Source organism: Aotus nancymaae, unplaced genomic scaffold (genome assembly GCF_030222135.1).
Source record: "Aotus nancymaae isolate 86718 unplaced genomic scaffold, 86718_ANA_hifiasm-v0.15.2.pri h1tg000003l, whole genome shotgun sequence".
Lineage (NCBI taxonomy): Eukaryota > Metazoa > Chordata > Mammalia > Primates > Aotidae > Aotus > Aotus nancymaae.
The window spans coordinates 2,387,140-2,455,718 of NW_026988414.1; the positions used below are offsets into that span (position 1 = coordinate 2,387,140).

Genomic DNA, 68,579 nt, shown 5'->3' on the forward strand with positions numbered 1-68,579 from the left:
GAAGCTAGTAGCAGGGGGCTGGAGTTGGGTTTTGGGAGTTGGTGCTGGGTTTTAGAGGGGAAGAGAGTTACCCCAGAGGTTGCTTGCCCAGGCTAGAGACCATGCTCTTCCCCTACGGGCCTGGCTGATGGGCCTTTGGGAGCCTCGTGTGGGCCTGGGTGCTCTGGAGCCTGGGAGAAAACGGTAAGCTTGGAGACCAGGGGCAGATGGCTCATGTCACATGCTGGAAACTGGCTGAAAGAGGGGACCAGATAGCTTGGTCTTGGGGGTCAAGGTGAGAAAAGCACCCACCATTCCCAGGCCATGAGTACACACCCTGGCCCAGCCTGGTGCTGGCACCTGGGGCCTGGAGCGTTTCTCTTCCAGAGGGGCAGAGAGAGAGGCCCCATGGCCTCTGTCCCCATCTCCTCTCCCAGTTCACTCCTGCCCAGGCGGAGGGTCCACTTCAACCACCGCTGAGTGCCCGGCGAGGCCACCTTGCCCTGGCTCCCGCTAGCACTCGGCCCCGAGCACACCCCACACTTGCCGGGAGCTTCGGGCCCAGCATCCACGCTGCTTCCTCTCTAGAGCCCATCCCAGTCCTGGCACCGACCAGCACCAATGCACCAGCTGCCAAATGACGTCATCACGACCCAAGTGACCCGTGCAGCGTGTCTAGACAGAACCCAGACAGACCGAGGACCAGCTCCCGCACCGCCACACATGTGCCTTGTCACCTTGGGCTAGTCGCATCCCCTCTCATCTGCAAACGGGGATATTGACAGTATCTACACCCTAGGGGTGTCGGGAGGGTTCACCCCACGAGGCATGTGCTAAGCAGCGTACGGGCCTGATCGGCGCTGATCGACTCGGGGTCAGGCTGGCCGCGTTTAGGAGGAGAGGGCATCCTGGGACAGGTTGGGCCATATTTCTTGGAAAGCTTCCCCATGTGGAAGAATCCCCGTCGGCCACGCAAGGGACTCTTGGCCTGGTATGTTGGTTTCTGAAGTTCTCGGGGACCTGACTGACTTTGTCTGTCTGTAAAATGGGTCTTTAACCCTTGCCATTGCTTACACCTTCATAACCGAAGCCCAAAGCCCAGCCTGGCCGGGCTCCCGCTGCTTCCTGTCTCTGCCTCTCTCGGTCCTGAGCGATCCTGTTCCTACCTCTGTGTCTCCATCACGGTCTCACTGTCTTGCATTTTTGCTGTCTGCCTACCTCGTCTCTCTCCCTCTCAATCTGCTGGGAATTCTTGCCCAGAGGAACCAATACTCCAAAGCCCCACCATATTCCCTTTTACAGCAGTGAGATGGGAAGAGAGAGAGAGAAAGAGAAGGGAAAAAAAAATCAAAGCCCACATATTGGTTCCAGATGTGGCCCATTCTCTCAGCCCTCTCTAGCAACTTAATTAAATTCCCCCAGACAGCCGGGAGGGTTTCTTAATGATCAAATTTCCCCAGCTCTCCTCCTCCAGCAGCCCTCCTTCTGGCCCACTCCGTCTCCCTGACGGATGGCCGACCGGATTCTTCCTGCCGTCGTCGGCTCTGCCAAGCAGGGCCAGTGGGGGTGGAGCGGGGGCTTCCCAGGGAGCACAAAGGACTCTGGCCCCCTGCCTTTGCTCTTGCCACTTCCAAAGGGGTCCCAGTGCTCCTGACCCCGCCCTGGGTCCGGCTGCAGTGGCTGGAGGGGCCCCAGTGGTCCCCACCCCAGAGCTCTGTCCTTGAGGCTGGCCTGCCAGCAACTGATGTGGAGTGGGCACCAGCAGGGGTGAGATGGCGGAATCTCTGGGATCAGGACTCTGGGCACACTTACCAGCCAGAGCTGGGGCAGGTTCAGGCCTACTGGGCACCCTTCCCAGCCTCCACTGGGCAGAATCACCAAGGTTCAGAGAAGGCGAGGCCCCAGCCAGGATCGCATGGATGTCCTCGCCAGGCTTGGCTGAAGCAGGGCCAGGCTGGCTGGTCTCCCTGAGACAGGCCAAGGGGTGTTTCTTGGGAGGCGTCATGGGAAGAACCCCCATGGGCAGAATCCTCGCCCACCAGACTCTCAGTGGGACCCTGGACTCCTGGGGTGGAAAGGAATTTCAGGGAACCCTGAGCCCACCACTTCGTGTGCAGATGGGCAGTGAGGCTGAGAAAGGACCAGGCAGACCCCAGGCCCCAGACTCCTTCCAGGTGCAGGGCGAGACCCCTGGGGCGCTCAGCATCTTCCCCCCTGCTCTGGGCTGCTGACTTCCCTCCTCTGGGAGAGGCGGGGGCCAGGCAGGGCCTTCCATGTGGGCACAGGGGAACAGCAAAGAAAGAGGGGTTCTACGGTGTCCCATCCGGAGCTCTGGGCTGCCCACCTGGGGGATTCACCAGGGCCTGGCCCCACCCTTACTGGCCATCACAGCCCTACCCTTGGACCCAGCACCAGGAACCACTGGGCGGTGTCTGTGCCAGGAGTAGGGGCTCTGGCTGGCAGGGCGGGCTTCCTGGTGGGGCCGGGTAGGGAGGAGAAAGCAGGGCCGGCCATCTAGAGCACAGAGGTCTCTGGGGCTTGTCGCTCTGGGGGTTGGGCCCCCCGAAATGCTCCTTGGTGCTTTTATTCTTTGAGACGGAGTTTTGCTCTGTCGCCCAAGCTGGAGTGCAATGGTGCAATCTTGGCTCACTGCAACCTCTGCCTCGCGGGTTCAAGCGATTCTCCTGCCTCAGCCTCCCAAGTAGTTGGGACTACAGGTGCGCGCCATCACACCCGGATAATTTTTGTATTTTTAGTAGAGATAGGGTTTCACTATGTTGGTCAGGCTGGTCTCAAACTCCTGACCTCGTGATCAGCCTGCCTCAGCCTCCCAAAGTGCTGGGATTACAGGCATGAGCCACTGCACCGGGCCTCCTCGGTGCTTCTTAGGACAGTACATGGAATCAGGGTGGGGACAGAAAAGTCCTTCACTGGCCTGGCCACTGTCCTGCCACACAGCCCCTGCTCCAGCCGCTGCTACCTCAGTTTCCCCCCTGAGCCAACAGAGGCTTAGCCTCAGGGAGCCCAGGAATCCGGGCCCTGCCCCTCCAGCCCGAGGACTGTGGCAGGAACTGGCAGGCTGGGCCTCCTGCAGGGACACTCGGGTCGTGAGGGTCGGGGGTCAGGGTGGGGTCAGGGTGTTGGGGGAGGAGGGAAGGAAAGCAGGGGAGCCAGGCAGGAGGAGAGGGGCAGACGGGAGGGAAGCGGAGGGCGCCACCTCCATGACCGCACTTCAGAAATATGCCCGGCCCTCTGTCTGTCCCAGTGCCCTGGGGACCTGCTGGGGGCTGAAGTTGGAGGCTCTCCCGAGGAAGATGGAGAAATGGTCCTCATGGTGATGGCCACGTTTCTAAATAGCTCATTTTATGGAAAACACCGCCAAAAAAAGAGAGAGGAAGTAAAAGGTGGGGCCTCTCCCCAGTTCTTCCCCTCCAGGGCCTTCTAAGGGACAGAACTGGTGGCCGACAGCCCCTCCTGGGGAGACAGCAGGCACCGTGGGGGGCGATGGCGCTGAGACGGGGCCACGCCACTCCTCCCAGAGCTGCCCACCCTGGGCACGTGTGTGTGTGTGTGTTTGTGTGTGTGTGTGAGAGAGAATGGATTGTATGATCATGTGCCTTAGAAAGTGGGTGAGGATTCGTGTGAGAGAGATGGTGTATATTTGTGAGGGTGTGAGACTGTGTGTTTGTGTGAGAATATGAGTGTGAATGTGTGTGCATGTGTGTGTGTGCACCTGGGTGGAGCATGCATGTGTTTATAAGCAAACATGAAAGGGTGTGTGAGCCAGTATGTGTGTCAGGGTGTGTGTGTGGGGGGGGTGTGTGGTATGAGTGATGAATGTGTGAGTGGTGTGTGATTGGGTGACTAGTGATAGTGTGAGTGGTGTGTGTGCTGTGTGGTGTGTGTGAGTGGTGTATGAGTGTGTGTGGTGTATGTTGGTGTGAGTGCGAGTATGGGTGAGTGGTGCATGAGTGGTGTGTGACATGTGATGTGTGTGAGTGGTGTGTGATGTGTGAGTGTGTGAGTGGTGCGTGTGTGTGGTGTGTGATGTGTGATGTGTGAGTGATGTGTGTGGTGCGTGTGAGTGGTGTGTGTGAGTGGTGTGTGTGTGAGTGGTGTGTGTGATGTGTGTGAGTGATGTGTGTGATGCATGTGTGATGCCTGTGTGAGTGGTGCATGTGTGAGTGGTGTGTGTGTGTGAGTGGTGCATGTGAGTGATATGTGTGGGTGAGTGATGTGTGTGAGTGGTGCATGTGTGCGTGGTGAGTGGTGCGTGTGAGTGGTGCATGTGTGTGTGATGTGTGAGTGGTGTGTGTGAGTGTGGGTGATGTGTGAGTGGTGTGTTTGTGTTGTGCATGTGTGAGTGATGTGTAAGTGGTGTGAGTCGTGCGTGTGTGGGTGGTGTGAGTGTGTGAGTGGTGTGTGTGAGTTGTGCATATGAGTGTGAGTGATATGTAAGTGGTGTGTGTGAGTCGTGCGTGTGTGGGTGATGAGTGGTGTGAGTGTGTGAGTGGTGTGTGTGTGAATGGTGTGTGTGAGTGGTGTGTGTGATGTGTGTGAGTGGTGCATGTGAGTGGTGCATGTGTGTGAGTGGTGCATGTGAGTGTGGGTGATGTGTGAGTGGTGTGAGTGTGGGTGATGTGTGAGTGGTGTGTTTGTGTTGTGCATGTGTGAGTGATGTGTAAGTGGTGTGAGTCATGCGTGTGTGGGTGGTGTGAGTGTGTGAGTGGTGTATGTGAGTAGTGCATATGAGTGTGGGTGATGTGTGGTGTGTGTGAGTTGTGCATGTGAGTGTGAGTGATATGTAAGTGGTGTGTGTGAGTCGTGCGTGTGTGGGTGATGTGAGTGGTGTGTGAGTAGTGTGTGTGTGTGGTGTGTGTGAGTGGTGTGTGTGGGTGATGTGTGAGTGGTGCGTGTGAGTGGGTGACGTTTGAGTGGTGTGTGTGTGAGTTGTACATGTGAGTGAGTGATGTGTAAGTGGCGTGTGTGAGTCGTGTGTGTGTGGGTGATGTGTGAGTGGTGTGTGTGAGTGCTGTGTGTGATGTGTGTAGTGGTGCATGTATGAGTGGTGCATGTGTGTGAGTGGTACATGTAAGTGATATGTGTGGGTGAGTGATGTGTGTGAGTGGTGCGTGTGTGTGAGTGGTGTGAGTAAGTGGTGCATGTGAGTGTGGGTGATGTGTGAGTGGTGTGTGTGAGTGGGTGATGTGTGAGTGGTGTGTGCGTGAGTTGTACATGTGAGTGTGAGTGATGTGTAAGTGGCATGTGTGAGTCGTGTGTGTGTGGGTGATGTGTGAGTGGTGTGTGTGAGTGGTGTGTGTGATGTGTGTAGTGGTGCATGTATGAGTGGTGCATGTGTGTGAGTGGTACATGTAAGTGATATGTGTGGGTGAGTGATGTGTGTGAGTGGTGCGTGTGTGAGTGGTGTGAGTGTGTAAGTGGTGCATGTGAGTGTGGGTGATGTGTGAGTGGTGTGTGTGATGTGTGAGTGGTGTGAGTGGTGCGTGTGTGAGTGATGTGTGATTGGTGTGTGTGGTGCGTGTGAGCATGAGTGTATTTCAGTGGTGTGTGTGCAAGTATGAGTATGACGGACACACACACACACACACACACACACAGGGGCTAGGGGCCAGGCAGGTGGCTGGTGCCCTTCGTGGGGCTCCAGTAGGGGTTGGAAGCCAGGCCCTGGGTGTGAAGCCCCCTCCCTGGGCCTCTGACTCGCTGACCTTGGCTTAGTCAGCGGTCTCTCCTAGACGGTGACACGGGAGTCCTGGGGTCACTTCCTGGGGTGTCGCGATGAGCGGATGAGACTTGTTGAGCTCCTTACTGAATGCATGGGACCGGGACACACTCAGGCAGAGATGTGAACCCTGACACCTCAGCCTTGCAGGTTGGGGTTCATTGCTGGACCGCCCTCAGCCAGTTGCTGGCGATTGGCCATTCCTGCAGCCAGCCTGGGCGGGTGGACTCACAGCCACTAGGGAGGGAAGTGAGTGAGGCGCAAGTCCAGGCCGAGGAGGAGGCTGTCACTCCACGGGCTGGGAAAGAAGGAAGGTTTATGGACAGGCCTGGGCCCGGTGCTGGTGTTCAGGCTGCCTTCAACCCCGGAGAGTGTCAGGGCCTGATTCTCTGCCCTGGGCTTACATAGTGTTTTATTAGTAAGTCTCAGGTAAGACGCACTCTCTCATTGGGGAAGAAAGAGGAAATATATCCAAGTAAAAAGTTCCCAGATCCCAACACCCCAAACAACCACCCTTAACATCTCAGCATGGGGCCTTCAGGAATGATTCCTGAGCACGCGCGCGCGCACACACACACACACACACACGCTTTTCTAAATGGGATGCACAGCACTGCTATTCTGTAATGGGCTCTGTTGAAGCCCATTGTGTCACCAGCTACCGTCATAGTTGGACAGCAGGAGAGGCTGAGCGTCCATCCCTGTTTTTTGACCATTTTTCATCCTTTGTGACTCACCTGTGCATGTTCTTTGCCCAAGTTTCTACTGGTGTTTTTGCTTCCTTGTTGTTGATTTTCAGCAGTTCTTTATATATTAAGGTCATCTCCTTCTGTACATTGGCCAGAGTGACTCCCAAACTCCCTGAGCTCTGGGTCTTTGTCCCCAGAACCCCGATCGTGCTGAAGATCCCTGGAGGTGGGCGGCAGGAAGGGGCTGGGTGGGCCAGGCAGGGAGTGGCAGAGGCAAGGAAAAGAGAGAGCAGCGGAGAGCTGGAGCCAGAGGCCCTGAGTGACAGCGCCCTAATGGGAGGCAGATGGAGGAAACAAGGCTGGCCCTACTGACAGGAGGGAGGTCAGGGGGCATGAAGCCCTCTAAGGTTAGGAGCCTGGGCAGTGGGCGGGCAGCAGGGCCGGCTCCACGGGGTGGTGCCCCAGGGCCATGAGAGGGCAGGGGTCGGCTCCCCCTCCTGCACGTCCAGGCTCGTGAGCCCACAGCCGGAGGAGCTATGAGGACACTCAAGCCCCAGAGGTCAGAGCATGGAGAGGTACACAGACCGAGGCTGGAAGCCCAACCTCGCAGTGCAGCCCTGGGCGAGTGCCCAGACCTCTCTGAGCTTGCTTGTTTGTAAAATGGGGTAAGAATATCACCTACTTTACAGGATTTAGGGAGATCAGGGCTCCAGGCATTCAGCATGTCTAGTGCCTGGCACACAGAAGCATCCCTGTAAATACAAGTGGACTCATATTATGCTTATTATAATGGTCCCCCTCACGCCTTCTCTGCCAGCAGAGCTCACCAGCCACATCAAGGAGGGCGTCCTTGGCTCCAAGACTGTCAGAGCTGGGAGGGCCCTCAGGTTATAGGTGAGGAAACTGAGGCCCAGAGACCAGAAGGGCCAGGCCTGGGTCACTCATGATAGTGGGTTTATGTGTGCGCTCCAAAAAGATGTGTTCACACCGAGCACGGTGGCTCACCCCTGTAATCCCAGCACTTTGGGAGGCCAAGGTGGGCAGATCATCTGAGGTCAGGAGTTCCAGACCAGCCTGGCCAACATGGTGAAACCTGTCCCTACTAAAAATACAAAATTAGCTGGGCGTGGTGGCGCACGCCTGTAATCCCAGCTACTCTGGAGGCTGAGGCAGGAGAATTGCTTGAACCTGGGAGGCGGAGGTTGCAGTGAGAGCCAAGATCACGCCATTGCACTGCAGTCTCATACAAGAGCGAGACTCCGACTAAAAAAAAAAAAAAAGGTATGTTCAGTCCTTGCCCTGTCGCCTGGAATGTGACCTTGTTGGGAAAAGGGGTCTTGCCGATGTCATCAAATGAAGCCGTGGCCGTGATGGGGTTTTGGGTGGGCCCTATGAATCTGGGGACCGGGGCCATTTGGAAAGGACAGGGGGATTTGGACAGCGGCACAGACACAGGAAAGAAGGCTGTGTGGAGACAAAGGTGGGTGGGGACTGGGTGCTGCTGTCCCAAGCCGAGTCACACCTGTGGTCACCGGGGTGGAAGAGGTAGGAACGGGACCTTCTCTGGAGTCTTTGGAGGGAGCGAGGCCCTGCTCACACCTTGAATTTGACCTTCCAGCCTCGAGGACTGTGGAGAAGGGAATTTCCATTGTTTTGAGCCACCAGGTCTGCAGCACCTGCTATAGCGGCCCTAGGGCAAAAGCGGGGCTCAGACCAAGCCACCCCACCCAGCTCTGCAGGGACCCCGTGTGGCTGACCTCTCCCAGTTCCTCACCATGAGCCCTTAGGTAGGTCTGGCCTCCGTCTCCTGAGGGCTAAGGGCCATCGCATAGGTGAGAAGACCAAGGCCTGGCCTGCCACGGACACGGTGTCATGTGATCAAGAGGTGAAGCCCCTGGGTCGCCTGAGAGCGGCCGTACCGCTCAGGGCCTTATGATCCATTGAGAGGGTGGGGGCTCTTCAATCGAGACAGACACCTCCCAACCCGCAGAGTCGCCCCCTCCGGATGCTCATCGCTGTCCGGTGAGAATTTGGGCCCTTCTGATTTTTACAAGGCAAGCTGCAAATCTCCATTTCCCTGTGAGCAAAATTTCACTCGGGAAGATACCTCTTTCCCTCAGCAAGAAGCGAGGCAGACGTGTGCGGGGAGCCGTGGACCCTGTGGTCTGTGGCTGCTTCTGGGAGGCCCAAGCTGGTGTGGCCCCAAAGAGGCTTCAACCCGGCTGCCCACCCCCACCCCTCCTCCTGCTCCTGTAGGCAATGGGAGAGGAAGCAAACTGAGGCATTCTGAGTGCCTGGTGTGGGGGCGGTTTCCGAGAGCCTGTCACTGGATCTGACAGCAGCTTTGACCACCAGAGCCAGCGGTTACCAGCCGCTGCGGTCCCTCAGCCTTGCGGGTCGGGTTCACTGCTGGACCGCCCTCAGCCTTGTGGGTCGGGGTTCACTGCTGGACCACCCTCAGCCTTGCGGGTCGGGGTTCACTGCTGGACCACCCTCAGCCTTGGGGGTCGGGGTTCACTGCTGGACCGCCCTCAGCCTTGCGGGTCGGGGTTCACTGCTGGACCGCCCTCAGCCTTGCGGGTCGGGGTTCACTGCTGGACCGCCCTCAGCCTTGGGGGTCGGGGTTCACTGCTGGACCGCCCTCAGCCTTGCGGGTCGGGGTTCACTGCTGGACCGCCCTCAGCCTTGCGGGTCGGGGTTCACTGCTGGACCGCCCTCAGCCTTGCGGGTCGGGGTTCACTGCTGGACCGCCCTCAGCCTTGCGGGTCGGGGTTCACTGCTGGACCACCCTCAGCCTTGCAGGTCAGGTTTCATTGCTGGACCAAGATGTGCTTCGGCTCTTCTTGCACAGTCTGTTTTGCTCATGGTAAAGGGCCTTAAAAATGATTAATCCAGCTGGGTGCGGTGGCTCACGCCTGTAATCCCAGCACTTTGGGAGGCCGAGGCGGGTGGATCACCTGACGTCAGGAGTTCCAGACCAGCCTGGCCAACATGGTGAAACCTCGTCTCTATAAAAAATACACAAATTAGCTGGGTGTGGTGGCGGCTGCCTGTAATCCCAGCCACTTGGGAGTCCGAGGCAGGAGAATCGCTTGAACCTGGGTAGAGGGTGGGGCTGGAGGTTGCAGTGAGCTGAGATCCCACCACTGCACTCCAGCCTGGGAAACAGAGCAGGACTCTATCTGAAAAAATAAAAAATAAATAAATAAAAATAATAAAAATAAAAATAAAGGCTGAGGGCGGTGGCTAACACCTGCAATCCCAGTTCTTTGGGAGGCCAAGGCCAGCAGATCACCTGAGGTCAGGAGTTCAAGACCAGCCTGACCAACATGGAGAAACCCCGTCTCTACTAAAAGTACAAAATTAGCCAGATGTGGTGGTGCATGCCTGTAATCCCAGCTAGTCAGAAGGCTGAGGCAGGCAGGAAAATCACTTGAACCTGGGAGGCAGAGGTTGCGGTGAGCCGAGATGGTGCCATTGCACTCCAGACTGGGCAACAAGAGGGAAACTCTATCTCAAAAAAAAAAAAAAAGTTTAATCCTAAAACCCATCAGATTGCCTTGAAATGCGCCTTTAAATGTTTTTTCCTGGACTGGGCAACTCTCGCTGTCTGGCAGGTGCCAGGGAGAGGCACCCAACTTGGCAGAGCGAGGTCCAGGAGGCCAGCACTGTGATGTGGGCGGCTGGGGCGGGGAAGCCCCCTTCATCCTCAGCTTCCCAGGACCAAGAAGACGTCAAGGCTCCATGCAGACTCCAGGTGGTAGAGGAGGCTCACATTCGTGGCGGGACGGGAGGCGCCTCCACTTCAGAAAAGTGTTTTTTCCAAGGCAAGCAGGAAGTCTCCACTTGCATATGAGCAGAATTTCCCGATTTCACTCAGGGAGAAGATATTTCTTTCCTGTGGCGAGAACCAAGGCAGAACTGTGCTGGGAGCCGCGGACCCTGGGCCTGGAGCTGCTTCTAGGAAGCCCAAGCTGGTGCGACCCTCGGGTGGCTTCAACCCGGCTGCCCACTCCCGCCTCCTTCCACAACCAGAGGGTTTTGGTTCCTTCCTGCTGGACTCGACTTCCACGGACACTTACAGAGCACTGGCTCTAGGATCTCGGGTGAGTGTGATTATATCTTTTTTTTTGAGACGGAGTTTCGTTCTTGTTGCCCAGGTTGGAGCGCAGTGGTGCGATCTCTGCTCACTGCAACCTCCACCTCCCGGTTTCAAGCGATTCTCCTGCCTCAGCCTCCCACGTAGCCGGGATTACAGACGCGGCCACCACGCCTGGCTAATTTTTTTTTTTGTATTTTTAGTAGAGACGGGGTTTCACCGTGTAGGCCAGGCTGGTCTGGAACTCCTGACCTCAGGTGATCCGCCCGCTTTGGCTTCCCAAAGTGCTGGGGATTTTACCCATTTTACAGATGAGGAAATCCAAGTTCAGAGCCAGGAGGTAGCACACTCCCGTGTCCCAGCTTCTCAGGATCGCCTGAGCCCAGGAGTTGGAAGCTGCAGTGAGTCGAGATCACTGCACTCCAGCCTGGGCGACAGAGTGAGACCCTGTCTCTAAATAATACACAAGATGCATTGAGTTCATCAGGGCAGAAGTGGAGAGGGCTGGCAGCCGGCCTGGCCAGGTGCTCCCCGGGACAGAGAATAAGGAACTGAGGACGGGACACGCGGGGACCCTGGTCCTCATCATTCCAGTCAGCGGGCCAGATGGTGACAGAGGTGGCCCAGCCCCTCCTCAGGGAAGGCGAGAGCCGGGCCGAGCCGGAAGGGGCAGTGGCTGATGAGAGCGGCGCTCAGGGGCGCCCAGCGGGAGTCGGGCAGCGGCAGGGCCGGAGAGCACAACCGGCGGAACTCGGACGGCGCCCAGCGGCCGCGGGCGGGATCGCAGGGCGAAGCCGGACCGGGCCGGGCCGGGCCCTGGCAGGAAGGGGCGGGCCCGCCTCGGTCTCGGATCTGGCTTGGCTCGGGTCCGCGACCTCCACTCCACTGGGGCCGCCCCCTGGACCTCGGCCCAGTCCGCCTCCCGGCCGCCCTCCGAGACGTCCTCCGAGCCGGCAGGGGGCGCTGTGGCCATGCGCTCTGCCCTGAGCGGGCGCAGGCCGGAAGTGCGAGGGTCACTTCCGGCGGGGGCGCGGCTTGGGCTGAGGAGGGGACCCGGCCGGGCGCGGGGACTAGACCGGCGGAACAGGCAGTGGCCGCTGGAGCAGTCTGGTCCGCGTTTGGGCATCTCGGCCTCGGCGGAAAGCGCAGCCGCCCTGCCGCGCGGGGCCCGCGGCGATGCCGTTCCTGCACGGCTTCCGGAGGATCATCTTCGAGTACCAGCCGCTGGTGGATGCGATTCTGGGCTCCCTGGGGATCCAGGACCCCGAGCGGCAGGAGTCCCTGGACCGGTAACTCGTCCCCTCCCGTGGGCTGGCCGAGGCCGCTCCGACCCCGCGGCGTCCCGCTTGACAGAGGAAGGGACGGGCGGAAGCCGGATGGGAGCGCGCGCTGCCCTGCGCTGATTCCACTCCCGCCCTTTGCAGGGCGGCGGCGAAGGGTGGGGAGGGCTCGAGGGCGGGGGCTCGCGGGGTGTCGCAGGGCCTCCGCCTCAGTTCCCACCCTGTCGCCTGCCTGTCCTGTGCCGCCCCCCGCTCGGGTCCTGGCAGGGGAGCAGGGCGGAAGCCGTGAGGCCTCAGAGCAGTGCAAAGGTGGGCTTTTGTAGCAGGGTTTGCACCTTCATAGACAAGAGCTGGTCCATCGTGGACCTACGGGAAAGGTGTCGGGGGCGATTCCGCATTCACTGCCCAGGGTACTGGGCGCCTGGGGTCCGTCAGCGGCTCAGCAGAGGCCCCGCCTTCCTGGCGCGGGGGCTCCAGTGGAGAGACTGCAGCGGCGCCCGAGGTGGAAGGGAGGAGAGAGGAGCAGCGGGAAGGGCGCTCAGGTGCTGGGGGGACGTCGGCCGGCATTTCCAACATGTGGTTATGATGAGTCTCCATCCAGGGACTCTGGTGGGAACGGTGGCATTCTTCGTCAATATCAGCTAAAGGTCTCAGTGTGAGGGGAGGGAGGAGGCCGCGCTGCTGTCCTGGCCGCGGGGGTTGCCGGGGCTGCCGTCCTGCAGCTTTGAGAGCGAAGGGCTTTCTGAGGAGGGAGAGTCAGAGTCGGGCTTGGGCTCTTGGCCTCCAGGGTTCCCTTCAGTCCCAGCAGCCCAGGTGTGTGAGGCTTTGTACCCAAGCCTGGGACCAGACTCCGGGCAGCTTGGGAGGAGAGAGTAGACAGGCCCAGCCCGTTCTCCGCAAATCCAAGTCTGCTCCGGTCTTTAAGAGATGCACCTGGCCCTCTCTACTTCAGAGCTTCTCCCAAACCTCCGTGCCCCACAGAGCTGGGGCCCTGCTTGCTGACTGCAGCAGGACACCAGAGGCCACGCACCCACGGGCTGCCCGGTCAGCCGGTCCCACAGCTGTGCCTACCCTCAGCCTCTCTCCTGCCACAGGCCCAGTTATGTCACCAGCGAGGAGGGCCGAATCCTTGTTCTCACCGAGCTGCTGGAGAAGAAAGCTCACTCTCCCTTTTACCAGGAAGGCGTGAGCAACGCCCTGCTCAAGATGGCTGAGTTGGGGCTGACAGAAGCTGCCGACGTTCTCCTGCGGCATGGGGCCAATCTCAACTTCGAAGGTCAGCCAGAGCCCCGGGGGTGGGGAGGCGGCTTAAACGTGGCCCTGTGCTGAGTGGGCGCCCATGTCTCCAGCCTCGGCTTTTACCGTTCTGAGGAGCGACTTCCTTCCCCGCAGTTTATTTCCTGGGTGGCAGCAACTAAGGAAACTCCCACTGGGTGGCTTCCCACCCCCTGCGGGTTTTCACATGGCTCTTCCCTCCTCTGTTCCAAGAGGGAGTGTTGCTGCTTCTACCGTGTGATTGATTAGCAAACTTTCCCCAGCTCCCAGATTAGTCCCCACTTCCATTAACGTGAAAATGCGGCTGCTGGCACTGTGCCCAGAGCTAAGGGAAGGTAATTTTCTGCCACTTAACTCTGAGCCAATTTGTGTCTTTTTCTCATGCCATAGGGAGAGGGGAGCACAGGCCGCAAGCACCGCAGGACATGCCGGCTCCGGCTCCTGAGCGCCAGGGATGGGGATGGAGCCGTGCTCCTTTCTCTCTGGCTTTCACCCCCGGGGAGGGCGGGGTTAGGAGACAGGCAGGGCTTCCTCGTAACCTCATGGGGGCCTGATGCCACCAGGCATGTCTCCTTTCCCCATCCGAAGACAGGCTTGGAGGCTGCTGGGCTCTTGGAGGGTCAGGGAGCTGAGACGGGAGGGCGGGTTCTGAAGCCAGTGACTTGGAGACCAGCTTGGAGAACCCGGCTGTTACTACCAGGCCTACAGAGTGGGGCAGCCACGGAGCTGCGGCCTAAATATGGCTCCTAGCTATCCCAAGGGGCACCGCATTTTATGGTCCTCTCTTACAGAAGAGGAAACTAAAGCCCTAACAGCTTAAGTAGCGTGCCCACTAGAACATCCCGAGGGCCCTCTGGTATCTGGTAAGACAGCTCTGTCCTAACCCTTGATGGTGACAGGAGCCTGGGCCTGTGGCTTCTGGACACTGGAGGTGTGAGTGTGGGGCTGGGCTCTGGGTCAGGGGCCCCATGGGAATGCGGAGAGGCAGGACCCACACGAGCTGCGTCTGCGCCTTCAGACCCAGTCACCTACTACACGGCTCTGCACATCGCCGTCTTGCGGAACCAGCCGGACATGGTGGAGCTGCTGGTGCATCACGGGGCCGACATTAATCGGAGGGACCGGGTGAGTGCCAGTTCAGCCTGCTTTGAAGTCGGGGGGCGGGGGGCCGAGCAGCTTCCCAGGCCAACCTGGCTGTGCTTGCTTGGCTCAGATCCATGAGAGTAGCCCCTTGGACCTGGCCAGCGAGGAGCCCGAGCGCCTGCCCTGCCTGCAGCGCCTCCTGGACCTTGGAGCGGACGTCAATGCTGCTGACAAGCATGGTGGGTGTCTCCTGCAGGAAACCAGGACAGCTGGGCCCCCAGGCACCTTGTGGGGGACCCCCAGGGTGCACCAGGATGACAGCTAGGTTGGCAGGCTGGATGCTGGCCCTGGCTGGTGGCACAGCACAGCTAGGCACACGGGAATTCTGCCGACTTGCTGCGCTCAGGCTTTCGAGAGGCAGTGCAGTTATTGTCCCCGTGCTGGCCCTCAAGGGCCATCTATAGGAAGAAACAGGGTATGTGTGCATTTAGCTTCCAAGAAACAATGGCTGCCCGGCAGGAAAGGCCCAGCCCGCATCTCAGGTAGCCTCTTGGGTCCTGAAAAATCCTATTTTTCCTGGCCTTTCCACTCCCCCTTCTCTGGGTGGAAAGGGAATAGCCAGAAGCCCGTCACCCTCAGCCCTCACCGGGCTGAGAGCTGTCTCTGAAAGTTCATCTTCTGACGCTCTGAGTGTCTGGGTTGCCCTGACCCGGGCTTCCTGGCCTCCCACTCCTCCTTGCTCTCCCTTCCTCCCTCCCTAGGAAAGACCGCTCTGCTCCACGCTCTGGCCAGCAGTGACGGGGTGCAGATCCACAATACTGAGAACATCCGGCTCCTACTGGAAGGAGGTGAGGCTGGCGCGTTCCGAGGCCTCATACTCTCACCTGTCGCTTGCACTTCAGTCTGCAGGCCGTCCCTGCCCCCTTCAGTGTGTGGCGCTGCTTTGTCAGGGCTGCAGGCCTTCTCCCAGCATCTCTTGCTTTATGGCTCTTCTAGGGGCCGATGTCAAGGCCACCACCAAAGATGGGGACACGGTGTTCACCTGCATCATCTTCCTGCTTGGCGAGACTGTGGGAGGGGACAAAGAGGAGGCGCAGATGATCAACCGCTTCTGCTTCCAAGTCACACGGCTGCTGCTGGCGCATGGGGCTGACCCCAGCGAGTGCCCGGCCCACGAGTCCCTCACCCACATCTGCCTCAAGAACTTTAAACTGCACTTCCCCCTCCTGCGCTTCCTGCTGGAGTCCGGAGCCGCCTACAACTGCTCCCTGCACGGTGCGTCCTGCTGGTCTGGCTTCCACATCATCTTCGAGAGGCTCTGTTCCCACTCAGGCTGCACAGAAGACGAGAGCCACATGGACATCCTGCACAAAGCTGAGACTGTCCTGGACCTCATGGTGACCAACTCTCAGAAACTCCAGCTGCCCGAAAACTTCGATATCCACCCTGTGGGCAGCCTGGCAGAAAAGATCCAGGCGCTCCACTACTCCCTGAGGCAGCTGGAGAGCTATCCCCCGCCCCTCAAGCACCTGTGCCGTGTGTCCATCCGGCTCTACCTTAAGCCGTGGCCTGTGGACGTGAAGGTCAAAGCCCTGCCTCTGCCCGACAGGCTGAAGTGGTACCTTCTTAGCGAGCACAGTGACTCCATGGAAGATGACATCTGACAGGTCTCAGGCTACAGGAATGGGGGCATGGGCAACTTAGGTCAGCTTGTTGGTGGAACCTGGGACAGACAACCTTAGAGGAGGGTCTTTCTTGATCTGGGAGAAGAGACGGGATCCTTCACGAGAAAAGCCAGCCAGGCAGAGCCAGAAGCTGTGATGACTCCAGTGGTGGTGTGGCTCCGTCTTCCAGAGACTGCCCCTTCCCCCAGCGGCATTCCAAGTCTCACCCATGTTGGAAAAAGGGACAGGGCTTAGATTTAAGTCATATTTATGTCCTCTGAATTGGAGGGCAGCACCAGGGCATTTGCAGAAGCTGGGCGGGACCAAGGCGCAACATTCCCAGGGCTGCGGGGATCTCGTTTGCCGCGCATGGCAGTACAGCTGGAGGTAAGGAAGCCAGGGGCGCATCGTGCGTGGGGCCGCCAGCAAGGCCTCACCCCTGCCCCTTTTCCTTCCAGGTTCTGTTACAGAGTGTGTCTGGTGGCTTCTGGGGGAGAAGGCACTAGGGGCCACCACAGGCTTGTCTTCATGGTATTGAAAGTCAAGCCAGCCTTTGCTGGTTGCTGTAGCTCTGGAGCCAGGTCAGCCGTGGCCCCACCCACCAGAACTGTGCTCGGGGGGGCAGCTGTGCTTGTGCCAAACCCAGGGCCTTGGCGACCATGACTTCTGCTAAAAAGCAATCAGGAGCACGCGGCTGGGACTAGCCCTCTAAAGGGTCTCCTGTGAGGCGCCCACTTTGGAGCAGGCTGAGAGCCCACTGTTCCGCCCAGCCGCGAGCCCTCAGTCCCTTCCAGGTTGCGTTGGTCATCGTGGATGGTGTAAATGCCTCTGAGGATAACTGAGGCGACTACATGACATATTTATAAGATTAAACTGACTTTGGCCTTAACAGTCCTCGTGTAACGTTTCTGCCCCGCCCTCCACAGTTCGGGATAAAGGCTCCCACGGCAGCAGGTGAGGAAGGAGGCGGCGGGTGAGGGGAGAAGCTGTGTTTGGGGTTTCTTTCCAAGTCCCTGCAAAGAAGCACCACTCCAGACTGGCCAGGGCCCCACACTGGGGGGGGGTCCCACTTTATTTTTATTTTTTCCGAGACATGTTGGCCCAGGCTGGAGTGCAATGGTGCGATCTCAGCTCACTGCAACCTCTGCCTCCCAGGTTTAAGCGGTTCTCCTGCCTCAGCCTCCCGAGTAGCTGGGATTACAGGTGTCTGCCACCATGCCTGGCTAATTTTCGTATTTTAGTAGACGAGTTTCACCATGTTAGCCAGGCTGGTCTCAAACTCCTGACCTCAGGTGATCCGCCCACCTTGGCCTCCCCAAGTGCTGGATTACAGGTGTGAGCCACTGTGCCCAGCCCCCATTTTATTTTTTACTTTAAATGCCTGCCAAGGAGCAGCCTCAAGCCTAGAGAAGAGTGAGACTATGGGCATCTTCCCTTGCTGCAGGCTGCTGTAACGCTCAAGGCTCCAGGTCTCCACTGCCAAGTAGGACTTGGCACGTGAGCACCATAATCACATCACCATCGGGCAGCACCCATGGGTTCCACCAGCCCAGCTCTGTCCCTTCCCCTAGGTAAAGACCATACTTCTTCAAGTCCCCAACAACCAAGCTGGGGGTTGTTCCCTTCCTCTTCAGGCAGCCAGGCTCATGGCTGGAAGGCCAGGCTGGAGGCCCGGGATATCGGCTACTGGTGTGACCACCGTATTCCCACATCGGGGGACCTGGAGCCCCTACCACCCAACCCCATCTCACAGGGCAGCAGGGCCTGGGCTCCTGCCTCACCCACCCCACCGGGTCCCACCTTGCCTTCTGAAGAAAAGCCTGCATAATGAGTGGACAGCAGACAGCTATATTTAGTGGCGCCTTGACACTCATGAACCGCCAGCATGGCGCCTGGATCTTGCCCAGCTGCCAGTTCCCCCAACCCGAGCTGTGGTTCCTCAGTTCCTCCTGCCAGCCCCGGCTCATCTCAGGGCAAAGCTATAGACGTGGTAGATCTCGTCAGGGAGGTTCTCCTGCCTTTCCTCGGCCAGGAGGCTGAGGCCCGCGCTGTAGACGATCCTGCGGACCACGTCCAGGTCCCGGCACACGCTGCTGTCCACATCGTCCAGGATCACGCCTTCCTGGGCCATGTTGTCTTTGATGACAATGATGCCGTTGGGGCGGAGGCTGGCCTTGCAGCGCTGCAGGAACTCAGCTAGGTGCTGATCGGTGAGGTGGCCTGGGGAGGGCAGAGGCAAGGTTACCGGGCACGATGCAAGCGTATGTCGCCCACTGGATGGGATGTAGTTCCCAGCCTCCTCAGCCCTCTGTTGGTGCCCTGCGTTATATGTGGACTCATGGCCTTGCTGGCTCTCAGCAGTCCCGACGGGTTTACTAAACCCCATTCCATAGAAGAGGAAACTGGTTCAGAGGTCATCTCCCTAAAGACACACATTAAGCTAGAATTTAACTTGCTGGGGTGACTTCCAAGCCCTGCCTGATACCTACATACCATGCCCCGCCCCCCTGCCCCCAGCCAGGCTTGAATCAGAGGAGTGAACCCGGGATAGACTTTGGCATTGCAGGAGCTCCCAGACAGATGGCCTTCTCCAACCTAGAAGTCCCCACAGAGGCCTCTGAGGCCACAAAATACAAGGCCAGACCTAGAGTGTCCACAGCAGGCCTGTGCTGCCGCCTCAGGAGTGGCCTGCCTCAGGTCAGCAAACCAGGGCACAGCATTCGAGGTGTGCTGTCAGGCTAGGAGGGTACAGGGCTAGATACCGAAGCTTAAACTTCTCATCTTACTAAAAATAAAACCCTTAGGAAACACTTGCACTTCTCTGAACGCGTTAAATTACTGGCCATTAAAACTTTTTCAACAAAAAACTGCGCCCAAGTGGATGAAGCGGCACCTGAAGGAGGAAATCTACCTTTCAGGCCAAGTCTGTCCTCAGTGCTGGGAAGCACGGGGTCGGGGTGGGCGTGGGGGGATCGGGGAATCCTCACTGGCCCACTTGCTGCAGAAGCACAGAGCCCTGGTCCCTGACACCTTCTGGGGAACCCGAGGGGCATGAGACATACAGGTGGGCAGGGAAGGGCGGCGGGACCCTCACCTATCACCCACTGGATCCAGATCACGTCGTAAGAGTCGGGCTCCGGGGTGAAGTCCTGGAGCCCACAACAGAAGTAGTTCCTCACCCTCTTGCCCTCCTCCCCCAGGTAAGTCTTGGCTCGAACCAGGAAGTCTTCCGTGACGTCGACCATATCCACCTCTCTGAACAGCGGCAGGAGCAGCTGCTTGGTGATCCTCCCAATGCCTGCTCCGCAGTCCAGGGCGCAGGAAGTTCCTGTCTTGTTCGGGCCTTCCTAAAAAGCAGAGGCATATAACCTATCATCAGAGGGACCCTGTCACTGCACACAGGGCCCTTCCTCAGGAGCCCTGGGGCTTAGACTCAAGTCAGGACTCTGCACGAGCCGAGCACTGGTGGGAGGTCTGTGCTGGCTGCCAGCTTGCACCAAGTCCTGATTTGAGAGGATGAGCGTGGAGGACACACTGCTGGGCCATACCTTCATCTTTGAAACTTCCTGTAGAGACAGGATCTCATTCTGTTGTCCAGGCTGGAGTGCAGTGGTGCGATCATGGCTCACTGCAGCCTTGAACTCCTGGGCTCAAGCCATCCTCCCACCTCAGCCTCCCGAGTAGCTGGGACTACAGGCATGTGCCACCATGCCCAACTCTTTTTTTTGGCAGGGGTCAGGGGAGCGGATTTTCTGTAGAGACGGTGCCTCACTCTGTTGTCCAGGCTGGTCTCAAACTCCTGGGCTCAAGCAATCCTCCCACATTGGCTTCCCAAAGTGCTGGGATTATAGGAGTGAGCCACTGCCCCAGCCTCACTCTGTTGTCCAGGCTGGTCTCAAACTCCTGGGCTCAAGCAATCCTCCCAAATTGGCTTCCCAAAGTGCTGGGATTATAGGAGTGAGCCACTGCCCCAGCCCTGGGCCATGTATTTCTAAAACGAAAGCTCATTTCCACTTGAAGGTGGTAACTTGAACAGGTGCATGAATCTCTCCTGAGTCTCCAGGTAAACGACGGCAGGGCAGAGCAGAGTACGGAGAATGGAAGCGGGGCAACTGGTGAACAAGGGTGAGGGGAGGGAACGTGGAGGGGGAGGCACTGGGTGGGGCAGGTGACGAACAGAGCCTCCAGTGCCAGCCATGAGAGACGAGGTGGGAGACTCCGGGCCTGGGGGTCTCGGCCTGGTACAGAAAAGGCTGGAGGTGGAGGGGAGGGTGGAAACCATGGCATGTAACTAGGAGTCTTCGTCCAGAATGGCCAACACCCTCAGCCCAAACACCTGTGGACATGGCAGGAGAGCAGGGGTTTCCTCCCTGGCAAAACCCAACAGGTACAGAGAAGTTTGCCCAATTCGGGCACCTCAATTCTGCCTAACAGCCAACTCCTGTCTGGTAACCTTGAGGCTAAGTCCATAATCTAGAAGAGACCCCAGTGTGCCCACCCAGCCCAGCTCCTCAAGGCCTTGGGGTAGGTACCAAGAGATAGCCAATGGCCCTGCAGTGTTACATGCGAAAGGTGGCATCCCACACAGACTCGGCAATGCCATGAGAGCCACAGCCTCTCCTCCTGGAGAGCACGCCAGACCTGCCTACCCTCAAAAACCTCTGCAGAAACTTCCGGGAGCTGTTGATGTCGATGCTGGAGATGCGGCCATACCCCCCAAGCATGCCGTCCACCGTGGGCGGGATTTGCTTCCAGTACGTCTTGGCCTTGGAATAGAACTGCTCCTCGTCTTCTATCACCTCGCTCGTCATGCTGTCACCAACCACGGCTCTGCTCAAGCACCACGATCAGCAACTGCGACTCTCCTGGGTAAGGAAGAGGGTGTGAGTCAGCCGGTCCAGGGACCTGGCAGAAAGGCCCCCGGGGCAGAGCGCCAGTCTCACACTGGGCTTCACGAGTCACACATCCTGCCCAGTGCCGGGGGAGTCCAGGATGCCCGAATCTACTTCGACCCCTTGGATAACAGCATCTTCTGTGTTTCGCACGCAGAGTACCCACCCCGAGTCCTGGCTTCAAGTTCTTTTAATATTTTCATTTTTTTTTGTTGTTTTTGGAGACGGAGTTTTGCTCTTGTTACCCAGGCTGGAGTGCAACGGCGCGATCTTGGCTCACCGCAACCTCCGCCTCCTGGTTTCAGGCAATTCTCCTGCCTCAGCCTCCTGAGTAGCTGGGACTACAGGCACGCGCCACCGTGCCCAGCTAATTTTTTGTATTTTTAGTAGAGACGGGGTTTCACCATGTTGAACAGCATGGTCTCAATCTATTGACCTCATGATCCACCCGCCTCGGCCTCCCAAAGTGCTGGGATTACAGGTGTGAGCCACCGCGCCCGGCAATATTTTCATTTTTTCTGGAGAGCAGTGGCGTGATCATAGCTCAATGCAGCCTCCAACTCTAGAGCTCAAGTGACTCTCCCACCTCACCCTCCGGAGCGGCTGGGACTGCAGTTGTGTGCCACCATGCCTGGCTAATTGTTTTTTATAGAGAAAGGGTCTCACTACATTACAAAGGTTGGTCTTGAACTCCAGGCCTCAAGAGATCCTCCCACCTTGGCCTCCCAGAGTGCTGGGATTACAGGTGTGAGCCACTGTGTCTGACCTGGCTTCGAGTTCTTGACATGCTCTATATGGCACCTGACTCAGTGGCTTCTGGGAAAAGAAAACCCTGATCAGTAAAGACGACCACAAAGCAGACAGCACCAGCGACCCTGGGAGGGCCGGGGAAGTTCCCACGCCTGCCTTCCTCCGGCTCCGAGCACAGCAACAACTCGCCGTGGGGTCCGGTCCTCCGTTGGCGAGGAGCGGGAAGTCTGCCAGATGCCAGGCTGTGAACCAGGCAGACAGCCAGGCAGAAAACAACACTACAGATATAACCACACCTGCCGGGAGGCCTGCAGAGGAGACACATGAGTGCCAGCAGAGCCCAGCGGGAGGAAGTGGACACAGGTGTGGGGAGCAGGGAAGGCCTCCCTGAGGAGGTGACGTGGAAGCTGAAGCTGGTGGATGGGCAAGAGTAGGCAAAGCAGGCGCAGGAACGGCAGGGCTCTCGGAGGGAAGGACAGTCAGCCCTCGCGCCGCAAGCTCCTGGTCTCACAGGTCAACTCTAGCAATCTCAACTGCACCCTACAGGGCAACGAGCTTGAACCACCCTGAGGCTCAGCAGAGTGGCCCGGGAAGATGGGTGCGTCTGAAGCCTGTGCTGGCAGCGGTGGAGATGGCAGGGGACGAGGAGGCCACTGCCACGCAGAAGGAGGGAAGTAGAAAGCCTCAGCTGGGTCCTGGCAGCAGAGCCCAGGCCCACCTCGCCCTTCGGGACAGGATGACAGTTCGGCAGCTCCAGGCTCCACGGGCGGCCAGCCTGCCAGAGGCTTCCCACAGGCACAGTGCTGTCACCAAGACGCGCCATGCCTAGGCGCTGTTCTAGTGGCGGTGAGGCTTGCCAAGACCCCCTGAGAGCTCCAGTCCAGACAGACAAGGGAAAAAGGCAACAAAAATACAGAGCAGAAATAGAAGGATTCTCAGGTGCAGAGGAAAGTCAAAGGGCAGAGGAATCCTTCCTGAACAGCAGATGACGGGGAGTGCTGGAGGGGTGGGGCATGGACAGAGGGAGTGGCCGTGACAGCGCGGGCCATCAGAGGGCGGAGAGTGGAAAGGGGAGGGCAGTGTGGAAGGAGCTCAGAAGGGCAGCTGGGGCCTGGATGACGGCGGTCCGAGTGCACGCCGGGCACCAACTCTCAGCCGATGTGTTTCCCACAGTGCCAGGGCCTGATCTGACGGGAGGCAGACTGGGGATGGCAGTGGCCGTGCTAGTTGACACAGGAAAAAGAGCAGGAGTGGTAGGTAGGAATTCCAGCAGCAGCAGCTGCTCCATCCTGATAAACCCAAAGTAAATGGGAAATACCCTCTGCGGAAGACACGTGGCTGACTGGGAGCTGGAGCTCAGCGCCCTGCACACCCGGCCTCCACACATCAGGAGAGCAGGGGGTTTCTAGCAAACGCCTATCGCCAAAGCTGACAAATCGTAGGTCCAAGACTGTCTGCCTGATCCCTGGAGCTACAGGGTCAACACGGGAGAGTCCACACGCGGAACTCTGTGCAGTCCTCAAACACAACGAAAAGCTGAAAACCCTAAGACCAGGAATGCTTCAGGGGCTTCAAGAGAAGTAGGCAGAGGGAAACGGGAAAACTCCCTGAGAAGGAGCACGAGGCCTTCGGGAAGTGACTTACAGACTGTGAGCAAAGAGAAGGGAAAGAAAACGCAAGAAAAGCTGGAGAATTTTCTTCTTTTTTTTTTTGAGAAAGGGTCTCACTCTGTCACCCAGACTACAGTATGGCTCAGGTGATCCTCCCATCTCAGCCTCCAGGGTAGCTGGGACTGCAGGCACACACCGCCACACCTGGCTAATTTTTTATTTTCTGTAGAGACGGAGAGAGTTTTGCCATGTTGCCCAGGCTGGCCTCAAACACCTGGCTGCAAGTGATCTACCCGCCTTGGCCTCCCGAGGTGCTGGGATTACTGGCAGAAGCCACTGCACCAGGTCAAAAACTTTCATTGGCCACATTTGTTATTAGCCCCCAGCGCAACGGTGTATTCTGAACCTGTCCTGAAAGAGAAGGAACTTTCTGGCTGGGCACGGTGGCTCACACCTGTAATCCCAGCACTTTGGGAGGATGAGGTGGGAGAATTACAAGGTCAGGAGTTCGAGACCTGCCTGGCCAACATAGTGAATCCCCATCTCTACTAAATATACAATATACAAAAATTAGCCGGGCATGGTGGTGGGCGCCAGTAATCCCAGCTACTCGGGAGGTTGAGGCAGGAGAATCGCTTGAACCCAGGAGGTGGAAGTTCGAGATTGCATCACTGCACTCCAGCCTGGGCAGCAGAGCCAGACTCTGTCCCCCACCCCTCCAAAAAAAAAATAGAGAAGGAACTTTCCAGAAGCAGCAGGCCCATCCAGCCAGTAAGCTCAAGAATACTTCTAATAGATATACTTCTGCTTCCGTAACTGGTCAGCCTTTTCCGGAGACCCAGCCAGCCAGTGGGGGCACCAGGGAAAGGCCCACTGTGGCTATGAGAACAGATGGGACGGGGCTTCCTCTCCATCCCCGTGCCTGGCTCCTTCAGCAGATCTGAGCTTGCTTCACAAAGCCACACACCAGCTTTCTGAGGTACCAGAAGAGAGCTGATGAGACCCATGTGCCCTACCAGGGTTCAGCTCTTCTTAGATCTGTGATTGGGTCTTCTCACCCTTAATAGAACCCTTTGGCTGTGCCCAAAGAGAAGCTGATTAAATCTCTCTTCAGATTCTGGTTTTTTTTGAGATGGGGTCTTGCTATGTGGCCTGGGCTGGCCTCAAACTCCTGGGCTCAAGCCATCCTCCCTGCTCAGCCTCCTGAGTAGCTGAGATTACAGGCGTACGCCACTGCGTCTGGCTTCCCTCTTCAGATTCTTGAAGGGAAGAATCTGTAGCTCACAGACTGACCCCTCACTTCCCTGTTCACACACAGGGCTTTGGGCCACAGTGAAGAAAGGCTGCAATCCCTGCCCCTATCAGGGAGCCCTCCAGAGCAGCAGACTGGGAAGGACTTTGGTTCTAAATATTCCACATATACCCTTTCCTCAAGCTGACCACAAAGCTCCCACACTGGTGTCCCAGCACTGGGAACAATGCTGCAGCCCGTAGCTTAGAAACCCCGTCTCTATCAAAAACACACAAATTCCAGTACCTCCCAGCTGCTAGGGAGGCTGAGGTGGGAGGATCACTTGAGCCTGGGATGTCGAGGCTGCAGTGAGCCATGATTGTGCCTCCGCATTCCAGCTTGGGAAAGAGTGAAACATTGTGTCAAAAAAAAAAAAAAAAAAAGAATGAATTCTTGTTTCCGCCAGAACTGCCAATCCTCAAGACTGCTAGATGTGTCAGGGTGGCCGACAGGAAAAAGGGTCAGCAACCTGAATGTCACCATGTAGCTGGGTTTGGTGGCTGCTTACGTGGCTACAGTCTGATGGGGTAAAGACCCAGGTCAAGTGGGCTGCCTGCCCCTCTGCCAGTAGGCACCGTAGCAACCACGTCACAGCCCTCCATCAGTCACCCAGAGAGGATGGCATTCAAAACTACTTTCCAGCTGGGTGAAGTGGCTCGTGCCTATAATCTGAGCAGTTTGGGAGGCTGAGGTGGGAAGACTGCTTGAGCCCAGGAGTTCGAGTCCAGCCTGGACAACAGAGCGAGACATTGTCTCAAAAAACAAAAACGCTTGGTGGCTGGGAAAATTAAAGACAAAGATTAAAAAAAATGAAATACTACTCTTCCCCACCGTGCTAGCACAATTCCCATTTAGACTGGAGCGTGGTGACACAGCAACCCCGTCCCTCCCCCCGCCCACCAGTCCTGGCGAACTGAAGGTTTTGTATTCAATCTTATCTCCCGCCTGGCTTGGGAGCTCCTAGAGAGCAGTGGTAACATTGAGATTTATCATCGTGCTGCTCCTGCTTCCCACGAAACACAGATATTCAACAGAAAGTTCACTTCTGATCAGATGAACAGAATAAATCTGGAGCCAAACACTTACCAGGCTGTACTCTGTGTGCCTCCTCTCCCAGAATGCAAGCTTCCTGGTGGCAGAGACGTTACCTTGTACACCATTAGCCCAGGGCCGGTACCAGGTGGGCATGTGCTAATTGGCTGCTCAATAATGAAAGAATGGGCTTTGTGCAGCTAAAGCCATTTTTCACTTCTAAGAAAATCCTACAGACAAAAGTCCAACCATTCAAAGCTGGTAATACTGAAGGCTGTTACCGACAATGTAATTTTGTGCTTTACCAAAAGCCTTGTAACATGATTCCTTTAAATGTCAAGGTCCCCTGAATAATCAAATTTACAAGAATGCCATTGACACGAAAATTCTAGGAACAAGCCAGGGGAGGCACATCTAGGCCGGGAAATCGCTTGCCTGGCTTTGACATCTGCCCTAACAGCCGATTCATGAATAAATGTGATTCCCGAGGTCCTGGCTACGTTCTGCCTCCTGGTGTCCAGAATGGAGTGGCGCAGGAGGAGGTCCCTGAGTCAGAGAGAACAGAGAAGGTCGGTGGGCCCACTGCAGGAGGTCCTGCTACACTCCGGAGCACAGTGAGACGCCACGTGGCTATGCGGCCTGGGAGCGGGCCAGGGGCACAGCCTGGCTTGGTGTGCACTCTAGGCTAGCTGAGAGAGGAAGAGAAACCCCTAACGCCTGGTAGATGCCTGCTCAGCCAGTAAATGTGATCCTACATCCTTCACTGTCACCTGGCCGCTGCCGCCTCCTCCCTGCCAAGGTGTTCAGACCCAGGCAGCTGTCCAGCTACTGCGTCTCTGCTCCCAGGACCCATGGAAGAAAATGGTGCTGAAACTGTCACCCGCATCATCTCATCTCATTGTCCTCATGTAAATCTCTAAGGAAAAGCCTGCCTGAAAGTTACCTACACCCTCCCACAGCCCAGTAGACAGAGCCCATCCTCCCTGCATCTCTGTGGACAGCAGCCGGCCACAACAGCAGAGTGCTCTGAGAAAAAGAAAGAAAGGGAGAAAGGGAGGGAAGACAACAAAATAGGGGATATGTTTAAAAACCAACAAAGCCTCTGATGGAGTCACATGAACCAGATCTAAATCTCGGCTCTGCTCACTGGCTGTGTAAGCTCAGATAAGACATTCCTCAGGTTAGCTATAAGATGGGACTTTACAGAAAGGCTGTGATTAAAAGTGCATATGAAAACCTGAAACTGCTTTGCACAATGCCAGGCACATATTCTCTCTTGAGCTTAGAAATCTCTGTCAAATGAGATTCTTGTCAACTCTGCCCACCGTGGGGAACCAATGGGAAAACTGCTTTAGAATGCCATAGAAACTGTACTGCTGGACATCCCAGGGGGTTATTACTGGTATGCTGGGTGGCCAATTCAGCATCCTCAAACAGCTCTGCAAACCAGCAGGAGGGGGGAAGAGAGCGTCCTCTGCCAGAAAGCACAGAACCCCCACCAAGATTTTTTAGATGCTATCCTTGCGATCCTAGGGCTTCCGGCGTCCACCAAAACACTCCATGCATATTTCCAACCCCCGCCCCCCAGTCCCCATGTTACAGAGAGAAAAACCAGCACACTAAAGGAAGTGATGTGTCTTTAAACATACAAACCGGAAGCCGAGAACAGAATTAAGGAGGGAATCCAGGCTCCTTATCCCAGCCCTGATTCCTCCCAGAGGCTCATCCCATCTCACTGGCAATCATTCTATACACCACAACCACCCGTTACACTGTCCCTCCCCGCTGTCAAGGCCTCTCACACGAGCTGTGGCAATCCCTTATGGTACAGAGGAAAAAGCAAAGTCTGGAGGGAGAGATCACACAGTTGGTGGGCAGCAAAGCCTGGGCTTTTCGATATGGCAGCCTCCCTGCGGACAGGCTGACCTTGGCCGCAAGGGCTCTTGGCGACAGCTGTCATTTGAGCTGCACCTGTGTCAGGCTGGCGCTGGGGCAGGACCCCAAGGTTGAATACGACAGCAACTTCTATGCAACGGGCACTTAACTGTGCCAGGCTCTGAACTGGGCATTTTACCGATTCCTCCCACCCATCCTCCAAATGGGCGCTCTCCAAATCCGTTTCTCGGAGGAGAAACAGGCTCAGAGAAAGGGATTTGCTGCGGTCTGGGGATCGGGGTGGGGGAGTGCCCTGCCAGGGCTTTGGGTGCCTCGACTTTCCTCCTGTACCGACTCATGGACCGCTCCGTAGTCTCTGCCCAGGTCCGGCCCGCGGACCTCTTGGGGACGCGCACGTGGGGCCCGGGCCGGCCCGCGCGCTCGCGCCGGGTCACGTGACGAGCCGGGGGCCTCGGGGCGCCGAAGCAGTTGGGGTCGCGGCCTCCCCGCTCCCGGCGGCTGCCTCCCCTTCGCATCGCCTTGCGCTACTCACTACGGGCAGGGGCTCCCGGGACCGAGAGAAGAGGATGGGGAAGAGGAACGGAGGGCGGCGGCGGCGAAGACCCACAAGCCAACCGCAGCTCCAACAGACCACGACAAGACGCGACAGCTCGCGGCGCGCGCTGCCTTTGTCCGCTTACGTCACTTCCGATCTCCCAGGGCGGGACCACGACGGGCCCCGCCCCCCGTTCAGTTCGCCACGCCCCGTGGACTCCGTTTTTTTTTTTTTGAGACGGAGTCTTGCTCTGTCACCCAGGCTGGAGTGCAGTGGCGCGATCTCAGGTCACTGCAACTTCCGCCTCGCGGGTTCAAGCAATTCTCCTGCCTCAGCTTCCCAAGTAGCTGGGACCACAGGCACTGGCCACCGCGCCCGGCTAAGTTTTGCATTTTTTTAGTGGAGACGGGGTTTCACCATGTTGGCTGACTTTGTGATCCGCCCACCTCAGCCTCCCAAAGTGCTGGGATTACAGGCGTGAGCCACCGCGCCCAGCCAACTTCTTTTTAAAAATAGTTTCACTTTTTTTTTTTTTTAGGCTGGAGTGCAGTGGCGTGATCTTGGCTCACCGCAACTTCCACCTCGCAGGTTCCAACGATTCTCTTGCCTCAGCCTCCCAAGTAGCTGGGATTACAGGCATGCGCTACCACACACAGGTAATTTTTGTATTTTTAGTAGAGGTAGAGACGGGTTTTCACCATGTTGGCCAAGCTGGTCTTGAACCCCTAACTTCAAGTGATCCATCCGCCTCTGCCTTCCAAAGTGCTGGGACTACAAGCGTGAGCCACCGTGCCCAGCCTAACCTGACTTCTTCAAAAAAGAAGGAAAAAAATTGGCGACGGGGGTCTCATCCTGTTGCCCAGGTTGATCTTGAACTCCTGGCCTTAAGCGAGGCTTCCACCTTGGCCTCCCAGAGTGCTGGGATTACAGGCGTGAGCTACTGCGCCCAACACAGGTTACAGCTCAAAACTTGACTGACTTAACTTTGGAGAATCTGGAAGGACCTCCGGGACTGAAGAGAGCCACAGCATCGCCCTCTCCCCGTCCCCAGCATGGACGAAATTCATTTGGAGGCTGCCGGCTGGACTTCTAAAAACAAGTGTTGCGCGTGTTTTCAGTAAAAGGAGAAAAAAAAAGCCACTGGTCCTCAAATCCACCCATCTCCATTAGCATCTTAAAATAATACCGACCCCCCAAAAATAAATAAAATAGTCGGGCACGGTGACTCACGCCTGTAATCCCAGCACTTTGGGAAGCCGAGGCGGGTGGATCCCGAGGTCAAGAGATCGAGACCATCCTGGTCAACACGGTGAAACGCCGTCTCTACTAAAAATACAAAAAAATTAGCTGGGCACGGTGGCTCGTGCCTGTAATCCCAGCTATTCAGGAGGCTGAGGCAGGAGAATTGCCTGAACCCAGGAGGCGGAGGTTGCGGTGAGCCGAGATCGCGCCATTGCACTCCAGCCTGGGTAACAAGAGCAAAACTCCGTCTCAAATAAATAAATAAATAAAATAAAATAAAAAGAAATACTCTTGGCAGTGCCATGGCATTCCCACCAGAAATAAGCAGAGCAAGCCCATGAACTTTCCATTCCTAAAGGGTGGCCCTTCCCTAGGCTCCTCCCATACACAGAAATCCTGGAGCTATCTCCGAGGGGGCAGTGATGGAATCAGGAGCTTGCAGGTGGGTAGACCCTGTTAACGTCTCAGAGCGTCAGTCTCCTGCCAGAAGAAGAAATTGAGCAATGTAATCATTACTCCACTTCTGATACTCTGAGGGTTAAACTTGTAGGGCATTGCTCGTCAGGCCTTCAGCTCAGCACCTGCAGTGGGTTCTCAGGAAATGGAGCAGTTATAAGGACAATATTCATCTTAAGTTTATTTGTCTTAAACTATTAATGATATCCTGGTGTTGGCAGGGTACGGTGGCTCACGCCTGTAATCCCAGCACTTTGGGAGGCCGAGGTGGGCAGATCACGAGGTCAGGAGTTCCAGACCAGCCTGGCCAATATGGTGAAACCCCATCTCTACTAAAAATACAAAAATTAGCTGGGCGTGGTAGCGGGCGCCTGTAGATCCAGCTACTTAGGAGGCTGAGGCAGAAGAATTGCTTGAACCGGGGAGGTGAAGGTTGCAGTGAGCCAAGATCGCACCACTGCACTCCAGCCTGGGCAACAAGAGCGAAACTCCATCTCAAATAATAATAATAATAATATCCTGGTGTTGGCTGGGTGCGGTGGCTCACGCCTGTAATCGTAGCACTTTGGGAGGCTGAGGTGAGCAGATCACCTGAGGTCAAAAGTTTGAGACCGGCCTGGCCAACATGGCAAAAATGCGTCTCTACTAAAAATACAAAATTAGCCAGGCATGGTGGTGCAGGCCTGTAGTCTCAGCTACTTAGGAGGCTGAGGGAGGAGAATCACCTGAACCTGGGAGGTGGAGGTTGCAGTAAACCTAGATCTCGCCATTGCTCTCCAACCTAGGCTACGAGAGTGAAACTCCGTCTCAATCAATCAATCAACCAATCAATAAAATCCTGGTGTTAGATTTGCAATGCCTTCCTCTGGGCGATGCACACAGAAGGTGCCTAAAGTGCGTTTGCTTTAAATGTAGTGAAAGCTACGGGAGGAAGGGGATGCCAAAAAGTCCCAGCTGCATTGAGTCCCCAGAATCTGTGAATGTGCATATTACTTGGCATCCGCTCTAGATTATTCTAGGATCACAACGGCTACCCCTGGTCTGAGCCCCTCTCTCAGCTTCATTTTCTATGTCTGTAAGCAAAGGGGATTGATCCTGGACAAGTTCAGTTGCTGCAGTGTCTGGCATCCTCTGTCAGCAGGCAGCTCTGATCCAAGCTCTGCATGCCTAAAAATCCAGTCCTATCTCATTTCCTGTCAACAGAAGAGCAAGCCCCTTCCCCACACCCATGCTCCAAGGCCTTCCCAGGGCTGGCCAGCTCCCTGACCTCAAAGCCTCCAGCATCTCTGAATTCCCAAGCCTAGCACATAGTAGTTGCTTGATGAATGTTTGCAGAGTGCAAGGGCTGGAGGGCTCCTTAGAACCATCTAGTTAATTTGGTGTTTCTCAGCCATTAAAAAAAGTCACATACCCATGAAATACAAACAAAAATATCTCCCTCCCCCACTCAATATTCTAACTCTGCAAGAAAGGGTGTCCCTCCGTCCCTGGTGAGAAGCATTGACAGAAAACAGAACACGTCTTTGGTGATGTGTCCTCTAGTGAATCACTCCGTTATTTGAATTACAAAGTCGTTTTTACATTTGCAAATTATAAAACCATGCCACGCCAGTGAAATACTGTCTAAATGACCCTTGTCTCCCACCCCAGCTTCACAATACTATGAGTTTCATTTCGGCCCTCTCCCAGCCAAGAGTCACAGCTAAGGCCCAGGGAGCCCTGAGAAGGAAGACACTTGTCCAGCATCACACAGCAAAACAGCACACCATGGACTTGAAAGTGGGTCTGTTAATTTCTTTTTTTCTTTTTTCCTTTAAGACAGAGTCTCAAATGACCTGTGTATCAAATAGAGTTGGAGATGTCAGCATGGCATTGGAGGTTAATATAAGTACAGATGGTTACCTATAGAAATATTTATAGATGGGGCCGGGCACAGTGGCTCACACCTGTAATCGTAGGACTTTGCGAGGCCAAGGCGGGTGGATCATGAGTTCAGGAGATCAAGACCATCCTGGCTAACACGATGAAACCCCGTCTCAACTGAAAATACAAAAAATTAACCAGGCGTGGTGGCAGGCGCCTGTAATCGCAGCTACTTGGGAGGCTGAGGCAGGAGAATCGTTTGAACCCTGGAGACAGAGGTTGCAGTGAGCCGAGACAGCACCACTGCACTAAAGCCTCGTGACAGAGCGAGACTCCATCTCAAAAAAAAAAAAAAAAAAAAAAATCTATAGATATGCGTGTGTATAATAGTATATACAGAAATTTCTTTGTTCTGTCAACTGGGACTGCCTGAAGGAAATGACATCTCAATAGCAAGGAGCACACCTAGCACTCAGACCTTGGTTTCTTTTCTTTCTTTTTTCCTGAAATGGAGTCTCACTCTGTCACCCACGCTAGAGTGCAATGGCATGATCTTGGCTCACTGCAACCTCCACCTTCTGGATTCAAGCGACTCCCCTGCCTCAGCCTCCCGAGTAGCTGAAATGACAGGCGCACGCCACTATCGCCCGGCTAATTTTTGTATTTTTAGTAGAGATAGGGTTTTGTCATGTTGGCCAGGTTGGTCTGGAATGCCTGACCTCAGGTGATCCACCCGCCTCGGCTTCCCAAAATGCTGGGATTACAGGCGTGAGCCACCGTGCCCGGCTGGGTCTGTTAATTTCTAGGTCCATTGTATTCTCACTGCCTGGTCTTGGGGTGGAAGTTCTACTTCCAGAGCCACCCAGCCTGAGCCTCCCAGATCTGGAAGGGGTAGGCCTGGCTGCCCTACTCAGAGTCCCAGTGCCCCGAGTAGCTGCGGCCAGGGCCTCCAGGGCACAATAGCCCCACCCTCAGCTCCCAGGCCTCAGTGCCCACTGCTCCTCAGGCGGCGGATCACAATGGCACTGAAGCAGCCCAGATGCAGCAGGGAGGGGCTGGGAGAGGCACCAGGCAGGGATGATGGACTCTCCCAAGGACTAGCCTGCCTGTTGAAAGCTCTATACTCACAGGACCTTCTCGGACCCTGTCCAGAAGCCCACCAGGGTGAGTGTGGCACTGCCCAGGAGCCAGCTCAGAGCTGACAACGATCTGGGAGTGGGGTGTGGTGGGAGGAAGCAGGCTCAGAGAACCTGTGTCAGAGCTGGGAGAAGGACTGGTGCTCTGCCTCCCAAAGCGGGAGTTGTTAAAAGTCTGTGTCTTGGCTGGAAGTGGGGGCTCACACCTGTGATCCCAGCACTTTGGGAGACCAGGGCAGGAGGATCACTTGAGCCCAGGAGTTCAAGACCAGCCTGGGCAACATAAATACAAAAAATTTCTACCCCATTTCTACAAAAAACCCAAAAATTAGCTGGGCATGGTGGTGTGTGCCTGTAGTCCCAGCTACTCAAGAGGCTGAGGCAAGAGGATCGCTGGAGCCCAAGACTTTGAGGCTGCAGTGAGCTATGATGGCGCCACTGTACTCCAGCCCGGGCGACAGCAGGACCCCGTCTTAGCAAGACCTCATCTCTTTAACAACCACCAAAAGTGTCTTGGCTCCACCAGAGACCTGCTGAATCAGCATGGGGGCTGGGTGTAAGTCATCTGTTCTTTCAGGTTCCCCGCCCAGGGTCTCAGAGGCACCACCAGGGTTGGGAGGCACTGGTCAGGTCTCTCTTCCCTCAATCTGGTTCCAGGTTTCCTAATTCCCAGTAGAGTACTCACGACGGTCACAGCTTCCACGATTTCAACACACACAATGCAAGCTAAGTGCTTTCTACCAGCGGCGATGCCATTTCACTGCTGCAAAGAAGCAGGTGCTGCTATTAGCCCCGTTCTGCAGACCAGAGCCCCCAGAGAAGGCAGGGAGAAGTGATTTGGCTTGCTCTTGCCCAAAGTTACAAAGCTAGGAAGTGGTGGAGCTGGGACTAAATCTTAAATAATAATAACCTTTTTTTTTTTTTTTTTGAGACAGAGTCTAGCCCTGTCGCCCGGGCTGGAGTGCAATGGCGTTATCTCGGCTCACTGAAAGCTCCGCCTCCTGGGTTCAAGGGATTCTCCTGCCTCAGCCTCCCAAGTAGCTGGGATTACAAGCACCCACGACCGCACGAAGCTAACATTTTGTATTTTTAGTTGAGACAGGGTTTCACTATGTTGGCCAGACTGGTCTCAAACTCCTGACCTCGTGATCTGCCCGCCTCGGCCTCCCAACGTGCTGGGATTACAGGCGTGAGCCACCGCGCCCGGCCAATAATAACTTTTAAATACTAAGAATGGCAGCTAGTCTCTGTGTAAGCTTGGCCAGCATGCCTGGCACTGTTCTGAGCTTGCTGTTCTAAGACTAGCATGTACTTGCTCATTTAAACGTCACAGCAACCCCAAAGTTGTCTACCCTTGCCGTCACCATTTTTCAGGTGAGGAGACAGAGGCTCAGGGAGCTCTAGCCCGAATTCGCTCGCTGTCCGCCGGGCCGGTGGCGTTCACCCCGAACCGCGCTGCGCTGCCCCGCCCGGGGCACTATGGCCTGGGGCCGGACTATGCCCTCCCCACCTCACCCGGCGCCCCCCACCCACGCGCGCGGAGGGTGCGGTGAGCTGAGCGCGGGGCCCAGCATGTTTCGGCGTCGCCCGCGCCCAGGGGCCCAGGAGGTGGCGACCAAGGGGCCCCTGGCGACGGTGACTTCCGACGGAGCCACCCGCGGCTGCCCAAGCTGACCCCGCCCCCGCTCCGAGCGGCTCAGGGCGCGCGGGGCTCCGGGGACTCGAGGATCCCGCGGGGCGGCGCCGCGTGGTGGCCAGAAGGGGACGCCGAGCCCGGGGTGGGCGTCGGGAGCCCCCCGCCGCGCCTGCCCGCCCTGCCCACCGCGACCCGGCGGGCGGCGGGGAAGCGGGGGCTGCTGCGGTCCCTGCTGCTGCCGGCCCTGCTCTCGGACGGCGCGTCCCGGGCATCGGTGCCCAGGCAGCCCGGGCCAGGCGAGCGCGAGCGCCCCTGGAGGGGCGTGGCCAGGGAGGACCCCAGCTTCCTGGGCGCCTTCCTAGGAGAGCTCCTCCGCAGCAGGTTCCGTGAGTTCCTGCACCAGCTCCGGGAGAAGTGCGCCGAGGAGGAGCGGGAGCCACTGAGTGAGGCCCCGCAGGGCCCCGGGGGCGGGCCCGGGGCATTCCCGGTCGGGGGTGGGCCCTGCGTCCCCGCACCCACCACCCCACCACTCAGGCTTGGAAGGATGCTAGTGTTAGCCGGGTATCTCACAGCCCTCGCAACCTCTCCTTGAGGGCGAGTCTGCCATCGCCCCGAGGCAGGCCTCACTCAGTGGCTCCGGCTCCTCGTCGTCCTAGGAAGGACGTCCCCCAACCGATGCTCACCCTGTTTCCTCCCGCATCTGGCTCCAGCATCCTCAGCACCGCAACATCAAAGGGGTGTGTTAGAGCACTGCCGGGGGGCTCCGCAGCGTCCCAGCCGATCATTCCTCCCAGACCTGTGGTAAGCGGGTCTCCTTGGTGGGGACCGGGTGGCATCGATGTTTCCTGGGCAGGACACCGTGCCCATTCATGCCAGATGTGGCCTGTTTGTCTTTAAGGGGCCAGTCACCGCACCTCCAGGGCAGTCTTACCAAGATTTTGTTCCAACAGACCTGCTCTGGGGGCCCCGAAGGCTGATTGCCCCCAATTCAGCACCGTCAGAAAGGCCAGCCAGTGAGTGAGGGAGGGATAAGGGTAGGGTGGTGGGGGACGGGAATTTCTTTCCTCCTTTCTTTCCTTTTTCGCCCATGAATGTATCCATTTATCCACCTATCCATCCGTTCATCCATCCTTACATTCGTCTTTCCATGAATCCGGTCTTCTACCAACCGATTCAAGATTCACTCGCCAGTTCATCTATGAATCGACCCATCCATGAATGAGGTCTTCCACCAACACAGAATGCATCCATGAATCCATTAATAGATTCATTTTCCCATTCACCCATCCATCTTTTATCCATCTTGTCCATGAACCAGGCGTTCTACAACCTATTCATGGATCTCTCCATCTATCCATCCATCCTATTCACCCATTCATCTATCATGAACCCATGGCTCCATCCATCCATCCATTCACTCACGCACCCACCCATGAATCAGGTCTCCTGTGGATCCATTAATCTACCTGGCCAACCAGCTAGCCAGCCATCCATCTAAAACTCCCACACTTCTGTCCATCCATCCATTGATCCAATGATCAACCATCTACAAATCCTTCCATCCACTTGTAAACCCAGGACACTGTCCATCTCTAATCTAGTCATTCAGCCATCCCAAACCTACATACCCCTCTACATAATCATCCAGCCTCCCGTCTGTCTATCTACTCATACATCCATAGTTCAGTTCTATTCAGCCCCTTTCATTAACTCACCCATCAGTCCATTCACCCATCTGCCCACTCACCTGTGTTCCATCTTTTTATCCATCCCACCATCATTTGTCCATTTCTCACTCTTTTATTAGGTTTTACCATGTGTTGAATATTGGGAGAAAAATAAGGGATGGAGGTAAGAGAAGAGCTTAGGCATTAGAACCTACCTGGGTCTAGACACCATAGTTTTTTTTTTTTTAGACGGAGTTTCGTTCTTGTTACCCAGGCTGGAGTGCAATGGCGAGCCGCAACCTCTGCCTCCTGGGTTCAGGCAATTCTTCTGCCTCAGCCTCCTGAGTAGCTGGGATTACAGGCACGCGCCACCATGCCCAGCTAATTTTTTGTATTTTTGGTAGAGACAGGGTTTCACCATGTTGATTGGGATGGTCTCGATCTCATGACCTTGTGATCCACCCGCCTCGGCCTCCCAAAGTGCTGGGATTACAGGCGTGAGCCACCGAGCCCGGCGCGACACCATAGTTTTAACAGAGGTGGAGAAGAAGACAGAAACAGTTCCTTCAGGTTAAAATTCCTCCAGGCTTAAGCAGGGGTGAAGAGTGGACAGCACTGCCCATGAGTTTAAAGACCAGGGAGAGTAAATACGTCGCATACATATCATTCCTCCTCATCTCATACCCACGGCAGACAAAACCAATGGATTGCATTTCCCCACTGAGCCTCAGAACCCTTCCTTCTCACACAGTCCTCCAGGCAGACACCGCTGATGGATCATAGTAGGAACTAGAAATGAAACATGGCCAAGCATGGTGGCTCATGCCTGTAATCCCCGCGCTTTGGGAGGCCGAGGCAGGAGGATCGCTTGAGCCCAGGAGTTTGAGACCAGCCTGGGTGACATGGTGAAACTCTGTCTCTACAAAAATTATAAAAGTTAGCTTGGCGTGGTGATGTATGCCTGTGGTCCAAGCTACTTGGGAGGCTGAGGTGAAAGGATTGCTAGAGCCTGGGAGGTCAAGGCTGCAGTGAGCCAAGATCCTGTGACAGAGCAAGATCCTGTCTCAAAGAAAAAAAAAAGTGCAACACTTTTACCAACCCAAGAACTTTCAGCCAATCAGGCCAAACACACACATGGCTTCTCACAAGATGTAATGAATAAATGTATGGAATTCATTCTCTCAAATGTGAGCAAAAGCAGAGACAGAGTTACAGGCTTTCATATTCCAGAGCAAATACTTGAGCACCTTAGTGTGTGTGAGATTCCCTGGTAGGCCCTGCAGGGGACACTGAGGTGCCTTAGAACAGGCTCCAGTGGCCCTCAGTGGAGATGCTGAGACTTCAGACAGGCGGGCAGAGCTGGGTTATGCCTTTGCCTGGCCCTGCAGCCAACAGACAGCGGGGGTTCCTGAGCAGACAACTGCTGGATGACTGGGTCCCAAAGCATGTAGCCAGGCACTGTCCCGACACCTCCCGACTGCTTGGTTCTTTGGGGACTGATGAAAAGCATTCCCTCTGCATCTGCACAGACATACAGATGTGGTCTGATGGATGGATGAAGACATACAAATATGTGCATACTAATGGTCAGCCATGACCTTCCTAAACAGGACAGCTATAGGTGGGTCAAGCGGACCCTCCCGCAGCCTTGCCCTTGAGGCTGAAATTAATAACAATAAATGGAACAATGTTATCTATGAAATATACATGTAACAGATGCCCTTGATTAAGGCCAAGCCCTGTGCTGGGCCATGTCCTAGATGCTTCATGTAAGTTATCTGATACTCACCAAACTCAGGAGAATGGCATTATTTTGCCTATAATTTAAAGGGAAAAAAATCAAAATGGAAACTTGGGGATAGTCTGCCGAAGGTCATATGGCTGGGATGAGCCATGATTGAGATAGACAGTTACCGAAAGTACAGTTCAACCGGGCGCGGTGGCTCACACTTATAATCCCAGCACTTTGGGAGGCCAAGGCGGGTGGATTACCTGAGGTCAGGAGTTTGAGACCAGACCAGCCTGGCCAACGTGGTGAAACCCCATGTCTACTAAAAATACAAAAATTAGCCAAGTGTGGTGGCGGGCACCTGTAATCCCAGCTACTCTGTAAGCTGAGGAAGGAGAATCCCTTGAACCCGGGAGGCGGAGATTGCAGTGAGCCGAGATCGTGCCACTATACTCTAGCCTGGGCAACAGAGTGAGACTCTGTCAAAAAAAAAAAAAAAAAAAAAGGAGCAGCTCCCAGTTAGTGATGTTTACTCTGGGTCTTACAGACCCTGGGCTGGATGCTTTGACGACCCATTTCCTTTCTTCACAACCCTGTACAGTGGGCACGACAATTCCCATTTTACAGATAAGAAAACTGAGGCTCAAATAGGTCAGGACTGAAACCCAGGACTGCGTGATTCCTGGGCTGGCATTCTTATTCTCTCTGCTAAACTGCTTTATGTGCAAGGAGGACAGCTCTGGAACCAGGATGCCAGTCTTGGCTCCATGCCTAGCAGCTGCATGACCTTAAAATCATCTCTGTGCCTCTGTTTCCTCAACTATAAAATGAGAATGATCACAGCGTGTCGTAGGGCCGTGTGCATTTGGTGGGATGGTGTATGTGCCTGCCTGAGCCTGCCTGGCAGGTGGAAGTGCTCGGTCAAGGTGGGCTGCTGTGACTGGCGTTATCCAGTGTTAGAGGCCAGAGGAGGCCACTTGTCTAGGATCTCACAGCGAGTCCAGGGCTGGTGGATGTGTGTTGGGGTGCGGCGGGGGCTCTGAGCACAGGCCCCTCTCTCCTCTCCCAGCAGGCCCCAGCGAGCACAGGCCCCTCGCTTCTCTCCCAGCAGGCCCCAGCGAGCACGGGCCCCTCTCTCCTCTCCCAGCAGGTCCCCCCCTCACTCCTCTCCCAGCAGGCCCCAGCGAGCACAGGCCCCTCGCTCCTCTCCCAGCAGGCCCTCCAGGAAAGGCTCAGGGCCCCACAGGCCTCGCTGCCCTTTCCGGGTGCAATTTCCGAGACCCTGCAGGACACCCTGCTCCGATACTGGGAGCGCCGATGCTCAGGTAAGCAGACAGGATGGGGAGACTCCAGAAAGTTCCAGCCAGGAGGGCAGAGAGGCGGTAGCTCTGGGTCCCTGGAGTGAGGGACCAGCTTGCAAAGGCCTGGTCCCTGGTCAGTGACCCTGAAGGAAGAGCCTGAACTGGCCTCCCTGGAGGGTGTCAGGGTGACCTTCGAGGACCAGAGGAGGTGTTGCAAGGTGGGTGGCGCCTTGGACTGCTTGCTGCCAAGGGGTCCCCATGCGCTGCATCTGCACCCCTTGAAACCCGTAGCCAGAGCCACCGAGCCCACCCTTGCTCCCCTCCCCAGCCCCCACAGCCTACAGGGGCTGGAGGAGGCCCAGATGCCATGAGAAGCATCTTCCTCCCACATCCATGAAGGCAGGCCTCAGCAGCCTGCCTGAGGAGGTGCCCAGAAAAGCCAGGAAGAAGAAACGTTCTCTCTGCTGGAGACAGCGGGCACTACCTGGTCCAGCAAAGAAGCTAAGAACCACCAGGCCCTGGGTGTAATGCTGTCCGTTTTGCCGCTCACAGCGAGTTTTCTGAAGTGGGTTTCGAGAAGCAGGAGAGAAGGCCATGTTCTCGCTCTGGCATAACCTTGACCAAGCTCCACCTCTTTCCATGTGCCCAGCCTCTTCTCAGGGTCCAGCAGCCCCCAAGGCCTCCAACAGTCAACGTCCTCTAGCTGTTGATTGAGCACCTACTATGTGCAGTTTCAGGAAACGCCTGCCTCAAGGTCCAGCTGTGGGCAATGCCCTACAAACCTAGGACCTTCGCTGATGTGGGAGGGATCTGACCCAGCCCCCTTGGCATCACAGGAAGCTGGAGTTAGAAGCTGTGATTTTTGCCCAACTTCTGTGTGTTTGGTGGGGGAAACTAAGGCCCCGGAAGCAGAAGGGGCTTGTGTGGGTGACACAGAGCCATATATAGAAGCCAGAGTGCCCCCCGGCCCCTCTTGGGAATCCAAGGCCAGTACAAGCCTAGAAGAAACAATTTCCTGTGAATGGCAGTTGGGGCCTACGGGAGATGATTCCATGTCGGCCACTTGCCATAAGGAGCTACGGTGGTGCCCAGGGCAGCAGGGTACCCAGGAGACGTAGGGGCCAGCCTGCTGCTTCCCAGCCCTTTCCATCCTGGGGCAGCCACTGGGGAATTCAGGGTCCCTGGACCACCCCGCATGGCTGATGTTGGGCAGGAAAAGCCCCCAGCCCTGAGGCAGCCCTCCCTGAACCCCTCAGCACTCTGGGCATGGTTTCTGGGATTTTTGTGATGGGGTAAGCGGTCTCCCCACTGCGGGAAAGGGGCTGAGCTTCCGGCCGCAGCACGAGTTGGGTGCGCAGGAGGCACAGCTCGGGTTTAACAGAAACAGTCACGCAGGTAGTTTTAAAACCTAAGCTTTCTCCGGAGGCAGCCAGAAGGCGCTGGGGAGCCAGGGGTTGCCATGGAGACAGGGCTCTGACCGGCCTTGCCTGCCAGAGGGAGGAGAGGAGGGTGGGGGCACCAGTGCCCTCCTCCCCGGCAGAGATCTCACCCTGTCCTCTCTCCTGCAGTCACACAGAGCGTCACTATGAACCAGAAGGCCACCCGGCCAGTGGCGTCGGAGCGGGAGTTTGGGAACATTGGAAAATGGCTGGAGAGTTTGCCCAAAGCCCTGTATCCTGAGGCCAAGGAGGAGACCCTGGCCAGCTCCTCATGCTAGCACTGTGCTGGCCTGTGAGGCTCCAGGGAAGGGGACGGGTCTTGTGGACATTGCCAGGGTTCCCTGCCCCTTGCCTACATACCTCCCCACCCAGCAGCAGGAGGGTTACCAGTGTGGGCCCTCAAGGGCCCTGCCAGCCATGGCTGGGTCAGGGACTCAGGATCCATGAAGCTTATGGGGTCCTGTCTCCTCCAGGCCCTCCCAGAAGACACGGGGCGACCTTTCTGAGGACACCTCCGTGAACAGCAGCCTGCCCTTCTCTTCATGGAAGAAAGATGCTGCTCAGAGGCTGCGAAGGGGCCTCCAAGCCTTCTTGGACGCCCATGGCCTCCTGGAGCAGGTGGGCAAACAGCCTTGTCCCTGGAGCCAGAAGCTGGTGAGCCCCTGGCTGGCAGCTGGCCCTGGGTGCAGCCCTGTTTGGTGGGGTGGCCAGGGCTGGGAGTGGACCCTCTCTGTGAGCCAAGTCAGCAGGGGGCCTGTGTTCCTGCATCTCCCTCAAAGTGAAGCAGTCAAGGGGTGCCTCTAAGTCAGGTGCCTGGGTGCAGATCACAGCTCCATAATCGAAGGCTCTGGCTTCCTTCCTTTCTCCTTCCTTCCATTCCTTCCTTCTTTCTTCCCTCTTGCTCTCTCTCTCTTTCTCCTTCCTTCCATCTTTCCAACTTTCCTTCCTTCCTTTTTTTTTTTTTTTTTTGTGATACAGTGTTGCTCTGTCGCCCAGGCTGGAGCGCAGTGGCACAATCTCTGCTCTCTGCAACCTCTGTCTCCTGGGTTCAAGCGATTCTCCTGCCTCAGCCTCCCAAGTAGCTGGGACTACAGGCGCCCGCCACCATGCCCAGCTAATTTTTGTATTTTTCGTAGAGACAGTGTTTCACCATGTTGGCCAGGCTGGTCTTGAACTCCTGACCTCAGGTGGTCCGCCCGCCTCAGCCTCCCATAGTGCTGGGTGACAGGCATGAGCCACCGTGCCTGGCCTTGCATTTGCTTCCTCACCTTGTAAATGGGGCTGACAGCAGAACCTGCCCAACAGGGCTGCAGCATAGAATCCCGCTGGGCCCTGGGGGCCCAGTCCCCTGCCCTGAGGTCCTGGTGGCAGCCAGCTGGTCCTCTGTCTCACTCTAGGAGTCCTTCCTTCCCAGCCTGGTGCTGCAGTCGGTCCTGAAGCAAGGCCGCCCCGAGGAGTACCATCTCCTCTGACCCTCCCCAACACTGCATTGAGCTCAGAGGTGAACACCCGGTAGCCCAAGCCCAGGGCACACAGGGCCAGGCCATGAGGATCGCCCTTCCTTGCCCCACGAATAAAGGCGCATCCCAGGTGGCTGGGACCTACCAGTAGGTCTCACACCGCAAACCTTTCTTCATACCCGATTACTGGTCTCTGGGGGTTCCTGGAAGGAAGGGGTTGGAGACACAGCCAGGATGAGGCTGAGGGGTGGGGACAGGGCATCCCTGGGGTCCAGGACTTGTACCAAGTGAACCCCTTTTCTGGAAGGTGGGAGACCCTGCCACAGACCTCAGACCTGGGAACATGCTGGGTGTGATGGTTCACACCTGTAATCCCAGCTCTTTGGAAGGCTGAGGTGGGAGGATGGCTTGAGCCCAGGAGTTCAAGACCAGCCTGAGCAACATAGACCCTGTCTCTACAAAAAAATCAAAAAACAAAAATAAGCTGGGCATGGTGGTGCATGCCTGTAGCCCCAGGTACTTGGGAGGCTGAGGCGGGCAGATCTCCTGACCCCAGGAGGTTGAGGCTGCAATGAGCTGTGATCACACCGCTACGCTCCAGCCTGGGCGACAGAATGAGACCTTGTCTCAAAAAACAAACAACAACAAGAAACCCCAAAAACTTGGGACCAAGCCTCTGTCGACCTAAATCAGCCCACACCTGAAGTAGGCACCTGCTGGAAACTGAGCCTAGGGGTGGAGAACCACGCCCCGCCCCGTCCTCCCCGTCCAAGCCTCCATCCAACCTTCACTGTGGAGTGAGGGCGTCCAGACTCCAGCGCGGGGGAAAGTACCCTGTATTAGTCTTATGCGTTTCCCCGGCCAGGTTCACAGCCTCTGGTCCCTGGAGGGCAAAACACCTGGTGTGCGGGCTGGGGCCTCACGTTCTGTCTTAGTCTGGGGATGGTGGAGTGGATGTTTGCATCACGAGGTGGCGAAAGACAAGGGCAGGCACTGACCCAGCACGCCAGGCCACCGCCAAGCCCCTGCCCGCCAGGTCTGCCCCCGCCACACCTGCCTTCCAGCCCCCTGGAAAAAGTTTGAGCCGCCGTCCCTCTCCCTGAAGCTGCCAGCGGCCCCCTGCCCCGCGCCATTACCCGGGATCCGGGTCTTTCTCGCCACCTCCTGGCCGCTGAGGAAATAGCACGGAATCCACACCCTGACGTCTTGTTCAATGGCAAAGGAAGGGGCTGCAAACCGTGGGATCGGGCTGGGCGGTGGCCGGTGGGGTCCTTAGGGCCCGGCTGGGTGCGGATGGGGGAGGCCTTTTGGGAGAGGCGCCCTGACTCCAGAAGAAGGGCGATAGAGCTAGGCTCAGTTTAGACGAACTCTGCGGGGATGGGACGAGGACAGCGCTGCAGCCGCACCTCCACCGGGATTCACCGGAGTGGGATTCAGTCCCCGGGACGTCCCCTCCCCTCCGTCTCCCTTTCTGGACTTTCACGCCCCGTCCCCTGACCCAGGCTTTCTATTTCCCGGAGAGCCTGCGGGTCTCATCAAGCCTGATTCTACTGCCCCTCCTCCGGGTGGCCTTGCGCAGCCCACCTCGCCCTCTCTGAGCCTCAGTTTCCCCCGAGGACGGCAGCGGGCCCCGGCCCCTCCGCCGGCTGCAGAGCCGCGCCGCGCCCACGCGGGGGCAGTGTTGGCCTGGCTTTGGCGCCGCCTGGCGCGGCCGAAACTTCTCAGCCGAGTCTCGCTCCAGGGTCGGAAACTTTTCCCCTCGCGCGACGCCCGCACCCACTCGCTTCCGCCTCCGCGCTGCGGGCCCCGGGCAGCTCCGCTCCGGCCGCGCGACCTCCCGGCACCTGCTCCAAGCCCGCGGCCGGCCCTGGCGGGTCGGGGGAAACGCGCCGCCCCCGCCCCCCAACTTCCCTCTCTCTCGCTTTTGTTGTTCAGCCCAAAATGGTTAGGCTTGCAGTCCTGCGGCAGCGCGGAGCACTGGAGCCGGAGTCCGCGTGGAGCGCCCTGGGCGGGTCTCCGCGCCCCGGAGGCCCACGACTCCTCGCCCGCGCCGGGGACACCACGCGGGGGAAGGGCGCTGGGTGGGCCTGCGGGGAGACCTGGACCCCCTCCCGATTACCCCTGCCTTTCCCCCTTCTCCCCCTCCCGCCTACCCCCCTTCCCCTCCCTCTCCCGCCTCCCGCCTTTCCCCTCCCCCTCTCCCCGGCGGCTGGGCCCGCGTGGCCCTGGGAGCCCGCAGCGCTCCAGTCCGCCCGCCGCCCCCTCCTCCCGCTCCCTCCCCGCAAACCACCGGGAGGCCGAGTCCAGAGGACCCGAGACTCAGTCCCGCAGCTCCTGGCACTCACACCCCAGGCACCCGGAGACACACACAGGCACGCTACAGGGCCACAGCCACACGGTACACAGACACAGCACCCCCACAGACACATACACCACACACATCCACGCACTCCTGGCCGCAGACAGCCCGTGCACACAGGTGGACCTCGCACAGACACAGCAGCCCCCACATTCGGGGTCACTGCTGCCCTGGAGGCCCAGACGCTTCCCCCCGGCCCTCTGTAGCCACCTGTCTGTCCACCACCATGTCCCCCACCATGAACTTGGGGTCACCAAGAAGGATGAGGAGGAGGAGAGGGAGCCAGGCATTCAGCGGATGACCCCAGCTGTTCCCCAGGGGCCGTCGGGGGCCATCTCTGACCCTTCTTGACAGTGACCCAGGACTGGGGGCCTCCCCAGGGGCCCCAACAGGGCCCTTTTCCCTGGGGCATTTCCACTCAGGGCTGGGGGTGGGGGTGTAGTGATGGGGGGGTTATGGTGGGGGTTCGTGGTGGTGGGCGTTATGGTGGGAGGGTCGTGGTGGGGGGTTATTGTGGTGTGGTCGTGGTGGGGGTTGTGGTGGGGGGTTATGATGGGGGGATTGTGGTGGGGGGTCATGGGGGTGTTGTGGTGGGGGGTGCTGCCTCTCCTGGGCTTCAGGAAGCAGCATGGTGGGGAGGCCAGGAAAGCTCTGCTCACCACAACTCGACCCACCTGAGCCGCTGGGATCAAGGCAGGCCCACCCCCCACCCCCACCCACCTCTGCGCTGTGAGGTCCTGTCTGCCCTCCCCACGCTGAGCAACCCCAACCCTCCCCAGCCCACCCTGACCTCTGCCATTGGCCATGGGCAGTCCGGTGCCCAGCCAGGGCAGGGTAGAGTGGGAGCCAGGTCTGGCTGGGTGGAGGTGGGGGGAATGACTCTGACCCAGGCAGACGGGGGGGAGCTGGGAGGGGCAGGACGTCACTGCCCTTTCTAGGCGTCCCCACCTCCCCATGCCTCTGCACCTCTGCAACGTGGCTCCTCAGCCCCGTTTGCTGATAAGGACACTGAAACCCGGAGGGCTCAGGGGGTCTCACCTGGGGGTGCTGGCGGTGCGGACTGGAGCTGGAACTCCTGCCCCAGCAGAGCCCTCTGCCGCATACACAGGTGTTCCCTCCTAAGCCACTCTCAGTCCAGCCTTTGGTCGTTGGGGAAGCCAAGGCCCAGAGAGGCTCAGCTCTTTCTCAAGGTCACACAGTGCCCGGGTGTTGGAGTCGGGATCCACACTCAGCACCTCTTCACAGGGAAGTCCCATCTGCCGCTGAACGCCGTCCTGTGGGGCCTCCTTCCCGATGCACGTGGGATCCTCGGAGGCAGGGGGGATCAGGGCAAGGTTAAGGAAGGAGCGGCGTTTATTTGGAGAGGGTGGAACTGGGCAGGGGCACAGGGCCTGCTGGAGCCGGAAGCCTCAAGGCTGTTGGCAGGACCCATGACCGACCGGAGTGGGGAGGAGGGCGCTGGCTCCAGGCAGAAGCCTGGTGGGAGGGAGAGGAGGGAGCCTGGAGCCAGGGAGCCCTGCAGATACGGCTGATTGCCATTCTGCAGGCAGCTCTTTCAGCGCTGTTACGGACTGAACATGTCCTCCCAAAATTCATATGCTGGAACCCCAGGCCGGATGTGATGGTATGAGGAGGTGGGGCCAGTGAGACGGTTGAGAGGTGATCAGGTCATGAGGGTGGAGCCCTCACAAATGGGATTAGTGCCCTTAGAAAAGAGGCCTCAGGCCAGGCGAGGTGGCTCTCGCCTGTAATCCCAGCACTTTGGGAGGCCGAGGTGTGGTCAGGAGTTCGAGACCAGCCTGGCCAACGTGTCGAAACCCTGTCTCTACTAAAAATACAAAAATTAGCCGGTCGTGGTGGCAGGCGCCTGTAATCCCAGCTACTGGGGAGGTTGAAGCAGGAGAATCACTTGAACCCAGGATGTGGAGGCTGCAGTGAGCTGAGATCGCACCATTGCACTCCAGCCTGGGTGACAGAGCAAGACTTTGTCTCAAAAAAAAAGACAAGGCAAGAAAAAGAGGCCCAGAGAGGCCTTGCCCCTTCCTCCATGTGCAATACAGCAAGAGGCCAGCAGTGTGCACCCGGAGGGGGCCCTCACCGGAACCCGACCGTGCCAGCACCCCGATCTCGGACTGCCAGCCTGCAGCCTGGGAGGAATACACTGCTTCGAAGCTGCCCAGGATCCAGTCATCTGTTAAGCGGCCCAAGTACCAGACTCAGCCAAGTACCACACCTGTGCTGGGCCCTGAGTGGGCACCTGCGTGGGCAGCCCCGCCCCCCGGGAGCCTCGGGTCCTGGGAAACGTCACTCAAATTGGGCAATTCCAGGACGCAGTGACAAGTGCTGGGAGGGAGGCCTTGGGAGCACAGAGCGGGGACTCAATCCCCTGTGCAGGGCACGGGGTGGACACCGGGACGTTCTGACGGCAGCCAGGTGGGGGCGTGGTCAGAACTGACCAGAGGAACGCAGGGAAACTGACCAGAGGTCTCACAGGAGGAGAGAGGCAGGGGAGGGCTGTTGAGTAGGCAGAGGGAAAGGCTGGTGTTCCCCTAGCCAAGACACACACACACACACGCGCGCGCACACACGCGTACACATACGCACATGCGTGCACGCGCAACACACACACACACACACACACCCCTGCTTCTCAGCCGTGTGGGGCTGCCCAGCGCTCATTCCAGCTGCTGTGCCCTTCTGGGGCGATTTGTTCGACTCCACCCCCACCACCTGCCCTCCCTCTCCCATCATTTCTGCCTCTCTGGGTCCTTCTGTCTTCCTTCCCAAATACACCCTAAGTGACAGATGGTCTGACCTTCCTGTTGGAGGCAGTGAAACCCCTCCATGGAGACATGTGTGCCACCACCTCCAGGCAGCCCCACAAGCCTCAACAGTCCCCTGTGAACAGCACCAAGAAGGGGACGCTCACTGCTGTTTGGACCCATCGGAGCCGGCCTTGGATGTTCCCTCCCTTGGAGGGAACACCTGTGTATGCGGCAGAGGGCTCTGCTGGGGCAGGAGTTCTTCTGGGCGGGAAGCAGAGATTGGACTCAGCGGGCCAGGCCAGGTGTCTCTAGGGCTCTGGAATTCTCTCAACAGCGAGACTCGGATCCCAAGCATCGCAGCAGGGAGCAGCTCCTCTGCCTCTCTCCATCATGGAGCCTGGGGATCCTTAACGACTCACCCACCACGGTTTCCCTGGCTCATTTACTGCACCTGGCAGCTGAGGGGGCTTCAGCAATGCCCCCAAACTCCCAGGGAGCCCCTGCCCGGCTCTGGGCAGACTTCTAACTCCCATGGCTACAGAACCCAACAAACCCCAAAAGAATCTTCCTATAGGAACCTCCTGGCCCATACGCTTTCCAGCCATCTCAATGGCCGAAGCATGTTCTCCAGGGGACGTCACCTCCCCAGGCTGGCCACAAGTAACTTCTAGTAACTTCCTTCTAACATAGCCCACAGCCGTTCTGGTCATGTTGATTATCTGGCCACGTTTATCAGGGCAACCAGGAATCTGTGAGAGCAAGACGAACCTGGGCCCTGACCTCACGGAGCTCAGAGTCCAGCAGGAAATCGCAGAGGAATCATGACGAATGCTATTGAGCTAGTGCTATTTGCAGATGCTGCTGTAAACACTTCCGTGCTGAAAGCTTACCTCCCTGTGAAGGAGGGCACATCTCTGGGGAGTAGGCCCAACCTCTGCAGATCAAGATGAATCAGGCCACAGAGAGGTTAAGTAACTTGACCGGGGTCACACAGCTGAGCTCCAGATAAGAACTTGTGGTGATAAGATGCCTGGCATGGTGGCTCACGTCTGTAATCCCAGCACTTTGGGAGGCCGACGTGGGTGGATCACCTGAGGTCAGGAGTTCAAGACCAGCCTGGACAACATGGTGAAACCCCGTCTCTACTAAAAATACAAAATTAGCTGGGTGTGGTGGCATGTGCCTGTAGTCCCAGCTACTTGGGAGACTGAGGCTGGAGAATTGCTTGAACCCAAGAGACAGAGGTTGCAGTGAGCCGAGATTGCACCATAGCACTCCAGTCTGGGTGACAGAGTGAGATGCCGTCTCAAAAAAAAAAAAAAAGAAAGAAAGAAAAGAAAAAACGGCTGGGCACAGTGGCTCATGCCTGTAAAACCAGCATTTTGGGAGGCTGAGGCAGGCGGATCACCTGAGGTCGGGAGTTTGAGACCAGCCTGATCAACATGGAGAAAACTGTCTCTACTAAAAATACAAAATTTGCCAGGTGTGGTGGTGCATGCCTGTAGTGTTCACTACTCAGGAAGCTGAGGAAGGAGAATTGCTTGAATCCAGGAGGTGGAGGTTACAGTGAGCCGAGATCTCGCCATTGCACTCCAGCCTGGGCAATAGAGCGAGACTGTCTCAGAAAAAAGAAAGAAAGAAAGAAATTGTGATAAGAAAGGGAGGCCCAGGTAGCTGTGCAGGGGAACACAGAGCCCCTACCTCCTCTGAGGCTGAGGGTTCTTCCTCTAGCAAGCTGGCCTAGATTTCTACCAGCCCAGCAAGGCCCTGGAGGGCAGGGTCATAGCCAGTACGTCCAGTCGGCTATCCGGCAAACCTGGTCCCAGGGAGCCCGAGTCTGGACTGGGGAGATACCGCTGGGTCCGGCTGGTCACACACACAGGTGTGTGACCCCTGCAGGCGCACAGGGCCCCAGGCTTAGAAGAACCCTGCACAGGCTTTATGCTGTGCGGTTGCCATCTTGAAATTTGCAATACATCAGGCACAAGGGGTCCTGCTTTTCGTTTTACCCTGAGCCCCACAGAGTGTAGCTGCACCATACACAGACACTAAACTGTGGCAATGCTGAGCTGCGGCCGGGGGTTGTGGGGGAAGGCTGGCGGGAGGGGCCCAGAGGGTCTCTGGGAAGAATCGGCCAGGCAGAGAGGCCGAGTGGCTGAAGCGAGGCTGGTCAGATCAGCTCCCTGGAGATGACAGTCAGGAGTGAGCTTTGTCCTGCCTGAGCCCAGAACCCTGCCATGGCTCCCCAGACCCCTCAGGGCAGCTCCCCGGGAGCCAGGACAGCAGCAGGCAGGTCAGGAGCAGCAAAGCTTGAGAGGACTTTTATTTTTTATTTATTCTGAAGCAGAGTCTCGCTCTGTTGCCCAGGCTGGAGTGTAGTGGCACGATCTCTGCTCACTGCAACCTCTGCCTCACTGGTTCAAGCGATTCTCTTGCCTCAGCCTCCCTGGTAGCTGGGACTACAGGTGCGTGCTACCACACTCAGCTAATTTTTTGTATTTTTAGTAGAGACGAGGTTTCACTGTGTTGGCCAGAATGGTCTTGATCTCCTGACCTAGTGATCTGCCCGCCTCGGCCTCCCAAAGTGCTAGGATTACAGGCGTGAGCCACCGCGACCGGCCAGAAGACTTGTATTTTTATTTTTGAGACAAAGCCTCACTCTGTTGCCCAGGTTAGAGTGCAGTGGTGCGATCTCGGCTCACTGCAGCCTCCGCCTTCCGGGTTTAAGCGATTCTCCTGTCTCAGCCTCCCAAGTAGATGGGATTACAGGTGTGCGCCACCACGTCTGAAAATTTTTGTATTTTTAGTAGAGATGGATTTTCACCAGGTTGGCCAGGCTGGTCTTGAACTCCTGACTTCAAGTGGTCCACCTGCCTTGGCCTCCCAAAGTGCTGGGATTACAGGCGTGAGCCACCTTGCCCAGCCAAAGAGGCCTTTAAAAATACTCCTACACCTGTGTATCGACTAGATACACAGCATTGTGCACAGCATTCGGAAGGCACAAAGGAGAAATCAGCAGGAGGAAAGCCCCTCCCAGCTGCCTCTCACCTAGGCCTGTCCCTCCCACTGTGTAACCCAGTTTCCTGCGTACCTCCCGGAGATACTCAGTGCACATGCGTGGGGTTTCATAATTTTCGTGTGGATTTCACATACCTTCCGTATTGCACACCCTCTTCTGTACTTAGCGTCTCACTTTACAATCCAACTTGGAGATCATAAAAGGCTCTTTCAAGGTCACTGAATTGTATTGATGGAGAAACCGGAGCCCAGAGTGTCACACAGCAAGTGTGGGTGTTCTGGTGGTCCGGGCGTAGAGCCTGGCCTTGGCACAGTGGAATCCGTGCCCTTCTGCGTGCTCACCAAAGCCCTGGTCTCCCCACAGCTTCTCTCCTGCCCTAATTTCGAGGGCTGCCAAGGAGGGAGCCAAGGAGGTACTGTGATGATGGACTCAGAGAGGTGCAGCCACTGTCCAGAGGCCACACAGCTGAACCAGGATTAAAACTCATCAAGCTGCAGTGGCCTCCAGGAGCAGGCTTATGTTTCCCCAGGGGGGCACTGCCCCTCACCACAGACTTAAAATCTCCCTGATGCCAGGTGGGGAAGCCCCCAGCTTCAGCAGGTGAGGTTTGAGCAATGGACCCTCTCAGCCTTCCAGAGCCACAGCTTGAAGCTGTTGGGAGTCCCAGTGAGGCCTGGAGGGTGGGGTCGGGCCAGGTGGCTCGCTGGGGGGACGGGGCAGATGGGGGTGCCTGGTCACCTAGGCTCCAGCTGTACCACGGAGGCTCCTGGAATGCCCCCTGGGCCTGTCTGGTGGCCAAGGAAGCCTGGATTACCTGGTTGAACACGACTGGGGCTGCTATTCAGTTCAGCATTTGGGTTCGAAGCAGTGTTTGTTTATCCGAAGCTCACCTTTGAAATCTGGTTTTGTGCCTCCCCCGCAACACCAAGGGAGCTGGTTTAGATACAAAGCGCATTGCTGTCTCAGCCTTAATTCCCCGAGTGAAGGGGCTCACTTTCTCTGAGCACGTGGGGCCCCACATGTGGGTGACGGTGGCAGGTCTGTGGGACAACCTGGCTCCTGTCCTGGTCAGTGGGGCGCAGGTGACAACAGCCCCTCTAAAGCTGTGTGTGGCTCACACCTGTAACCCCAGTGTTTTGGGAGGCTAAGGCAGGAGGATAGCTCAAGCCAGGAATTTGAGACCAGCTTGATCAACAAAGTGAGACCCCCACCCCATCTCTTTAAAAAATAAATTAATCAATTAAAAATAAATAAAAAGCTGGGCGCAGTGGCTCATGCCTGTAATCCCAGCACTTTGGGAGGCTGAGGTGGGTGGATCACAAGGTCAGGAGATCAAGACCATCCTGGCTACTACGGTGAAACCCCCGTCTCTACTAAAAATACAAAAAATTAGCAGGGCATGGTGTCGCATGCCTGTAGTCCCAGCTATTCAGGAGGCTGAGGCAGAAGAATCACTTGAACCCGGGAGGCAGAGCTTGCAGTGAGCCAAGATCGCACCACCACACTCCAGCCTGGGTGACAGAGTGAGACTCTGTTTCAAAAAATTAGATAAATAATAACTTGTGTTGGATGAAACCTCCAAAGTACTGGACGTGCCGTCCCCCGGTACAAGAAATACAACCTTAGGGGTCATGAGACTGTTGTAAGCTGAGGACCTACTTTGTCCAGAAAAACACCCCCTCCGACACTTTACAACCAGTTCTAGATCCTTCTAGGACCTTCTGAGACCCATCCATAAACCCCTCCCTCCAGTTTAGAGCCCATTCCTAAATAAATCTCACAGTCAGCCTTTTTGGAATAATAATCATAGATAACGTTGAACTTACTCTGTTTCAGGCACTGTGCTAAGGGATTTCTCTGATTAACTCATTTACACCTCACACCTGAGGCACAGAGAGGTTGGGTCACTCACCCAAGGTCACACAGCTGGGAAGTGGCAAAGGCAGGATCCAAGCCCAGCCAGTCCTGCCCAGGTCTGCACTCCTAAGCACACACGCACGGGCGCGCACACACACAGAGCACACACATGCACGCATGGACGCGCATGACACCTGGCTCCTGAGTCAACCCATGGGTTAGGTTCAGGGAGGCCTGGGGTGGAAGGCCCCAGGCAAAGTGCCCAGGCTTAGGGTCTAGTGAGCTGGGTGACTGGGGTCTGGTCCTTTGTGAGGATTCGGTGGGCACCACCTGGAGATCCCTGGCCCAAGGCCAGCAGTGGGGAGGAGCTGATACCATTATGAGGGAAGTGACAGACAGTTGGGACACCCTCCCCAGTGACTGCCACCCAGCACAGCCTCCCCCCTTCCTTCTTCCTCTGCCTTCTCCTCTCCTCCCCGCTCACTCTCCCCCTCCTCCTCTCCCCTCCCTTCACATTCTTGCCCCCTTCCTTCTACCCCCAATTTTCTTCTTCCTCCCTTCTTACCCCTCCTTCCTCCCTCCCTTCTCTCTCCTTTGCTTTCTCTTCTTCCCTCCTCCCCCTTAACTCTCTCCTTATGTCTCTCGTCTCTCTCCCTCTTTCCTCCCTCCTTCTTTCTCTTCCCTTCCCCCCTCCTTTCTTCTCCCTTCTCTCCCTCCCTTCTTCTAGCTTCCTCTCTCCCCCTCTTCTCTCAGTTTTTCCCAATCTCTTTCCTCCGCCCTCCCTCCCGATTTCCTCTCTTCTGACTCCCCCCTCCTCCCTGTCCTTCCTCTCCTTCCCTCCTTCCCCAGACAAAGAATAAGAGTTGCTCACCCCTGACTGGGCTCAGTGGCTCATGCCTGTAATCCCAGCACTTTGGGAAACTGAGGCAGGCAGATCACTTGAGTTCAGGGGTTCAAGACCAGTCTGCCCAACATGACAAAACCCCGTCTCTACCAAAAATATTTTTTAAAAATTAGCCAGGCAGGGTGGCACTTGCCTATAATCCCAGCCACTTGGGAGGCTGAGCAGGGAGGATCGCTTGAATCCGGGAGGCAGAGGCGGCAGTGAGCCAAGATTGTGCCATTGCACTCCAGCCTGGGCGACTGAGCAAGGCTCTAAAAAAAAAAAAGTCGGATCACGAAGTCAGGAGTTCGAGAACAGCCTGGCCAACATGGCGAAACCCCTTCTCTACTAAAAATACAAAAATTAGCTGGGCATGGTGGCATGAGCCTGTAATCCCAGCTACTCAGGAGGCTGAGGCAGGAGAATCACTTGAACCCAAGATTGCGCCACTGCACTCCAGCCCGGGCGACAGAGCGAGACTCTGTCTCAAAAAAAAAAAAAAGACCCTAAAAAACGAGACTCTGTCTCAAAAAAAAAAAAGACCCTAAATATTATTTTCTGATGGTTTTTGGTAGTTTAATAGAATTGAGGGTAAATCTAACTTGCAAATTTCCCCTTTTGATCTCCGTTTTCTTCTAGGAGAGAACAGAGCAGGCTTTAGAGCATGACTGCAGACCACTTGGTCCGCTCCCCTGCTCCCAGCCAGGACTCCCCTGAGGTCTGCAGTCCTGGGGTGTCCCTGGGCATGCCGGTCCAGTGGGATTCCCGGTGGCCAGACTTGACTCCCCCTGCTTGTCCCTCCCCCCCTCCCCTTGGCCCCAGCACTGACCCGGGGGCTCCTCTGAGCCCCAAGGCCCGGGCCCCTCCACCTCCTCTGTCCTCTCTCCTTCTTCTCCCTCCAAGCTTCCCCTCACACTGCGGCAAGTTGCTGGCTTCTCCTTTAGCTTCTGAGCTGAACTCCTTCACGCCCCAGGGCCTTTGCACACGCCTTCCTCTCTACTCAGAATGCTCTTCTTACCAGCTTCACAGATTCCCACTTCACATCAGGTCTCAGATGTCACCTCCTCAGGGAAGCCCTCCCAAATGAAGCCAGCTCTCCATGTGTGGCATTTATGAGCTCCCCTTGTGTGGCACTTACCACTATCAGGACGGAACAGTGGTGGCATTGCCAGTGCACAGGGACCTCACTCGGCAGCCCCTGAGCTCCAAGAATGCAGAGAGTGGGCAGGTCCCTAACACAGAGAAGGCCCTGAACAGATGCTGCCAAAGGGGTGGGGATCCTATCTGCGAGGATCTCCCTGCCGCATACCGTGCCTCAGTTTCCCTGCCTGTACAGCAAGGGGGAGGGGCCTGAGCCCGCACTTGCCATGAAGTGCTTCTCGGATGCTCCCTCTGTGCTTCTGGCAAGGATCACATCCATTTCATGGTATTTGACTTCTTTGCTTATCTGATTTTCCAGGGAGGAATTTTAAATCTCTGGGCTGGGGTGGCATCTGCTAGATACCTGGGCCCCTGTCAGCCCACCAGCCCAAGTACATTCGGCATAATGACGGAGGCCCATTAAAACTGCCCCTTCTCGGCAGATAAGGCCCCAGGCAGAGAACCCCTTCCAGGGCTCTGGAAGCAGGCGATGGGCGGTGCATGGGGGAGGCATACTGCTCTCTGTGGTCAAAGCTCTAAATCCAGGGCAGGGGCGTAGGAGCCAGGCAGGCTGGATTCCAGTTCTGACTCAGTCACTTCTGGTGAGACTGGGGCCCACCATTCACTTTTTTTTTTTTTTTTTTTGAGGTGGAGTCTCTCTCTGTTGCCTAGGCTGGAGTGCAGTAGTGCGATCTCACCTCACTGCAACTGCCACCTCCTGGGTTCAAGCGATTCTCCTGCCTCAGCCTTCCGAGTAGCTGGGATTATAGGCAAGCCCCACCACACCCAGCTTTTTTTTTTTTTTTGAGAGGGAGTCTCGCTCTGTCACCCAGGCTGGAGTACAATGGCACAATCTCGGCTCACTGCGACCTCCACCTCCCGGGTTCAAGCAATTTCTTGCCTCTGTCTCCAGAGTAGCTGGGATTACAGGGGCTCTGACCTCAGGTGATCTGCCTCCTTTGGCCTCCCAAAGTGCTGGGATTACAGGCGTGAGCCACTGCGCCCGGCGTGATCGTTGTATTTTAGTAGAGGTGGGGTTTCACCATGCTGCTCGTGGTTTCAAACTGCTGACTTCAGGTGATCTGCCCACCTCGGCCTCCCAAAGTGCTGGGATTACAGGCATCAGCCTACTCCTGAGTAGCTGGGACTACCGGCGCCCGCCACCACGCCCAGCTAATTTTTGTATTTTTAGTAGAGAAGCGGTTTCACCATGTTGGCCAGGCTGGTCTTGAACTCCCGCCCTCAGGTGATCTGCCCGCCTCAGCCTCCCAAAGTGTTGGGACTACAGGCGTGAGCCACTGCACCTGGCCTATCTTCCTTTACTTTTTTAATAAATGTGCTTTTACTCTATGGACTCACCCTGAATTCCTTCTTTCGAGAGATCCAGGAACCCTCTCTTGGGGTCTGGATCTAGACCTGTTTCCTACAACACCACCTCCCAGCTGGGGTTCTTGTGTTGATCAAGATGGCTACCAGCCTGGGCCTGGCACACAGTAAGTGCCCTGGGCTCAGGGCCCTGCCCCTCTCACTCCAGAGGCAGTGGTGAAGTCTCAAGTCTCTGGAGCCCCCAAAATCTGGGTCAATACCCAGCTCTGCTACTTGGCTGGCTTGGTGACCTCCTGGCGTCGGTAAAGCAGGGGTGACACGTACTCCTGCCCCTGCACCCCCGTTCTGCCAGTGTCTGCTTTCCACATTCCCAGCCTGGATCACTTCCCCATGGCTGTTTTGCCATCAGTGGGGACCGTGGCAGGGAGGAGGTCGGAGGGAAGTCCAGGAAACTTTGTGTCAGGTCCCACTTTCCTGCCAGCTGAGACCTGCGGCAAGTGACACCCCCTCTGCCTCAGGCTGTTCACCTAAAAAAGGACGTCCTTTACGCACCGCATCGGGCTCTGTGGGGCCTGGGTGGGGCACGTGGACCGCTACAGAACATCAGGCAGCCACTTCCTATGGTTACACCAGAAAGGGAGAGCCATTTCCCGCCGCCCCTGCTTTACTCATCGGAAACAGGACTGCAGGGAGGTTTGTGCTCCATCTCAATCCGAGGGAGGGCGTCAGCCGCCAGCCCTCAGCTTTCTAGGAAGCTGAGTCCAGAGAGGGCCAGGCTGGACACGGAGACACAGGGGGCAGGGCCTGGCTGCTGCAGGAGGCCGTTCCTCCCCGGAGGGATGGGTGGGGTCGGGGCAGGTACCCCAAGGAGAGCCCCGGCTCCCCGCTTAGCTTCCAGTTCCTATCCCAGCTGTCCAAGGGCCACTGAATGTTTCCGAATGCCCTGTAATCCCAGCCTGTGATCACGCCTGTAATCCCAGCTGCAGAATGTCAGGCCGGTGCCTCCTGGGCAGGGAGCAGGGCATTCGGGAAAGCCGAGGCCCAGCGACGGGCAGGAGCTGGCCTGGGGTCCTACAGCCCGGGCGGGTCCGAAGCCCCCAGTCCCGGCTCAGCCCTCCCTCCCCTGCCCAGCTGCGCGGCCTCGTGGCGCCCCGGCCCCCCTTCCCGGCAGTGGCCCTGCAGGGACTTGCCCAGCGGGGACGCGCCGGGCCTCCCGGAGGTCTGCGCCCGGCTCCAGCCGCGGGATGAAAGGGGAATCCGCCGAAACCTGCCTCCCTCCCCAGCTCGCCGCCCCTCCCGCAACCGGATCAGGCTGGGGGCGGCGGGCTTTGAAGTCCGCGCCCGCGGCCCCCGCGCTCCGACGGCTCGGGAGACTCCGGGAGGCGGACTTGAAAGGGCGAGCCGCGGGCCAGTCCAGCCTTCCCGGGACAGGGCCGTGGAGAACGGGGGAAGGGGAGGAGGAAGGGAGAGGGAAGGGAGGGGGAAGGGGAGGGGAGGGGGGAGTGGGAGGGGTGGGGGTGGGGGTGGCGCCCTCCGAGGGACCCAAGGGCGGCTCAGCGCCGCGCGGGGAGCGAGGAATGAGTGACCCCGGCATTCAAGGCCCTGCCGTGGGTGCCCTGCTGCGCCACCCGTTCCTTCCTCCCTCTCGGCCCCTTGGCCAGACCGAACTTCTTCTCAGCTACTGCCTCACTCCGGCCTTAGCACACGCTGTTCCTTCTGCCAGGCGCGCCTTTCCCGTCTTCCCCTCCCAGGATCCAGCCTCAGCTCCTCCCTGCGGGGGATGGGAGGGAAGGGCGGCCTCTCTTCCAGTGGGGCCTCCCATAAACCGCCTCCCCCACCCGCCTCCCAGGTGCCCTCCTCCCAGGCCCCCGGCTTCAGCGTCCCTCATGGCTGCTCAGACTCTGGTAATCCCTAGCGCAGAACCCCAGCTGTGGACACCTGGAAGGCATCCTCGCATCCCTCAGCCTGGACAGCTGTGGGTGGGCGCAGGAGACCAGGAGAGGGGGTCCTTCAATAATAGCTATCACAATACTAATAAGCCTTGGGGACTGGCCGGTGTGAGGGCAGCTGCTGAGAGAATTCCAGGGTCCTAGAGCGCATCGGCCCTGGGCACTGGAGCCTTACAGCTTCCAATGCACCCAGACGGGCACCATGGCCTCTTTCTCCTCCCTGCCCATCAGATTGCAAAGCCGGGTAACCCCTCTCCCCACCTCCAGCCGAGACCTCTTCCTCACTGCAGAGGGCCCCCAGCTGCTGCCTCAGCCCTTGGGCTCAACCACTGGCAGCCCTTAGAAAGCCCCAGCCCCACCCCAGAGCTCTCTGTCCTGAGTCCCAGGAGGCCTCACAGCTGTCTTCAGGAACCCTCTCCTCTGCCCACCTGGTGGGCTGATCGCCTGGGTTTCTCCCAGCTCCCCAGAGCCGCTGGCTGAGGACAGGGTTTTTTCTTCCAAGTTGCAGATGAGGACACTGAGGCCCACAGAGAAGTCGAGGTCTTGAAGCTGGTGGGATTGAGCTGGCCACGTTGGCCCCTGAGGAACCGAGAGTGAGGGGCACCCACCAGGCTACGTCTGATAGGACAAGACTGCCGCCATCTTCACAAGAGTCCGTCATCTTTAAGTATCAAGTTTCCATGTCTCAGAACTGTCCGCAACGTCAGCCCTGCCCATAGCTTCAACAGAGCATAAGGCTCTAACTGCAGCAGAGCCTCACGAAGTCCACAAAAGTCCCAACCAGCTGGCACTTCCCCACCTCCTCCCCATAGAATCTTTCCTCAAAGCACACTTATCCCACCGGGCCCTTTAAAGAGCCTCAGGCTGAAGGAGAAGCTTGCTCCCAAGCCTGTCGGCCAGAAGCCCCTCTCAGGTTTACTCTCAATAAATCCATCTCCACTGTAGAGCTGCCTTCTTGCCTCTTCTTTCCTTCATCTTTCTATTCCAACATTTGGTGCTGAAACCCAGGACAGGTGTTGGGGACAGAGAACTCTCTTGCAATCCAGGAAGCTGTGGGCCCTGACAGCTCATCCCGGGCTAATTCCTGCATCCTGAGGGTTCTCTGGCTTCTCGCCTAGTCCTTCAACCCTTCATCTTTTCTTCTTAAGTGATTTGCGTGAGGTAACTGACTGACCACAGAGGACTTCGAGGCTCTGGTCAGGGCTACCCCAAGTGTGTTCTCAAAACTCTCAGACCCAGCCAGGCATGGTGGCTGACACCTGTAATCCCAGCACTTTGGGAGGCTGAGGTGGGCAGATCATGAGGTCAAGAGATCGAGGCCATCCTGGCCAACATGATGAAACCCTGTCTCTACTAAATATACAAAAATTAGCTGGGTGTGGTGTTGGGCACCTGTAGTCCCAGCTGAGGCAGGCGGAGGTTGCAGTGAGCCGAGATCTCGCCATTGCACTCCTACCTGGTGACAGAGGGAGACTCTGTCAAAAAAACAAAACAAAACCTCCTGTACCCAGAATTTTGCCTCCAACTGCTCAATTTGGGTAATTTACTTTCTGTTTCTTCCCCATGGCTTCAGTTTGAGAGATCCTTTTTTGGTTCCTTCTAAAACATCCAGCACAGGACACTAACTTGAGAAACTGGTAAGGTTTGTCCCCACCTGTCTCTCCTGTGCTGCCCAGGAGACTCGGGTCCGAAGTCCCTGTCCCCTGGGGACCAACAGAGACCTTGGGAGGGTGATGTTGAGGGGTGCCTGACCTCTCTCCACAGTCTCTCTCCCTTTCCAGAGGATCTCCGGTCTCCGCCCTTTTTCTGGGGATGCCGAGTCTGACAGACACCCCGACCTTTCCTTGCCAAATCTCAGTGGGATTCAGTCAATCTCAAATTCCTCCTTCCTCCCCTCTGGGTTGCCTAGATTTGTAACCTTTCTAAAGTCGGTCTAAAGGGGGACATTAAAGTGAAGTACCTTATATTCTTCTGCAATACTGCCTGGGCTCAATACAAATTGAACGGTGGCAACCGTTGGCCTGAAAATGGCACATTCAACCACCAAATTTTTAAGGAATTTAGATGACTTCATTTATTGAAACCGCAAATGGCAAGACATTCCTTCATTTACCTTTACTCACGTCCTTCCCTCTGCCAAGATTATTCCCCACACCAAGCCCATTTACTCAATGAGGACTCACCACATCCATCACTTTTGTTCCCTGAGATGTCTTTTTTTTTTTTTTTTTTTGAGACAGGGTCTCACTCTGTTGCCCAGGCTGGAGTGCAGTGGTGCAATCTGGGCTCACTGCAGCCTCCTCCTCCCGGGTTCAAGCGATTCTCCTGCCTCAGCCACTGAGTAGCTGGAATTACAGGTGCCCACCACCACACCTGGCTAATTTTTGTATTTTTAGTAGAGGTGGGGTTTTACCATGTTGGTCAATCTGGTCTCAAATTCCTGACCTCAGGTGATCCAGCCACCTAAGCCTCCCAAAGTGCTGGGATTACAGATGTGAGCCACCGCAGCCCCTGAGATGTCTTTTAACCCTGCCGACAACCCCCAACCCCCCGCCATAACCAACCTGCTGCCTTGTTGTCCCCAAACCTGATGCCCTGCCTCCCCAACTAGAGCCCATGCCCTCCCCAGCTCTTCCCACACCTCATCGTTCCCGGACCCCCATACCTCCTTCTGTTCCCGACTCCACCCACTCCCCTCCAGATCCTCCTTCCCCCACCTCGACTCTCCCCCCTCCCGACCCCTGCCGTCACTTGCTTAGGTACTGCCGTCACCCCTTCCATTCTCCCCCTCTGAGAAGTGGCTGGGATCAATGGCATTGCCCAAGTGCATGTCCCGTTTCCTATGTCTGACCCTTTTCAAATAAATCAATGTTTAGGATCCTTTTCTAAAAATCCTTCCTGATACCGACGAGAATTTCTTCGTACAACCCAACTGTTCAGCCTAACCTGGCATGATATCTACATCATCCTAACCTCTACCCTCACCGCCAATGAGAAGGAACACATGTGGCATTTGGCTGAGCCCCATGCTGATGAGTTACACCGCCAAACTCCTGCCCGAAACTCAGTGGCAGACATAGCAATTCCCCGTAGGGACCCCCATTGGATCTAACAGCAGGGTGATGAGGGCATCAAGCCCAGAAATCAGATGATTACCTGCCTCCTGGTGGGCATGGATAAAAATGCCTTATAAAACCCATAAGGCAGTCAGTTATGAAAAACTCAGAGAAATCACCCCAAAATCCAATGAAAACCCAGCTCTTTTCTTATCGTGGGTCCCAGAAGCGATGCTGAAATATACATATACCAATCTAGATCCTGAGTCAAGAGAGAAACAAAGTTTTCTCCACCTTCAATTTATTTTTTAATCTGCCCCCAATATCCAGAAGAAACTCCAAGGACTAGAGGAGGGTCCTTGACTCCCTGGCGGGGTCTCCTGAATGCTGCTTTTGTGTATTCAGTGACACAGAGAGAGAAAGGGATACCCATTTTCACTTCAAGTATCAGAGGCTCTCCGGGCACGGTGGCTCACACCTGTAATTCCAGCCCTTTGGGAGGCTGAGGTGGGCAGATCGTTAGATCAAGAGATTGAGACCATCCTGGCCAACATGGTGAAACCCCATCTCTACTAAAAATACAAAAATTAGCTGGGCATGGTGGCACATGCCTGTAGTCCCAGCTACTCAGGAGGCTGAGGCAGGAGAATCACTTGAACCCAGGAGGCAGAGGTTGCAGTGAGTTGAAATTGTGCCACTGTACTCCAGCCTGTGACAGAGCAAGACGCCATCTCAAAAAAAAAAAGGTATTAGAGGCTCACCTCCATCATCCAAAAGCTTCCTGACCCCGCAAAGGGAACTCGCCAGCACCCTGGGAGTCTGCTTCCATAGTGGCAATCCTGGACATTGGGTGAAAGCTTGCCCTTACCCGAGGCCTCCTACTAAGCCATGCCCCATCTGTGGTCAATGGGGACACTGGAAAATGGACTGCCCCCAACAGGGACACTCTCCCATTCAGGTGCAGTCCAAAACACTGCCCGTCAACTGCCACAGAATCAAATCTCTTCCTCGCTAGCCCTGCCGACAGACAACTGAAGCTGCCTGCATCCTTTGTCCCCACGTTCAGTGAATCCACGGAACCCAGGACGGTAGCCGGTAAGACCATTTCTTTTCTTTTGGATACTGGGGCAAGTCTGTTGGTGCTAACTGGACACCAAGGACCTGTAATGCATTCTCAATCTCTGTTGTTGGCATAAAGGGCCAGAAAACTCCCCTCCAAACACCCCCCAGATTGTTCCCTTCGGGACGTCGCCCTCATACATTCCTTCCTGGTAATCCAGCATTGCCCCACACCTCTTCTAAGGAGAGACCTGTTGCACAAACTGGGTGGCTTTCTCCGCCTTTCAGCTCTTGGCCAGAGTCATCCCTACTTACTTTTATGCCAGGAACCAAAATTCTCCCTACCTGTAGTTAAGGAGCCGACACCTGACCTTAGCATTGTAACTCAAACAAATCCCATTGTTTGGGACACAAATTCTCCAGTCGTGGCAGCTCACCATTCCCCATTAAAATTTCATTAAAGGATCCTTCTCATTAGATCCCAGTCCAACAGTATTCCCTCAGCCCTGAGAGGCTTTGGGGACTCAAGCCCATCGTCTCCCAACCGTTAGCTGCCAACATCCTCATTCCAGCCCATTCTGCTCCTAACACCCCTATTCTCCCCGTGTAAAAACTGGATGGGTCCTACTGGCTTGTCCAGGACCTTCATCAGATCAATTCTGCCATCATCTCCGCACACCCAGTCATTCCTAATTCCTATACACGTGTCTCTAGAATCCCCTTCATACCAGCCATTTTTCAGTACTAGACCTCAAAGATGCCTTTTCCACTATATCTCTACACCCTCCTCCCAAAACCTGTTTGCTTTCACCTGGATGGATCCAGATACCAACATTTCCCAACAGCTCACACGGACAGGCCTCCCCCAGGGTTTCAGAGACAGCCCCCACTTTTTTGAACAGGCCCTTCGAGCAGACCTCTCTAAGCTTTGCCTAACACCTGGCATCCTCCTTCACTATACAGATGAGCTGCTGCTCTGTTCCCCTTTGGAGGAATTCTCTATTTGGCATACTATTACCCTTTTATTTTATTTTATTTTGTCGGGACGGAGTCTTGCTCTGTTGCCCAGGCTGGAGTGCAGTGGTGCAATCTCGGCTCACCACAAGCTCCACCTCCCAGGTTCAAGCGATTCTCCTGCCTCAGCCTCCTGAGTAGCTGGGACTACAGGTGCATGCCACTACACCCGGCTAATTTTTGTATTTTTAGTAGAGATGAGGGTTTACCATGTTGGCCAGGCGGGTCTCGAACTCCTGACCTTGTGATCCGCCCACCTAGGCCTCCCAAAGTGCTGGGATTACAGGTGTGAGCCATGGGGCCCAACACCCTTTTAAACTCCCTCGCCCAGTATAGTTACTAGGTGTCCAAAAAAAAGGGGGGGCAATTAGCCTCCTCCAAGGTTTCATACCTGGGCCTCAAGATTTCCCTGCCCACCCGGGAAATTCCCCCAACACACAAGCAGGTGGTGCAGAACCTCCCATCCCCTCACACCAAAAGGGACCTTCTCTCTTTCTGGGGACCCACCAGGTACTTCCAGCTATGGGCCGCCGATTTTGCAGTCATTGCCAGGCTGTTACATGAGGCCTCAAAGAGAAACCTCACTGAGCTTGCTGTCCCTCCCCGTGAACTTCATCAGGCTTTGTTCCACCTAAAACAAGCTCTAACCCGGGCCCCTGCTTCGGGTCTCCTTAACCCCGACAGACCTTTCCATTTATACTTTCACAGCAACTAAAACCGAGCCTTGGGCTTTTGACACTGCCCACAGGGGACTGACTCTCTTCCACCTGTTGCATACTTCTCCAAGCAGCAAGATGTTATCTATAAAAGTTGGCCTCTTTGCCTACAAATTTTAGCCACAGCCTCTTTAATTATCCCTGAGGCACAGAAGTCAACCTTCTGCATGGTACGATGGCTCAGGCCTGTAATCCCAGCACTTTGGGAGGCTGAGGCAGATGGATTACGAGGTCAGAAGTTTGAGACCAGCCCGGCCAACATAGTGAAACCCGTCTCTACTAAAAAATACAAAAACTTAGCCTGGCGTGGTGGCGGATGCTTGTAGGCCCAGCTACTCGGGAAGCTGAGGCAGGAGGATCACTTTAACCAGGGAGTCAGAGGCTACAGTGAGCTGAGATCGTACCATTGCATTCCAGCCTGGGCTACAGTGGGAGACCCCATCTCAAAAATAAATTAACAAATAAAACAAAGGGAGCTCCAGACTGGCTTATAGACGGCAGTGTGTGCAAACTTCCTCCTTTCTCAGCAGGGTGTGATGCTGTCATGGAAGGATACCATGATGACACCCGTAGTTTCTCTCCCTGAAGGGTCACAGGAGCCTCTCCATGACTGGCAGGCACATCCTCCCGGCAGGCAGAGCTAATAGCCATAACCGGGGCCCTAACCCTAGCGGCAGGAAAACAGCTCAATATTTACGCCGACTCCAAATATGCATCGACCGTCATTCATTCCAGTGTCCAAATTTGGAGCGAACGCGGTTTCCTCACCGCAAAGTGAGCCCCCGTTGTTAATGGAAAGCTCATTTGCCATTTGTTACAGGCTGCCTTGCTCCCAAAACGTGGCAATAATTCACTGCAGGGACACCAATCAAAGCAGGGTCATATTTCCTTAGGAAATCGCAAGGCTGACAAATGAGCCTAAATGACCTCAGCAAATCAAGAAATTCCCCAGTATCTTTTTCCTTTAACCTGGGACACGCCTCTCTTTTACCCCCTTCAACAAATGCAACAATTGGTGGCTGCCGAGTGCTTTTTCAAGCCCCCTGCTGGTTCGTCAATCACAGGTTGGTCCTCCCAGAAGCAGACACAAACACCGTCCTCTAAGACCAGTTTCACGCCAGCCAGTTTCCTATCCCACAGTTCCTGGACACCCACACCTACATGACTCCAGACATAAAAACACAGCTCAAACCATTCCTCAACAATGCCCCATATGTCAAAGGGTCTCCCCCAATCAAATTTAAAACCCCCTCTTTTGCAACCCATCAAACTCACGGACATCTGCTAGGACAAGATTGGCAGGTGAACCTCACCCATGTGCCCCTGCATTAAATACCTTTTCAGGATGGGTAGAGGCTTTCCCTACCACTAATAAAAGAGCCTTACAGAAATCATCCCCAGATTCAGGGTCCCCTCTTCATTGCAATCTGATAATGGTCCCGAACTCACCGTCCAAATCACCTCAAATCTTTTTTTTTTTTTTTTTTTTAAGACTGAGTTTCCCTCTTGTTGACCAGGCTGGAGTGCAATGGCATGATACCAGCTCACTGCAACCTCCATCTCCTGGGTGCCAGTGATTCTTCTGCCTCAGCCTCCCGAGTAGCTGGGATTACAGGTACCCGCCTCCACGCCCAGCTAATTTTTTTGTATTTTTAGTAAAGATGAAGTTTCATCACGTTGGCCAGGCTGGTCTCAAACTCCTGACCTTAGGTAATCCGCCTGCCTTGGCCTCCCAAAGTGCTGGGATTACAGGCATCAGCCACTGCTCCAGGCCTACCCCAAATCTTATAAAAGCCCTTTATATTACCCGTAAATTCCATATTCCTTACCGAACTCAATCTTCTGGGAAGGTAGAAAGGATGAATGGCATGCTACAAAATACTCTCACAAAATTCTCCTTACAAACCAACAAAGACTAGACCACCTTACTGCCCCTTGATGAATTTTCTCAAAATTAGGGCTCTCCCTTGCAGACCCCTAATCATGAGCTCATTTGAACTCATGTATGGAGACCTCTTGCCTTTTTCATGCCGTCTCAAAAAACGCTTCACTCCCCGATCCCCTCTTTACTCCACTCCTATGAACAGTTCACAGTTTCCTTTGGAAATGTGCAGGCTGCAGCTTACCCCAGCCACTCCCAAACACAGACAACCCCTCAGTCCACTGGGGAGACTAGGTCCTCCAAACCCCCAGAGAAACCCCCGGCAACCCTCCTAAGCCCCAGTGGGACGGCCGTTATCAGATTATTCTGGCTACCCCAGGCCACAAAGCTCAAGGGAATTCCTAATTGGTTCCACCTCTCATCCCTCAAAACAAACAAACAAACAAACAACCCTCCCTCATCCAGCCCCCACCAATTCAGAGTAAAACCCTCCCAACTTTTCCTGGGTTTCCACCGGGCCTACATCTGTCTGCTTAACCAGGATTCCCGAAGAAGAATCTTCCACCTAAACCTAAACCTTTCTCTTGCTTCCCAGGCCGGAGTGCAGTGGCGTGATCTCGGCTCACTGCAACCTCTGCCTTCTGGGTTCGAGCGATTCTTCTGCCTCAGCCTCCCAAGTAGCTGAAATTACAGGTGCCTGCCACCACACCCGGCTAATTTTTGTATTTTTAGTAGAGACGGGGTTTCACCATGTTGGCCAGGCTGGTCTGGAACTCCTGACATCAGGTGATCCAGCTGCCTCAGCCTCCCAAAGTGCTGGGATTACAGGCGTGAGCCACCATGCCCTGCCCTAAACCTCTCTATTAAAAGCCTATCAATTTTCTATGCCTCTCTCTCCCCACAGTCTTTGTGTCTTCCTCTCACTCTTTAGCTCAGATGTTACCTGGCACCCTCACAAGGAGCCTCTAGTTTCCCCTAATCAAACCTTTACCCTTCTGTGGCTTCAAGGGACCTTCTAGGATTTCTCTCCCACCCAAATAACTCCCTTTTCCTTCTGCCTGACACTCCTTCTTACCTAAAGTGACTTTTCCTCACTACAATGGGATCCTCGGTCCCCATCAAGTCACTCCTCATCGTCAACCATCTCGAACATTCTTTGACTCTCACTTGGTCCCTCCTGTGGCAAGTTAACCCCTCCTGTGCCATAACTGTTGGATGTCCTCGTCACTGTCCTCGTCGCCGGCACACACGTCCCTACTGGTGCTTCTCCCTACAACGTTACCTCAGAAAACGTTCCTGACTTAGACACTCCAAGATGAGTCTTCTTTCTCTGAAAGGGCAGACACTCTACTTGGCAATTACCCTCCCCAATTTGCTAACCAAGCCAACAGACTGTTCCAAACATATCATAACTCTCTAACAAAACATGCCCCGCCGCCGGGCACGGTGGCTCACACCTGTAATCCCAGCACTTTGGGAGGCCGAGGCGGGTGGACTGCTTGAGTTCAGGAGTTCAAGACCAGTCTGGGCAACATGGTGAAATCCTGTCTTTACTAAAAATACAAAAATCAGCCAGACGTGGTGGCGCACACCTGTAATCCCAGCTACTCGGGGGACTGAGGCAGGAGAATTGCTTAAACTTGGGGCAGAAGTTGCAGTGAGTCGAGATGGCACCACTGTCCTCCAGCCTGGGCGACAGAGCGAGACCCCGTCTCAAAAACAAAGCAAAACGAAAAACAAAATATGCCCCCCGCCTCCTCTATCCAAGGAACCCTTTCTCTTCATACCCCCTCCTTCAACAGGCTCCACCGTTTTTCAGCCCCACAGGGCACGCCCCTATGATGTAACAAAACCGTTTCTTTCCAGCCTCCTACAGACCATCAGACTAACCGGGTTGAATATCAAGTTTCACCAGAGGCCAATGGGTTGTTCCTCCAACCAGTTGGCTTTACAGACCCGACCCTCCCCGCCCACCGCCGAGTCATGGCTACCTCCGTTATTGCTGTGTCCCCAACACGTATCTCTGTCTGTGACTACAATAACAGATGCCACTTCAGATCGCATCAAATGCACAAAGATCGACTCCCAGCACGTCTCCACAGTCACCGGAGCCTCCCTCGCGTCTACACCGTCTGGAGCCAGGAACCCACCACCACCAACCAAAGGCCCTTAATTCACCTTTTTCCCTTCATGTCTCTACCTGCATTTCCAAAGCAGGCTTGTTTCTCCTGTGTGGCACCAACACTTACCTCTGCCTCCCGACCAATTGGACAGGCAGCTGCACTGTGGCCCGCCTTTCTGCAGGCATTGGGATAATTCCCCCAAGCCATCCCTGCCCGTGCCTTCCGTTCAGCGTGCCAGACATACGACGGCAATCCAAACCATTCCCCTGTTGGCCGTGCTGGGCATCGGCTCAGGCACCGGTTTAGGAGCTGGGGGATTAGCCACGTCACTCTCGTATTTTAAGGCTCTCTCCACAGACCTGCAAGAATCCTTAGACGATATAGTCAAGGCCCTCGTAAGAATTCAAGAACAGCTTCACTCCCTAGCCGGAGTCCTCCAAAACCAGCAAGGACTCGACCTCCTTACAGCAGAGAAGGGAGGGCTCTGCCTCTCTCTAGGGGAGGAATGCTGCTTCTATCTCAACCGGTCGGGCTTGGTAAGGGATGTCGCACGGAAGTTAAGGAACGTGCTCAAAGAACGGGGGCGCCACAAGAAAAGCAAATCAGTTCCTGGTTAAATGATCCTCACCAACAGGATCCCAACCATCCCCCAAGGCACCCCGAACACCTGAAGACGGTGCCACTCCTCCAGTCAATCCGGAACCAACCATCTCACGGCCACCTTTCTTTTTTTCTTTCTTCTTTTTTTTTTTTTTGAGATGGAGTCTCGCTCTGCCGCCCGGCTGGAGTGCCATGGTGTGATCTCAGCTCACTGCAACCTCCGCCTCCCGGGTTCAAGCGATTCTCCTGCCTCAGCCTCCCCAATAGCTGGGACTAAAGGCGCATGCCACCATGCCCGGCTAATTTTTCTATTTTTGGTAGAGATGGGGTTTCACCATATTGATCAAACTGGCCTTGAAGTCCTGACCTCTTGATCCACCTGCCTCGGCCTCCCAAAGTCTCTGCCCTCTTTCAGCAGGAAGTAGCCAGAATAAGGACACCAGCCCATCTCCCTATCTAACCATATAGTCCAGATTGATAGGGCAAGAGTGCCGCCATCTTAACAAGACTCCACCATCTTAAAATATCCAGTTTCCAAGTCTCAGAACTGTCTGCAAATATCAGCCCCTCCCACAGCTTCAGCAGAGCATAGGCCCTAACTGCAACAGAGCCTCACGAAGTCACCAACAGTCACAACCAGCCAGCACTTCCTCGACTGCTCCCCAGTAGATCTTGTCTCAAAGCACACTGACCCCACCCGGTCCTTTAAAAAGCCTCAGGCTGTAAGAGAAGCTTGCTCCTGAGCCTGCGGGCCAGAAACCCCTCTCAGGTTTATTCTCAGTAATGTGTCTCAACTGTAGAGCTGCCTTCTCTCCTCTTCTTGCCTTCATCCTTTTTTTTTTTGAGACAGAGTTTTGCTTTTGTCGCCCAGGCTGGAGTGCGGTGGTGCAGTATCTGCTCGCTGTAACCTTTGCGTCCTGGGTTCAAGCTGTTCTCCTGCCTCAGCCTCCCTAGTAGCTGGGATTACAGGCATCTGTCACCATGACTGGCTAATGTTTTGTATTTAGTAGAGACAGGGTTTCACCACGTTGGCCAGTGTGAGGTGGGAAAGTTCTTCTGTTTCTATCTTAGACCACATTATAAGGAG

General features: G+C 56.1%; 3 protein-coding genes across 8 annotated transcripts; 2 read left to right on the top strand and 1 right to left on the bottom strand.

Moving 5' to 3' along the window:
• The first annotated feature begins 11,683 nt into the window (after positions 1–11,683).
• ASB6 (ankyrin repeat and SOCS box containing 6) lies at positions 11,684–16,698 on the top strand. Of its 2 annotated transcripts, XM_012457985.2 has the most exons (6): positions 11,684–11,796; positions 12,882–13,063; positions 14,081–14,187; positions 14,276–14,384; positions 14,907–14,993; positions 15,142–16,698. In XM_012457985.2, the coding sequence occupies exons 1-6, from the start codon at positions 11,684–11,686 to the stop codon at positions 15,807–15,809; spliced, it is 1,266 nt and encodes a 421-aa protein (XP_012313408.2). In that variant the 3' UTR covers positions 15,810–16,698. The 2 variants fall into 2 exon arrangements, with proteins under 2 accessions (XP_012313408.2, XP_021529749.2); XM_021674074.2 differs by lacking the exon at positions 14,276–14,384 and having other exon boundaries at positions 15,142–15,338.
• A 148-nt stretch (positions 16,699–16,846) lies between these two features.
• Positions 16,847–27,952, bottom strand: NTMT1 (N-terminal Xaa-Pro-Lys N-methyltransferase 1). Of its 5 annotated transcripts, none has more exons than XM_012457986.2 (4): positions 27,813–27,952; positions 20,459–20,674; positions 18,904–19,156; positions 16,847–18,029 (listed from the first exon to the last, which is right to left on the bottom strand). In XM_012457986.2, exons 2-4 carry the CDS (start codon positions 20,618–20,620, stop codon positions 17,773–17,775), a joined length of 672 nt encoding a protein of 223 aa, XP_012313409.1. In that variant the 5' UTR covers positions 20,621–20,674; positions 27,813–27,952; the 3' UTR covers positions 16,847–17,772. The 5 variants fall into 5 exon arrangements, with proteins under 5 accessions (XP_012313409.1, XP_012313412.1, XP_012313410.1 ...); XM_012457989.3 differs by lacking the exon at positions 27,813–27,952 and adding an exon at positions 25,439–26,552; XM_021674073.2 differs by having other exon boundaries at positions 17,917–18,029; positions 18,989–19,156.
• Positions 27,953–34,084: 6,132 nt separating this feature from the next.
• Positions 34,085–41,756, top strand: CUNH9orf50 (chromosome unknown C9orf50 homolog). The gene is given in 10 exon segments (XM_064375796.1): positions 34,085–34,133; positions 34,136–34,591; positions 34,859–34,949; positions 35,047–35,097; positions 35,099–35,161; positions 38,695–38,816; positions 38,819–38,869; positions 40,414–40,576; positions 40,758–40,902; positions 41,682–41,756. Coding segments are annotated over 10 exon segments (1,266 nt in total).
• The last annotated feature ends 26,823 nt before the right edge of the window (positions 41,757–68,579 follow it).

Coding starts and splice junctions, on each gene's coding strand:
- ASB6 (XM_012457985.2), top strand. CDS start 11,684: ATGCCGTTCCTGCACGGCTTCCGGAGGATCATCTTCGAGTACCAGCCG. Junction 11,797..12,881: donor CGGCAGGAGTCCCTGGACCG/GTAACTCGTCCC, acceptor CTCCTGCCACAG/GCCCAGTTATGTCACCAGCG. Junction 14,994..15,141: donor CCGGCTCCTACTGGAAGGAG/GTGAGGCTGGCG, acceptor TGGCTCTTCTAG/GGGCCGATGTCAAGGCCACC.
- NTMT1 (XM_012457986.2), bottom strand. CDS start 20,620: ATGACGAGCGAGGTGATAGAAGACGAGGAGCAGTTCTATTCCAAGGCC. Junction 19,157..20,458: donor TTCTGCAGAGGTTTTTGAGG/GTAGGCAGGTCT, acceptor TCTGCTTTTTAG/GAAGGCCCGAACAAGACAGG. Junction 18,030..18,903: donor CTGGATCCAGTGGGTGATAG/GTGAGGGTCCCG, acceptor TGCCCTCCCCAG/GCCACCTCACCGATCAGCAC.